Source organism: Bos mutus, chromosome 7, assembly GCF_027580195.1.
Source record: "Bos mutus isolate GX-2022 chromosome 7, NWIPB_WYAK_1.1, whole genome shotgun sequence".
Lineage (NCBI taxonomy): Eukaryota > Metazoa > Chordata > Mammalia > Artiodactyla > Bovidae > Bos > Bos mutus.
Window position 1 is genome coordinate 61,927,898 of NC_091623.1, and position 72,089 is coordinate 61,999,986.

A 72,089-nucleotide genomic window follows, 5' to 3' on the forward strand; every position below is an offset into this window, starting at 1 on the left:
ACTCAGAGACACTGAGTGATAGTTCAGATCTTCATAATTTTTTATGACCCATTCATCAGTCTGTTAAATATGACCTCATGATAAGGTAATTTACCTCAGCAGAGCAAGTTTGACTTGATCTAAATCAGGATAGAGATGACTGCTGCTTAAGCAGAGGGAGAGGAGAGATAAAAATGCCAAGTTGGGATGGGAGAAAATGACTTTGACCTGGGTTTCAACTCCACAGAGCTCAGGTCCAGGTTGGGGCACTGGCCTAGTTACTGAGGCCAAAAGGAAGGAGTTTATGATCTGGCTAGACTGTGTCCATGGAGAGCTCCAGTTTTATATTCTTTATGTTTTTCATCTTTGCTCCCCAGGACTTTGTACTTTATAAGCATATAGAAATTAAAAAGAAAAACCTTTATTAAGATAATAATAAAATGAAAGTAAAAATAAAAATTTAATTTTTAACTTCTATATGATTATAAAAATATGTTATTTGTAAGCAATTATAAAGTATGGAAGACTGCAGAAAAGAAACTAAAATAGAAGTCATCTATAATCCCCCATCCAAAGATACCTACTGTTAATACCTTGAGATATTTCCTTCAAGTTATTTTTTTCATGTTTTTTAAACATAGTTTATTCATTCATGAATTAATTAATTGGTCAGTACTACTGTATACATTTAAAAATACTTGCCCTATATCACAAGTATTGTATCATGTTATTAAAAATAATTCTTAAACAATATTTTTGAAGGCTGAATAGCATTTTTTCATAAAAACACACCATTATTAATTTAACTATTTCCATACTGAGTTTTAAAAATTGTAATTAAAAAAATTTAAATTTACCATCTTACCTATTTTTATGAGTACAGCTCTGTAGTACTAAATATATTTACATTGTTGTGCACAAATCTCTAGAACTTTTTCATCTTGCAAAACCAAAATGTACCAAGCACTAATTCCTCTTCATCTATTTTTCTCTCTTTCCCCCTGACTTGGTAACTGTCTTTCTAATTTCTATGATTTTGACTGTTTTAGATACTTCCTATGAGTGGAATCATACAGAATTTGTCCTTTTGTGACTGGCTTATTTCACTTAGCATAGTATCTTAAGGTTCATCTGTTTTTAAGGCTTTATAACATTCCATTGTATGTATAAGCAACATTATCTTTATCCACTAATTTGTAGATGGACATTTGGGCTGCTTCCAGCTCTTTGCTATTGTGAATAATGCTGTGATGAACATGGGTGTGCAAAACAGCTCTTTGAGATCCTGCTTTGAATCATTTTAGATATATACCCAGAATTGGGATTGATAGATGATATGATAATTCTATTTTTTAATTTTTTGAGGAAACTCTATAATCTGTGTGTTATGGAAAATTTCTGTTTTCCATAATGGCTGTACCATCATACATTCTCACCAGTGGTGTACAAGGATTCCAGTTTCTCTACATCCTTACCCATACGTCTCTTCTGTTCTGTTGATAATGGCTATACTAATGAATATGAGGTAGTATCTCATTATGGTTTCAATTTCCATTTGCATTTCTTTAATGATGAAAACAGTGGGAAAGACTAGAGATCTCTTCAAGAAAATTAGAGATACCAACATTTCAGGCAAAGATGGGCTCAATAAAGGACAGAAATGGTATGGACCTAACAGAAGCAGAAGATATTAAGAAGAGATGGCAAGAATATACAGAGAAACTATACAAAGGGATTTTCACAGCCCAGATGATCATGATGGTGTGATCACTCACCTAGAAACAGACGTCCTGGAATGTGAAGTCAAGTGAGCCTTAGGAAGCATTACTACAAACAAAGCTAGTGGAGGTGATGGAATTCCAGTTGAGCTATTTCAAATCCTAAAAGATGATGCTGTGAAAGTGCTGCACTCGATATGCCAGCAAGTTTGGAAAACTCAGCAGTGGCCACAGGACTGGAAAAGGTCAGTTTCCATTCCAATCCCAAAGAAAGGCAATGCCAAAGAATGCTCAAACTACCGCACAATTGCACTCATCTCACATGCTAGCAAAATAATGCTCAAAATTCTCCAAGCCAGGCTTCAGCAATACATGAACCGTGAACTTTCAGATGTTCAAGCTGATTTTAGAAAAGGCAGAGGAACCAGAGATAAAATTGCCAACATCTGTAGGATCATGGAAAAAGCAAGAGAGTTCCAGAAAAACATCTATTTCTGCTTTATTGACTATGCCAAAGCCTTTGACTGTGTAGATCGCAATAAACTGTGGAAAATTCTGAAAGAGATGGGAATACCAGACCACCTGACCTGCCTCTTGAGAAATCTGTATGCAGGTCAGGAAGCAACAGTTAGAACTGGACATGGAACAACAGACTGGTTCCAAATAGGAAAAGGAGTATGTCAAGGCTGTATATTGTCACCCTGCTTATTTAACTTATATGCAGAGTACATCATGAGAAACGCTGGGCTGGATAAAGCACAAGTTGGAATCAAGATTGCCAGGAGAAATATCAATAACCTCATATATGCAGATGACACCACTCTTAAGGCAGAAAGTGAAGAGGAACTAAAAAGCCTCTTGATAAAAGTGAAAGAGGAGAGTGAAAAGTTGGCTTAAAACTCAACATTCAGAAAACTAAGATCATGTCATCTGGTCCCATCACTTCATGGCAAATAGATGGGGAAGTAGTGGAAACAGTGGCAGACTTTATTTTTTGGGACTCCAAAATCACTGCAGACGGTGACTGCAGCCGTTAAATTAAAAGATGCTTACTCCATGGAAGCAAAGTTATGACTAACCTAGACAGTATATTAAAAAGCAGAGACATTACTTTGCCAACAAAGGTCTGTCTCGTCAAGGCTATGGTTTTTCCAGTAGTCATGTATGGATGTGAGAGTTGGACTATTAAAGAAAGCTGAGCACTGAAAAATTGATGCTTTTGATCTGTGGTGTTGGAGAAGACTCTTGAGAGTCCCTTGAACTGCAAGGACATCCTAAAGGAAATTAGTCCCGAATATCCATTGGAAGGACTGATTTTGAAGCTGAAACTCCAATACTTTGGCCACCTGATGCGAAGAACTGACTCATTTGGAAAAGACCCTGATGCTGGGAAAGATTGAAGGCAAGAGGCGAAGGGGACGACAGTGGATGAGATGTTTGGATGGCATCACCAACTTGATGGACATGAGTTTGAGTAAACTCAGGGAATTGGTGATGGACAGGGAGGCCTGGCGTGCTGCTGTCCATGGGGTTGCGAAGAGTCAGACACAAATGAGCGACTGAACTGAACTGAACTGAATGATGAGTGATGTTGAGCATCATTTCTTACAAACGCCTGCCATTTTCATATCTTCTTTGGGGAACTGTTTAGTTCCTTTGCTCATTTTAAAATCAGGTTATTTGCTTTTTTGTTGTTGAGTTGTATGAGTTCTTTTTGTATTCTAGGTATTAAACCTTTAGCAGATATATGATTTGCAAATACTTGCCCTCATTTCCTAGGTTGCCTTTTTGTTCTGGTGTATCCTTTGACACTCGGAAGTTTTAAATTATGATGCAATCCCGTCTGTCTGTTTTTGCTTTTGTTGCCAGTGCTTCAATGTCATAGCCAAGAAATCATTGCCAAATTCAAAGTCCTGAAGCTTTTCTTCTCAGAGTTTATAGTTTTAGGTCTTACAGTTAAGTCTGTTTTGAGCTCATTTTTATATATGATGTAAGGTATGGGTCCAATTTCATTGTTTTGCACATGAATGTACAGTTTTTTTAAAAAATACGTTGATGGGATTGTCCTTTTACCATTGTGAGGTCATGGCATGCTTGTGAAAATCGTTTGGCTGTATGTGCAAGAGTTTGTTTCTGGTATCTCTACTCTGTTCCATTGGTTCATATATCTTGCTTTATTCCAGTATCAAACTATCTTGATTGCTGTTGCTCTTTAGTATTACTTTTGAAAATGGGAAGTGAGAGGCCTCTAATTCTTTTCTTCTGTTTCAAAATTGTTTTGGCTCTTCAGAGTTCCTTAAGATTCCACATGAATTTTAGGATGATTCTTTTTCCTAGTTCTGCAAAAATGCCATTGAGATTATGATAATGATGACATTGAATCTGTAGATCAGTTTGGTTAGTATGGACATTTCACTGGTATCTGAGACTTCCAGTCCATATGCACAGCATGTCTTTCCGTCTGTTTCTAACTTCTCTTAGCAGTGCTTCATATTTTCAGTGCACAAGTCTTTTACCTCCTTTGCTAGGCCATGTTGTTGCTATTTAGTCACTAAATCGTGTCTGAGACTCTTGCGACCTCATGAACTGTAGCCTGCCAAGCTCCTCTATCCATGGGATTTCCCAGGCAAGAATACTGGAGTGGGTTGCCATGTCCTTCTTCAGGGGATCTTCCCAACCCAGAGATTGAACCTGAATCTCCCACATTGGCAGGCCAATTCTTTACCACTGAGCCACCAGGGAAGTCCCTTGTTAGGCCATACTTAATTTTTTAAGATTGCAAATAATGCTTTGATAAACATCTATGTTCATAAATATTTCATATATCTCTGATTATTTCTTAGTTGTTGAGTTACTATATAAAAAAAAACAGGCATTTTAAGACTCGATACACTTTGCCATTTTCTTTCTAGAAAAAATAAACCAGTTTACATTTCCACCAGAAGAGTATGAATGTGTATCTCATCATACTCAATATTGACACAGTCGTTTTGTAATCTTTGTTAAAGTGTTACATGGAAAATGGAATCACATTGTCACTTCACTTGTGAAGCAGGAACACCTTTTTTTTTTTTTTAAGGCATATGAAATCTTAGTTCCCCAATCAGGGATTGAACCTGGCCCTGGGCAGTGAAAGCTCAGAGTCCTAACCACAAGACCACTGGATCAGTGGGGAATTCCCAAGCACACTTTTTTTTTTTTTTTGGTATATTTATTGGCCAGCCAATGTTTTCTTCTTTGAAAATTAATAATTTCTTTTATCCATTTAACTATAATAATGATAACAGTAACACATGCATTCACAAACATTTATTGAGCACTACTCTTTGGAAGGAATGATGCTAAAGCTGAAACTCCAGTACTTTGGCCACCTCATGCAAAGAGTTGACTCATTGGAAAAGACTCTGATGCTGGGAGGGATTGGGGGCAGGAGGAGAAGGGGATGACAGAGGATGAGATGGCTGGATGGCATCACCGACTTGATGGACATGAGTCTGGGTGAACTCTGGGAGTTGGCGATGGACAGGGAGGCCTGGCGTGCTGGGATTCATGGGGTTGCAAAGAGTCGGACACGACTGAGCAACTGAACTGAACTATGTGCTAAGCACTATTTTAACTGCTGAGGAGACAAACGTATTCCTCATGGGATGTAAGTTCCATGAGGAAAGAGAAGAATGCAAAGTGAAGAAGAAGTAAATAGTTAGGATGTCAGGGAGTGATATGGAGAAACATGAAGCAGGAACAGATAAGTTTAGATGAAGAGAGAACAGGCTATAATTTTAAATAGGGTCTTCAAGGAAGGATTGATTAGGCAGGTGACATTTGAGCAAAGACATAAAGGAAATAGGGACCCAGCCATATAGATACCTGGGAAGAGCATTCCCAAGAAGAGGGAATATGCAGAAGCACACGTTATAAACAACAAGGTCCTACTGTACAGCACAGGGAACTAGAATCAGTATCCTGTGAGAAACCACATGGAAAAGACCATGAAAAAGGGTGCGTGTATATATACACAACTGAGTCACTTTGCTGTATAGCAGAAATTAAACATAACATTGTAAATTAACTATATTTCAGTAAAATGAAGAAGCATGTTCAAAGGAGAACAAGGCCTGAGTAACCTGAATAAAGACAGCAAAGGAGAGAGTAATAGGAGATGAAGTCAGGGAACTGAAGTGGGGACACATGGAGGAGGGTCCTACAATTTGCGTGACCATATACAATTTATTATCCAAGTTGGGACATTTTTAGAGGGAAAGGTGGGAGGTATTAGTAGGTATTGCTAAGTGTGTGAAAGTGTTAGTCGCTCAGTTGTGTTTGACTCTTTGCAACCCCATGGACTGTAGCCCACCAGGCTCCTCTGTCCATGGGATCTTCCAGGTAAGAATACTGTAGTGGGTTGCCATTTCCTTCTCCAGGGAATCTTCGTGACCCAGGCATCAAGCCTGGGTCTCTTGCATTGCAGGCAGATTCTTTACTGTCTGAGCCACCGGGGAGGGCTATTAATAGGTATTACACTTCTATAGATAGAAGCTGCAAGTGTCCTGGGAAAACTGGGACATGGGATCATCCTACTTATAGACTACTGTAAAGACTTTAGCTTTTAAGAACTCTGACTGAGGTGGAAATCTACAGAAAGATTTTGAGCAGAAACAAGATATGATCTGATTTAGATAACTCATATTGCTATGCTAAGAACAGACTGAGGGAAAGCAGGAGCAGGATTAAGGAGGGGGGACCAGTTAGGAAGCTAACAGAAGCTAGATTCTAGGTCTTAAAACTCAGCATTCAAAAAACTAAGATCACAGCATCCGTCCCATCACTTCATGGCAAATAGATGGGGAAACAATGAAAACAGTGAGAGTCTTTATTTTCTTGCGGTTCCAGAATCATGGCAGATGGTGACTGCAGCCATGAAATTAAAAGATGCTTGCTTTTTGGAAGAAAAGCTATGACAAACCTAGACAGCATAGTAACAAGTAGAGACATTACTTTGCCAACAACGGTCTGAATCGTTAAAGCTATGGTTTTTCCAGTGGTCATGTATGGATGTGAGAGTTGGACCGTAAAGAAAGCTGAGTGCCCGAAGAATTGATGCTTTTGAACTGTGGTGTTGGAGAAGACTCCTGAAAGTCCCTTGGACTGCAAGGAGATCAAACCAATCAATCCTAAAGGAAATCAGTCCTGAATATTTATTGGAATGACTTGATGCTGAAACTGAAGCTCCAATTCTTTGGACACCTGATGCGAAGAACTGACTCACGGAAAAGACCCTGATGCTGGGAAAGATTGAAGGCAGGAGAAGAAGCAGACGACAGAGGATGAGATGTTCAGATAGCATCACTGACTGGATGGACATGAGACTCCCGAGCAAGCTCTGGGAGTTGGTAGAAAAGACAGGGAGGCCTTGTGTGCTGCAGTCCATGGGGTTGCAGAGAGTCAGACACGACTGAGCGACTAAACTGAACTGAACTGTGTAGGGAGTTTTGACCATAATAGTAATTAGGCAAGAAGAAGAAATAAAAAGTAACCAAATTGAGAAGAATAAAATGAAGCTACAGTAATGAAAACACTGTGGTACTGGCAGAAAGACAGATATACAGACCAATGAGACAGAACAGGAAAAGCAGATTTGGGACGGAAGTGGGGGACAGTAAGAGTACAAAATAAACTGGGGCGTGTTGAGTTTAAGATTCCCATTAGACATCTGTGAGGATAGAGAATTGGTGTGTGAGCCTGACGTCAAGTTCCCTCTGTGTTTGGTGGTTGTTAATATAGAAGTGGTATTTAAAACTGTAAGATTGGTTTTTTAGAAAAGGAAGAAGACCAAAGACTAAGTTCTGGGAGCAATAATGGTTAGCAGTAGAGGAGATAAGAAAGGACCAGTGAAGGAAATGGTGAAGGAACAGTCAACAAAGCAAGAGGAAAACCAAGCAAATGTGATATCCAGAAAACGTTTCAAGGAGAGACAAATCAGTTTGTCTGATCCCTTCAGAGGGGCGATAAGATAAGGACTATGAATTGACCATTCAGTTCAGAAACATATAGGCCATTGGGGACCTTGAAGGTTGCTCTGGTGAAGAGGTGGGGGCTAAAACTTAATTGTAGTGGGCTCAAGGGAAAACTGGAAGGAAAAACCTGGAAGTAGCAAATATAGAGCTATCTATATCTACTGAGAAGTTATGCTGTAAAGGGATAGGGAGAGACGGGGCAGTAGTTGAAGGCAGAAGTGGGGTCAAGGGAGAGCTTTTTCAGTATCGTAGAAATAATAACGTTTGCATGCTGAATGATAAAGATCCAGTAGGGAGAGAAAAGATTGATAGATCAATCATAGAGCAGACAGGATAATTAACTGCTGGAGCAATGTCCTTGAGTAGGTAAGGAGGGGATGGGGGCACCAGGTACAGAAACACACGCATACAGAGGGAGAGAGAGAGAGAGAATTCTCCGCTAGGAGCAGAGACCATTTATCTCAAACAATAGAAAAGACAGAGCGTGTGGATACAAATGCAGTTAGATTGGTAGATTAAGACATAAGAGCTTAAGTGAAATAGGAAGAAAAGGCACAGCTGAGGGTGAGCATGGGGGAGGAGATATGAGAGTTCCGAAGACAAAGGTCATTGAGGATAGAGAATGGACCAGGGCAGTGGAGCATGACTGTCAGTCAGCATTAAAGTTCCTCTTGATGACTGATGATTAATTTTAAATGAAACCAGTCAGCATGTTTGCATATTTTTTTCCCCAGTGCTGTCTAGCTGTGCAGGTGCTGGTGGAAGGAGGAGGGGGGCTGGATTTAACCAGATTGCAGTTTGCCCAGGAGAGTAAGGTGGATTAAGAAAGGGGCAAGGAAGTTGATTATAATGATTAACTGTTGAGTACAGTGAGATGTGAGATAGAGGAAAACATCTAAGTTTGCTAGGTAAGGGGCTAAATATGTGCATTATCTCATGTACTCCTCAGAGTCACCCCATGGAACTGCTTCGCTTCCTTCAGAGATGAAGAGGCTGAGATTTAGGAAGACTCAAGAATATCAGAGATATCAAGCATATCTCAGAGATACTGCAAGTCCAGTTCCAGACCACCATCATATCACAATAAAGTGAGCCACATGAATCTTTTAGTTTCCCAGTGCACATAAAAATTATGTTTACACCATGCCACAGTCTGTTAAGTGTGTAATAGCATGGTGTCTTAAAAAAATGTTCAAACCTTAATTTAAAAATACTTTATTGCTAAAAAATGCTAACCATCATCTGAAAATGTAAGGTTGCACAAAACTTTGTAAAAAAAAAAATGCAGTATCAGTGAAGCACAATAAAGCAAAGCACAATAAAATGAGGTGTTCCTGTATAACTTGCTCAAGGCTACCCAACCAGTAAATGACAGACCCTGCGCTAGGCCCAGGAACACCGGTCTCCAAAGATGCACTTAACCTTCCTACTATTTGCTTCAACTAGAGTATTAGCTGGTGCTTTTAAATTGATGAATAAACAGAAAGGACTTTGTCCAATATATTTTTGTTAACATTTTTCAAATTTGAGTTAATTTTAAGATTTTTGGTGTACAGAAAATTTTTAAAGTTTATAGCAAAATCTGTTTATTTTACCTTATTTTTAATTCCTTATCCATCCTGAGAGTAAACAATCACCTGTATTTTCTTTCATCTTATTTATTACTTTTGAATCTTTAATCCGTCAAGAATTAATTTGGTATGTGTTTTATGGTAAGATGCTGTTTTTCCCACAGCTTGTCTGTTGTCTCAGAACTAGTTTTGAATAGTTTATCTTTTTCTTGATAATTTGTAATGCACTTTATCATATGTTATAATTTTTAAACATTTGGGTCTGTTTCTGGCCTTCCTATTTATCTTTGTATTTTTAAATCTGAAGAATGTTTTACCTTACAACTCTTCTTTCCCTAAAATTTCTTAGTCTTGCCTATTGTTCTTTCAGATGCCCTTTAAAATTATTTTTTGAGTTCCTAAAATCTGTCACTGAAATATTAATTTTAGTGAGTTAATTTGGTAAGAATGGTAGGTCCACAACATTCATTTTACACACAGCATGTCTCTACTCAACTCTTAATAAAATGGAATAATTTTTTCACTTAGACTTTATATGTTTGTTTAGAGATTATTTGTAGGTATTTAATGTTTTTATGACTATTAAGAATGGAATTTGTTTTTTTCTAGCATATTTTCTAGCTGATTATTTCTAGTACATAAATAGTTACTGATTTTGGAACACTTCTTATATGCCTCCACTTAAGCTGAAACTCCTAAATATTAGAATTTTTAGTTAATTCTCTTGGATTTTAAAAATAAAATAGAATATGACTTTAGAATCCTTGTAATATTGACAATTTTGCCTATTTTCTAATAGTTTTTTTTTAACCTATATTTTATACTATGACTATAGTTACTAAAACCCAAAAATGTTGAAAAGGTGCTAAAACACATATCCATAAAATTACTGTTAATGGGATGTCTCCAATATTTCATTCTAACATACAGTGTAATACTGGCGGTCAGTCTGAGACTGATATTCATAAGCCAGTTCAGGTCATTGCCTTGTAGGCCTAATTTTAAAAGTTGTTTTTAAAAATCAGGAATACATCTATTTTGGCATGTATTGATCTATTTGGGCTTTGAACTACCAAAGAGATAATGCATTTGTGTACTTGTTGCTTTTTTATAAATAGATTTTAAAAAGTCATGTTTTTACAATTATAAAATATAATTATAAAGCACCCGTATAATCTGCATATAATCATTGCAGTAAAAGGCAATGATCATATCCTTCGTTTTTACATTAAAAAAAAAAGCTTTAAGAGCGTTTTATACTTCAGCATTTAAAAATTTGAATGTCTATGTTTCAAACAACATTTTCACCAAGCTAGCATTATAAAGTATTTTAATTGAAAGGAATATCATCAAATGCCTGTTACATGCTAGAAAGCACTACAGTAGGGATAAAAAGATAAGCAAGGTGAGGTCCCTGGCCTCCCAGAGGCTTATAGACACGTAGGGTAGGGGAAGGGTGTGGGCAACTAGACAAGAACCCAACAGAGGCAAGGTATAAAAACAAGTACCAAAAGAGCACAGAGGAGTGAACACCATTGCTGGTGGGAAGGAAGTTGAAGGAGCGTTTCCTGGAAGGCAGCAGGACCTGCTCTTTGCATGACAGGCAGCTAGTATCCAGCAGGGTAGGTAGAAAGGCGATCCAGACAGGTCGTACCAGTGGGGGACATAAAGGTGCCGGGTAGATGAAGCTGTGTACCTGAGTCCCCAGTGAGAAAGTGTAAACTATCTCAAGAATTCTAGTGGGTTTTAAGGTAACACTCACATGTGGGATCAGTGTGTCAGTAGGGATATAAATATGTGTTAGAAATATGGCAATATAAAGAAAAACTTCTGAGATAATCTGAAAAGTTCAAGATAAGGGTCTTGAAGCAATAAGGATTGTTTACCAAGATGTTTCATCAAAGGTTCCTTTGAAAAATATTTAGATAGTGAATATTTATATTTGGGGATAATTAATTTTAGGAAATGATGCCAACGAGCAGCATGTTAAAAACCAGAGGCTGCCTGTACTGTAAGCACACCATTGCCCTGGTAGTGTTAAAGGGTTAGTAGCTTGTTTCTCGGAGAAGGCAATGGCACCCCACTCCAGTACTTTGCCTGGAAAATCCCATGGATAGAGGAGCCTGGTAGGCTGCAGTCCACGGGGTCGCTAAGAGTCGGACTCGACTGAGTGACTTCACTTTCACTTTTCACTTTCATGCATTGGAGAAGGAAATGGCAACCCAGTCCAGTGTTCTTGCCTGGAGAATCCCAGGGACAGGGGAGCCTGGTGGCTGCCGTCTATGGGGTCACACAGAGTCGGACACGACTGAAGTGACTTAGCAGCAGCAGCAGCAGCAGCAGCTTGTCTCTTGCTGCTCAGAAAGGAGCTGCTCCTGGTGAGAGTATGGGGCCCAGGTCTTCGAGAGGAACTGTTCACTATGTTACCATCTCAGCATGCCTCAAATGTGGTGAGACACAGAGCTGACATTTATCTTCTGAGCTTATGTCAATACATTATCCCATTTGTGGCTTTTACCTTACTCATTCCTGGAACTGAGATTCCGCTATTGCTGACCAAATGCACCCGTGGTTAAAGAGGCTACAACTGCGTATTGTATTTAGGGAGGTATGTATTAAGGGAAAGAACTGGTTTAAAAGGATCTCCAGATAGTTAGCTTGGATAGTCTTTTTCTGTGGTGATTTCTCTTCGTTATGGGGCACACAAACCACCTCTACCAATCTAACTAGTTTGTGGTTTTCCTGATTTTTTTTTAACCTAAAAAAAAAAAAAAAGGCCCCTTAAGCCAGTCTTAGGGAACAGAAAGCTTAGTCAAGTGCTCACAAACAGCACAACAAATGTGAATCACTCGATAGCCTGTGAGCCATAGCCTCTGAAATTGTAGCCAGGAGCTGCCTTGTTTCCTTCTTGAATGCTGACAGGCCATAGAGCCAGGCTGTCTGATCTCTTGATACATTTCACTTGTAAATGCTATTAGTATCTGCCATCAATTCTTCTCAAAGGAGCGTATAAAATTTGCTGGGTAGGAATACTGCATATAATTGGTCATTTTGAATGAGCTGGTTTACTTATACACACACACACACACACACACACACACAAGCCTGACAGTTGAGTTAATTCAATGAATTTTTAAAAAATTTGGATAGTCTTTGTATTTGGAAATGAGTTTAATCTTTATATATGGGTTTTCCAGTCCTTGACCAACGCGTTTTCTAAAAATCCGACAAACTCAATTCATCGAATTAATTAGGAAAAGTCTCTAGAAATGGTTTGTTTTTAAAAATAAGGAGTTATCTGTAAGTCTGGTCCAGAGTTTGCCATACGGCAAGCATTTCTTAATAGCAAGGTCCATTTTAGTGTTTTTTCTCCTAGTCAGTCCTTTTCATCAGGAACAGCTTTAGTTTCTTCACAGGCTTATGGATGTTTTTCAATTCACCAAATAGGATGGGAATTTTATTAGAATGAAGTTATTATAACTTTGGAATTTTCTTCTTTCTCCATTGAACCTTTTGTTTTTTTCCCATATCTGAACCTGAAAATAAGAAAAATGCCAAAGAAAATTAAATGAAAAAAAAAAGCCAAATTGACACAGAAAAACATTTCTCTAGTCAATGAACAAGTAATTACTTTAAAAAGAACCTCATGAGTATAGCTAGCACTAGTATTCACAATTTTATAGTTTCACTGAGGAAAGAATAGAGTGGTAAGCATGAAGTTCTTGGTAAGGTAAAGTTGATATTGAAGTAGTTTCATCATTAGGAGAAACAGCCTATCAAAACTGGGCATCTTTTGCTATATACATCCAGTCTGGATCACAACCCATTCACATGTGGACTTATTTTTATCATGGCTATGCACTGCAAAACCAATACAATATTGTAAAGTAAAAAAAAAAAAATAATAAAAAAAAAAAAAAAACAACAACAACAAAAAACATTATCTTATATAACATCACAAAAGCCATATGAACTATTCCCATATAACAGATGGGAATACTGAGGTCTAGTGAAAACTAAGCGAATTGCCCAAGTTTGCAGTAGATTTGGGTTTTGAAGCCAGGCAGTTTCCCTCTAGAATCTAAACTTCTCTTGGACTTCCCTGGTGGCCCGGTGGTTGAGAATCCCCCTAACAATTCAGGGGACATGGATTCACCCCTGGCTGGGGAAGCTCCCATGTGCTGCAGCGCCAATAAGTTCTAGAGCCACCACTGCTGAGCCAGCACTCTAGAGCCTGCGAGCCCCAGCTCCTGAAGCCCGCGTGCCTAGAGCCGTGCTCCGCAACAAGAGAAACCACTGCAACGAGAAACCTGCATGCCACAGCGAAGAGGAGCCCTTGCTTGCCACATCTAGAGAAACCCTGCAGCCACGGAGACCCAGTGCGGACAAAAATAAATAAATAAAAATAAATGAACCTTAAACTTCTACTACCATACCACTGATCTTTTAAATGTTTGCCAGTCTGTGTTGTCATAGAAAGATATTTGATTTTTGTCCCTGGTTTCTGAATAGAGCTCCTAAAATCCCTTGTAATTTTCTGAGTGACAAGGGTAACAGGAGTGTCTTGCCTCTTATTCTAATGAGGTGACTCTTGGTGAGTCCCTAGATAGCTTCACGATGGAGGCTGGTTTCCAGAAAGATCAAGCCTTGACTAGAAGCCTGGAACTTTCAGCCCACCCTCCAGCCCCCAGAGAAGGGAGAAGGGCTGAGGTTAAATTAATATTGATGATGCCGATGTGGTGAAAAACCTCCATAAAATCTCCTAAACGTTTACTGGGGTCTGGAGAGCGTCTGAATTGGCAAACATATCCACGTGCCAGGATGGTGATGCTCCCCAACTCCACAGGACAGAGACTCCTGTGCTCTGGGCCCTTCCGGACCTCACGTTTTCCCCTGGCTGTTCATTTGTGTTGCTTATAACAAATGGGTAATAGTAAGTAAAATGTTTTCCTGAGTTCTGTGCATCATTCTAGCAAATTCCTGAACTTGAGGAGGGGCGTTGTGGAAACACCAGACTTTGTAGTCACGTTGGACATGTTGGAGCTCAGGGCAGGCTGCCCCCAAATATGCCACAATAGCATGTTGATTATTTTGCTTTTTGATTTTGTTTTTGCTTTTGGTCACACAGCATGTGGGATCTTAGTTCCCCAACCAGGGACTGAACCTGGGCCCTCAGCAGTGAAGGCACTGAATCCTAACCCCTGGACTGCTAGGGAAGTCCCCATTTTGATTATTTTGAATTCAAGTTGCTTGTGAAGGAGCTGATGCAGAAAGAAGCTCTGGCCTCCTCTGTGCCCCCGAAAGCAGGAAATAAATCCCTCTTGGAAAATGCTCACTCCCCACATATGGAGGTAGAAGGACACCCTTATCACCAGAGATGGAGAATTCAGGGCAGGACCAAAAAATCTGTATAAATAAACCTTGCTGCTTCTTTATAAATTACCACCCAGGCCCACACTTTATTTAAATTCCTTACTAATTAAGTACCCAAGTTCATGTCTTCGGCAAACTCCGGAAGATGGTGAGGGACAGGGAAGCCTGGCTTGCTGAAGTCCATGGGGTCGCAGAGTCTGACACTACTTGGCGACTGAACAACAGCAATTAAGCACTCAAACCTAAGTTTCTTTGTCCTATCAATTCCTCTCAGTTTTATTGTTTCTTTGTCTAAAAAGTGTAAAAGCTGCCTGCTTTGGCCATGTCTGCAGTCCTCTTTCTGAGAGATCTCTGTATGCATGAATTCAAATGTGTTTTTCTGCTCTTGACTTGACTTGTGTCAATTTTATTATTAGTTCAGCCACAAGAACTTAAAGGGGTAAGGGAGTAAATTTCCCCCTCCCCAACAGCCAGAAATGTGGATAACCTTGGGGACCCATTACTTTACTTGTGACTGGCAGCTGAAGAGTAAGCTGTCTTATGGGACTGAGCCTTTAACCTGTAGAGGATGATACTAGTCCTGGGTAATTAGTGTCATAACTGAATGTCATTACAGGACACTTCATTGGTGTCAGAATTGGTTGATATCAAGAAGAAAACTCTCACACAATCTCATAGGCCAAAAAATGATATTGCATTAAAAATTCTTTTTATTAATGTGGACAGGTATTTCCTTTTCATAAATATATTTGCCCCTGAAATGTTCTTTTCTATAAACTGCTTGTTCATGACCTTTACCAGTTTTCTTACTGAGTTGTTGGTCTTTTTCCCACTGACCTCTAAGAGCTTCTTGTATCTTAAGTTTATTAACTCTGTCTGGTGTGTTGCAAATATTTTCCCCCTGGTTTGTCGACCTTTGTTCTAATTTATGGTTTCACTTTTGCTCTACTGACAATATCTAAACTTGCTTAATCAAATATGTTGATCTTTTCCTTTATGTCTTTTTGTTTTTCATATCATGCTCAGAAAGGCCTTCTTTAAGGTTATAAAATATTTATGTTTTCTTCTGGTGCATTTATGACTTTATATTTTTAGGCCTCAATTTTTAATCTTCCTGGAATTTATCATGATATATTTTGAAGTAGGATTTCAGCTTTTGATGTAGCCAAAATGGCTAGTTGAATATTCTACCACTTTTTACTGAATAATCTAACTTTTCCCCACTGATTTTGAAGTGCTACTTATTATCTCACACCAAATTCTCTTATTTTATTCAGTTTAATTTTGAACCCTATCCCATCCCGGTAATTTATTTTTCTATACTGTTATCATACTGTTTTAATTGCCATTGCTTAATAATATGCTTTATTATCTGATAGTGCTACTCTCCACTGTTACTCTTCCTTTTCAGAACCTTCCTATTTATTCTATCATGTTTATTCTTTTTTTATACATATAATTTGGGATGACCCAGAGGGATGGTATGGGGAGGCAGGTGGGAGGAGGGGGTTAGGATTGGGAACATGTGTACACCCGTGGTGGATGCATGTTGATATATGGCAAAACCAATACAATATTGCAAAGTAAAAAAAAAAAATAATAATAAAAAAATAAAGTTCCACTTACCCTTTCACTTTCTGCATCTGCTCTAGGGTCTCTGGTAGAGTTCTCCCAAAACTTTCAGGGAAAAAAAGAGTGATGATTCCGATCAGGACCGTCAGGCTACCCATGAGGATGTAGGGCAGAACTCTGTTGTAAGCACCTGTAAGACACAGGACGTAAGGACATCAGTTGGATAGAGGGACTCTCCAGATGCTCTTGAGAATCACTTTGTAATGGTGGCACACAGTTTTAAATCTGAATACTTACAGAAGAAAAAAGTGTGCAAAATACACAGTTTCTGTTTGGCAGATGTCATTGCCTCTGAATTTCCATAATTATTCACCCTTGATCTTGCATTATCAAAAAGTCTTTCATGTCAACTGGTATTCTCTAAGCTGCTACTTAATCAGGTGTGATAGATGTTCTTTTGATAGAAATCTTTGCCTACCAAAGTTCTCTTAAGGTAAAAGTCACTGGAGATGGGGGGATGGGAGGACACCACAGGGAAAGAGGTGGACCAGGATGTTGCAGGGACAGGTACTGGCTGTGATGACTGATATGACCTTTGCACTTGCCCAGACCAGTAGGCTGCTGTAGAAAGCTAGGTCCACAGAGCTGTGAGACTCTCAAAGAAAATCTAAGTAATATATTCAATCCAATTTAAATCAATAAATGTCAGGCACTGTGGTTTCTTTCTGCAGTATTTATATGTCTTGGTTTTATATGTAATTGGAAGAACCACTCCACCTCTTCTTTATCTGGTGTTACTTGGACAGGAGAATAATAGATCTTCATCTTGCTTCCCTTCTACATACAGAGATTACAGAGGAATAACACAACCAAGAATTTTATTTGACAAAAAAAATATAAATCTTGAAGCTTCTCTAAGGCCTCTGTTGTCACCAACAGGAGCTGCTACTGTGGAACAGAAAGCTCTTTCTCAGACTCCTGCATTTCTTATGTAAGTGGTCCCCCATTAGACCACATGAGCATGGTTTGAAAGTATAGGGAAGATGAAAAGACACCATTCTACATAATAATGTATTTCTCAAGTATTCAGGGCAGCTGTGTGGAAAATGTCTCTCTTTCTCTGTAAGGTTTTAGAGTGTACCTTGTCTGAGAATTCACATATGTCTTTGGGGATGTATTTGTGTGTGTTTGAACCAGTAGGTAACCAATGAATAACTAGGAAGAATAAGGAACTGTGTCTCCATCTCTAACCAGTAAAGTTCTTACGAGGTTTAGGCTTCAAGTGCTAGCTCCTACATACATGGAACATCTCATGAAAGCCCTTCTGATGAATAAATATGATCACATAAAAGCTAAAGTTCCTGCACTGCAAAAAAAGTCATGAAGTCAAAAGGGAAATGATAAACTAGGAAAAAATATTTACAATATATATATAGAGGGCTAATTTTTTCAATTACAAAAAGCTCCCCCCTCAAAATATAAAGTTGAATAAACCATTAGAAAGATGGGAAAAGACATGGACAGTCAGATATCTTAAAAATAAATAGAATGTCAATAAATACATGAAAAAATGTTCAACCTCATTCATAGTTGAAAAAGAAATGAAAGCAACAATGATATCCATTTTTCACACAACAGATTATCAATGATTAAAAAATTGGATGATTCCCATTGTTGGTGAGGATGTGGAGAAACAGACACTCTCATATATTGATAGTTGGATTGTAAACTGGTATAGTATTCAGAAGTCAATTTGGCAATATCTATGAAATTTTTAAATTGCTCCAGCAATCCATTGATCCATATATACAAAGGCTGTGGGGGTGTAGGGGAATGTTCACTGTAATGTTATTTGCAATAACAAAAACTTGGAAATGGTCTAAATATTCATCCATGAACCTAGTTAAATAAATTATGTGTACACATATATTAGAAGTCTATGTACTAACTAAATAGAAGATAAAAGAACTACATATATACCAATTAGACCACATGAGCATGGTATGAAAGTATAGGGAAGATGAAAGGCAGAGATGAAAACTATATATATACCAATCAGGAAAGATATTCTGATACAATGTTAAGTTTAAAAAAAGTCATGAAACAATATTTATGATATAATTTTGTGTATTTAAAAATGTGTGTGTGTGTTGTACAAAACGAAATGTCTGGAGGGCTACTCACCAAAGGTTAGTGTTAGTTCCTCTGAGAGCTGTGATTTGAGGAACTGAGAGAGTACAGGTGACCTTGTACAGGAGTCTAGCACTTGCTGTGCTGTTTGCATTTTTCACAACAGAAAGTCTATTACTTATAGATATATTAAAAAAAAAGGATAGACTGATAAGATGCATCTCACCTAGGTAAACAAAGTAGGGAGCGATGATGCTGCCCACTCTGGAGGCCATGGAGGCGACCCCCACTGCCATGTTCCTGACCAGGGTTGGGTAGAGTTCTGCAGTGAAGACATACAGCATGGCAAAGGCAGACGTGATCCCAAACTTTCCCAACATGGCCAGACCAATGGACAAGAAGTTGTAACCTGGAGAAGACACCCAGTGTAAACAGAGGTACTTGTAGAAACAATACTTTCTTAACAGTTGCTTGTTTTGTCCCTATTGCTTGTATAGGAATGTTTTATGTTTCATATATAAATATTTTCTAATATAAAGATATTCCCCAAATTACACTTCTTCTTCAAAGGCTTACTAATTGGACGTAGAAAAAGATGGAGAGTGAAGGGTGCTTTGAGCTTCGCTCTTCTGTCATTCTAGATCATTTATGCATTCCGTGACCTTATCTACACTTTAATTACAACAGTTTCATAGTCAATTGTTAGCTTGTTAATGCAGTTAAGTTTAATCTTTGAACAGAAGAACCAATCCTTTTATCCTACTTATTATTCTTGAGATATATACTTCTATATATAATACTATATATCAATAATCTGTTGACTTAATGTTGTAACAATATGAGAAACTTGGACATAAGAGGAAAAGAGAAGCATGTATCTTTTCATGTGCTTTCTAACTACTTAAAGATTACAGACGATAAAAATCACTGAATTTATACTGGAACTGGCATGTACTACCAACTCTTAACACTTGTATATATACATCAATCAGAGAGAAGGTTTGAAAGTACCAAGAAATTAGCACTCAGGTTTATGCCTCAAAGGTTTGAGGGATTAGGTGAAAGCTTCTATGAAGGGGATGCACTGGGAGCGTTACTCTTCTTCTGGTGGTGATTTCTGTCTCCGATACTAACCCTTCTGTTTGAAGGGACTAATTTTGAACAAAGGAAATCACAGAGTTAGCTATCTCTTGTGTAACTGACTTATGAATGGTTTATTATGTAAAAGCTACATAAATAGGGAAGTGACTAATAATTAGGGCTTCCCTCAGTGTTCTTGCCTGGAGAATCCCAGAGACGGGGGAGCCTGATGGGCTGCTGTCTATGGGGTCGCACAGAGTCAGACACGACTGAACGACTAAGCACACACGACTAATAACTAGCCTGGTCGAGGTGTGGATCTTTCCTGGTAAGTTGCTAATACTGGATAGCTTCTTACCTGCAGGTACCAACTGAATTAAGAGAAGCACACTTCCTCCAAAGAACAGTACTCCAGCTATGACATAACGTCTGGGTAGGGTTCGAAGTAGCAGCCAGGCTGCAATGTAAGCTGGAACTTCAATCAAAGCAGAGAAGAAACAGTTCAGGTAGGGATCTCCATGTAAATTAGGAGTGTTGAGAGACAGAGCAAAGTAACCCACTGAGGTCAACATCCTGGAAATCGAAAGACAGAAACGACAAAAGGATGGCTTGAGTCACCTTACAATTTCACGATGGATAGGAAGTTGTCCATATCTTGGTACCTTACAAGTAGTGACTAGCCACATAGGGTTATTTAAAAGTAAAAAGTAAAGTTAAGTAAAACTTAAAATTTCATCCCTCACTTTGGCACTAGCCACACTTCAATTCCTTAGTAGCCACATGGAGCTAGTGGCTACTATAATGGACAACAGAGATGTGAAATGTTTTTATCATTGCAGAAAGTGGACAGCACTAAGTCTAAATATACAAATATTCAACAATTACCTATCCTAAGCTAGCTAATTTCAGGTTTCAGTAGAATAGCTTGTACAACACATTCTCATCCCCTTAGAGATATTATTTGAAGAAAGACTGTCACATCAGTGAACATAAAATCCATATTTCATTCTCCTCCCCTCCCCCCAAAAAGAAAAAGATACATAGGTAATACTGTGGGATCCACTTACAGTAAATTCCAATTGACTTAGTAAAACTCACTTTAGGGGAAAAAAATGAGTCTCATAATGCTTCAGGGTATCACAGAATGCACATTGCATATCCCGCCATTATAGTTAACTTCCACATAAAAGCTTTTCTGTGGAAAAAACACTAAGTTATATATAACACTATGCAGACTCCTCTGTGGAGAAACTTGCTTATTATCAACATGACTGAAAAGCAGAGAACATCTGAAAAATATTTTCAGGAACACTGTTGGATCTTTTTTACACATACTGTACTAGGTTGGAGGAGAAGGCAATGGCACCCCACTCCAGTACTCTTGCCTGGAAAATCCCATGGACGGAGGAGCCTGGTGGGCTGTAGTCCATGGGGTCGCAAAGAGTCGGACACAACTGAGCGACTTCCTTTTCACTTTTCACTTTCATGCACTGGAGAAGGAAATGGCAACCCACTCCAGTGTTCTTGCCTGGAGAATCCCAGGGAAGGGGGAGCCTGGTGGGCTGCCGTCTATGGGGTCGCACAGAGTCGGACAAGACTGAAACGACTTAGCAGCAGCTACTAGGTTGGATAGCACAAGGGCTAATTCAAAACAAAACAAAAAATGAAACTTTATTCCTCTAGGATCTTAGTGATTTTCACATTTGATAATAAGAGCAGCATGAATAAAACTAACGACTACTTTATTGTTAGCCCAGGAGTGCCCCTTCTCAAGATTCATTTGCATCAGTGATACCTGCTGACATTTAAGAACTAAGTAGGTCCATTGTGCGGAAAGCCACGTGACCAGGACATACTTGCTTAATTCAGGGGCATAAACTCTGTTATTGATGACTTCTAATTTAATACAAGGCGGCTCTAAAATTAGACTAGCTGCAGCGTGAGCCTGGTAGTTCTGATTACCATCGTTTTTTGTGCTGCCATCATGGAGTAGGCATGTTCTTTCCTTTCTGTCTTCTTCCTAATTTCTTGGCAGATATATTATTAAATCTTGCCTACAAAGTCAGTTCATTATTTATGTGTCTTAAAAATCACTCAGTGAATTGCTATTCACAAGAATAATAAGCTTGTCAAAACTCCAAGTCAGGCAGTGGGGACTCAGCATATTCTAAGCTCACTGATTAATTGCCTGTACAACTTCTGGAAGCAGGAGGTGAGTTAGCATCTCAGCTTCGGGCATCCAGGATATCATTAGTTTTAATCCCAGTAACTTTAGGAGGGGCAGGGGACCCTTTCCATGTGGGTCAAAGTTCTCTTTGACATTTTTTTCAGTATCCAGTTCCATAAATTAAGTTGAAAGTGCAAGTCGCTCAGTTGTGTCCAACTCTTTGCCACCCCATGGACTATACAGTTTATGGAATTCTCCAGGGCAGAATACTTGAATGGGTAGCCTTTCCCTTCTCCAGGGGATATTCCCAACCCAGGGATCAAACCCAGGTCTCCCGCATTGCAGGTGGATTCTTTACCAGCTGAGCCACAAGGGAAGTCCAAGAATACTGGAGTGGGTAGCTTATCCCTTCTCCAGGGGATCTTCCCAATCCAGGACTTGAACCTGCGTCTCCTCCATTGCAGGCCGAGAGCAATGCAGTTTTACCAACTGAGCTGTCAGGGAAGCCCTTAAATTAAGTTAAGGGCTTTCCAAATAACTTAGATTCTAAACTTTTAATTTTGTCTCAGGAGGACCCAGGCCTTGACCCTGTCCCTTGAATACAATATTGTAAAGGTAAATAAAATAAAATAAAAAAAAAAAAAGAAAATCAGCTCTATATTTACATGCTATATGTCACATTTCCAGATCTGTTATTACTTACCATAGCAGCAAAGACATAATAGTTATTGTAGCAATGTTCCGAGTCCTAAACAGGTCCAAAATGAAAACTTTCTGCTGCTTCAGGGGGAGTTGCTCCTGTTGCTAAAGTAATGTACACAACTATGAGATTAAGAAATGATGAGGAAGTATCTTTGGCTACGATAGTATATTCTTATGCATGTAACTCACTTCACTTTGAATATGCTTAGAAGTCTGGAATTTGCTATATAGTCCATGGAATTCTCCAGGCCAGGATACTGAAGTGGGTAGCCATTCCCTTCTCCAGGGCATCTTCCCAATGCAGGGATAGAACCCAGGTCTCCCTCATTGCAGGCAGACGCTTTACCCTCTGAGCCACCAGGGAAGCCCTTGCATACAATAAAGGCATCTAAATAAAGGATGCTTATTCTAACATTTAAAAATGTTTGTGGCCCATTTTAGACAGAAACCTTTAAAATATAAAAATTGGCTTCACTATCTCTTTATGTAAAGCCTGACTGCTAACATAGATTTGCCTTGACTCATGGGCATCACCATGGGTGACCTTAATCACACTGAACCTTAGGGCCTTTTGAGTGGCTAGGGCCATATAGCCCCAAACTACCTTGAGGTTCATATCTGCTTTTTATACTTTTCCTGTTTTTGTCTCAGTGTCAGAACACACTTGGGTTAACTAGGGGACCTTGAAAATGTTACTATTTATCCTCTGTGAGCCTCAGTTTATCTCTCTGTAAAATGAGTCTAATAATTAAGCATTGAGAAGTTTAAGTGAGGTCATATATATAAATCTTAACATAGTATTTGAACCATTGTTAACACCCCATACATTTTAACTCTTATTTTAATTATTGCACCATTGAGGAAAACACGTAAGCTGTCAATGGTTGGTGGTATTCTTACTACTGTTAATGGGCTTCCTTCCTTTACTTTTAATTTACTGAAGTTAACTTTTCATGTGTTAGGAATCTAGATAATCAAGCTTATTAGAATTGAAACTATACTATTTACATTAGCCAAGACAACAACCCAAGTGACAATCATCAACAAATGATTGGCTCAAGATACTATGGTATATACACAATGGAATGTTGGTCGTAAGAAAGAATGAAATATTGCCATTTGCAACAGGAGAATATTTCACTTAGTGAAGTAAGTCAGAGGGAGAAAGACAAATATTATAAGTCATTTATATATGTAATACAAATGCAAATGAATCTATATAAAAAACAGAAATAGATTCACAGACATAGAAAACAAACATGGTTATCAAAGGGAAGAGGAAGGAGGGTCGGAGGGATAAACTAGATGTATGGGATTAACAGATACAAACCACTATACATAAAATAGATAAGCAACAGGGATTATTTACTATACAGCATAGGGAAATACATTCAATATCTTTTCATAACCTATAATGGAAAATAATCTGAAAGAATAACTGAATCACTTTCTTGTACACCTGAAACTAATACAATATTATAAATCAACTATACTTCAATTAAAAAAAAGGAATTGAAACTAAAAAAGCTACAAGGCTCTGAGGTGGAGAATCTCTTCAGGATAAAGTTAAACTCCGTGACTCTGTGCGTGTATTCAGTAAGAGGCCAAGGAAAGAATTTCCACAATGAAGGAAGGAAGAGTGCCAGACCTGCCCTTGTAGCTGCTTCCCAAATATTAGCATCTTTCTTTTCGAGAACAATCAGGCACCTCCTTATGCAACTCACAGTCATGTTACCTTTCTGCTTCTGCACTATCTGGAGTGAAAACCTCCAGAACATGCCCCTGGCAGTATTACCCAATTATCACAAGGAAGAAAGTCCCTGCGTAAACTGCTGGGACTAGCAGTCCTTCTGAAAGTTTTATGGGCATGGGACCAAGCACAGACAGGACCTGGGGATCAGGCCTATGCTGACAATTGGCACTTCCACAGGGTCCTTGTGAAAATGCAGATTTCCAGGTCCCACCTTGGGTTTGCTTAGTCTGAATCTTTCCTAGGACTCAAGGGCCTGGTAATCTGTAATTTTTAACAGCTCTTTGGGTGGTGGTGATAAGCAGCCAGATTTGGAAACCTCAGGACAAGAACATTTCCGTATCCAGCGCTTATCTCTGGCTTGTACGGAGCCGCCGAAATGCCTTTGGATCAGGCACCACGAGAAGGCTGAAGGTGCTTCAGAAAGGAAGCCACAGAAGCCCAAGATTGTTTGAAGATGGTATGACATGGTTTTTCTTCCTGTCCAAGTTAATGCCACTGCCCTTAACATGAGGCACCAGAGTGAGACGTTTATCTGTGTAATCCTGGGCAAATAATTTAACTTTTAAACTAAGAAGAACTGTGCCTCAGTTAGCCCTCCTGTGAAAAGGCCTATAATAATATGTACTAGCAATGACTGGCATGAGCATCAGATGAGCTGAACAATGTGCCTGGCATCTGGTGGGCTCTTTATTACCATTCTGAGCAGTTTGCATTTGTTGGCACAGGGCCCTATATATCCTCCTTCAGAGGACCCTACCTGGGAGGTGAATAGGGAGAGATGACTTGGCCTCAGGAAAGCACAAGCTCCCTTTTCCTCCTCGGGTTTGTTCAGCTGAGGTTCAATATGCCTCATGGCAGGAAGAAAGCATGTGTTTTGACATTGGACTTTGTTCTCATTTGTCTATATAACTATGTATCTCTGAAATGTTTTATGATTGCTTTCATCCACATAAACTTTATCTCTACTACTAGACTCTAAGGTCCTCAAAACAGAAGTCAGACCATTTATCCATTAAACATCAAAAAAAAAAAAAAAAAAACAAACATTCAGCACAGCCCTGAGATCCAGAAGTGTTAGACACTCCCAATGTTATTTTTGCATCCAGTTAAATTGACCAAGGCTGGGAACGGAATTCTTGATCCGAAGAGCAAAGGATTAAGACATATTTTTCTTGGCAGCTCTCTGAAAGCTTGGGTTCATGGCCACTGTAATTAAACCTCCAGCCATCACCAAGGTATCTGCTTCTGTAAAAGGTTCCAAAGGCCAAGAAGGATAGAGTACTGGCACACTCGTCACCATCCAAAGTCCTGGGGTGGCCAGGGGCACAGATGTGAGCGTGGAGGCAAGCATACAGACTAAGAAGTATATAGTCTTCTTGGGGTGTCCTGAGCAGTCCCTGACCCTTCTGGCCATGAATGCCCTTGCCCTATCATTTAAGCGTCCTCACTGGTTTGGACCAGCCCTGAATCACTTTGCTGTCTTTGCTGGCTCACCCTGTTTGCTCCTTGGGGACTTCCTTCCTCACCTCATCACTTATCTTCCATCTAATTCTCTTAACACTCTGGGTTATATTCTATGCTCCTCATGTGTCTAATTTTTCTTGTTTTCTCTGGGAGTTGGCACGAGGTATGGCCAAGGACACGGTGAGTCCTTACTGACTGTCAGGAAGTGAGTATGCCTCCACTACATTTTTGCTTTTTCCCATGGCCTCCTTCCTGCAGGTGTGAATCCACCAGCCTATGCTCTCAGGCCTTAGGGTCCTAGACACGATATAGCAAGACTAAAGACAGGTACAGCTTCCCCAGCAGACTTTGGTAAGGTTCAGAATACAGTGGGGAACCCATGGGTGGAATATCTCTCAAACACATTTTTTTCCCACTTAATATAGATATTAAAAAATCACCAGTATGTAGCTGCATCCGTGGTACAGAGCAAGAACTAATATTTAATCTACACTTGCTGTATGCTCCCTGGAGAAAGGAATGGCTACCCACTCCAGTATTCTTGCCTAGAGAATTCCATGGACAGAGGAGCCTGGTGGGCTGCAGTCCGTGGGGTTGCAAAAAGTCGGACATGACTGAGCAACTAACACTTTCACTGCTATTTGCTAAGCAATTTATATATATTATTATATTTAATTGGTCCACAGCCCTTTGAGATGGGTTTTATCTCAGAACTTCATCATCATTTTGTCTCTAAGGTCTTGAACAGTGCCTGGTACATAGTAGGCACTCAAAAATCTATTGAATCAAATTAAATTCCATAATCAAGAATGCACAGCTGATCTCAAGAGAAAACATTTGCAAATCCTTACCTCCACAGGATCAAAAACTACCACTGGGGCAGTTACGTTGTTTATTTTTGCAGCTTTTTGGATAATATCTTCAGCTTCTTTAAATCTTCTCTGGGATATCAGCCATCGGGGAGATTCAGGAATAAACCTAAAATTCATTTTGGATGTTTCATAATTTTTCACAGTAGCAAGTTTTGATGCTATCAACTGTTAAGTTGCCCCCAAATGATTTTTATTTTGTAAAATTCTAGTTTGTCTTTTTAAAGAACATCAGGAGGGAGGCTTCATAAGAACTCAGTTATTTGTAGGAATAAGTAAAAGTACCTTCACATTTGAAAGTTCTGATCAAATCATAAGACCAATCGTTAGTTGTACTTGAAGCCAGGGCCCGCCTACAAGGAGTAACATTAACTATGGGCATGTTGAAACCAGGGCAGCTGGAGAATACCACCCAAAACTTCATAGCCAGCATGGCTCATTACAGAAACAGAGTCTAGTGTCTTTTCAGTGTGTCCATCCCTAGGGGAATTCCTGGTGCCCCAGCTGGTGATGCTCACAAGTTTCCTGGGTAAAAGAAGGCACCTGTGTTCCTCGGGCTTTTCCTTAGGCAGTCAGAGGAGGAGGCGAGTGCATTGACACACCTCTGTGGGATGTCCCATGGCTTTCAACAGATTCTCAGCTCAGTGAGTACCCAAATCAGTTGTAGGGAGATAGCCAATGTGGTGTTTTTATTTTTTATTGTCTAGAAACATTTAAAATTTTTTTATTTTATATTGGAATATAGTTGATTAACAATGTGTTAGTTAGAAACTGACTTTTTATTATACAATCTACCCACATTTTTAACTGATGCTCAGACATGGCTGACTTCTATTCTTTCCTAATTTTTCTATTTTTATTTATTTTTTATCATTCTTTCCTAATCTTTATTTCTCAGAATTGCTTAGCCATTCTTTTGCTGGCTCTTGTTTTCCTTATCTATTTGTCAGTATTAAGCTGTCCTAGAAAATAAATTACATGTACAGATATACTCTTCCTATAATTAACAGGCCCCTGCAAAGCCTCAACAGGAATTATCTCAGAGCAAAACACAACATATCAAATAGCTAACCCCCACCTTCCGTCCCCAGCCTACCACAAGCACATGAGTTGAAAAATGAACCCACTTTGCATTTTTTGGAATATACACTTGGTTGGTCCCTGTAGCAACTGTGATGATGTTAGGCCACTGGCCCTTGGTAATTAGAGCTGTCCTGTCCCAGGGAACTTTCTCTGGTGCTGTGTATCTGTGCTGTTCAATGCAGCAGCCACTAACCAAATGTGGTTATTGAGTTGGTGTGACTAGAGTGACTGAAGAATCCAATTTTATATTTACTTGTGGCCCCTGGTGGTTCATATGGTAAAGAATCTTCCTGCAATGTGGAAGACCCACGTCTGATCCCCTGGAGAAGGGACTGGCAACCCACTCCAGTATTCTTGCCTGGAGAATTCCATGGACAGAGAAGCCTGGCAGGCTATAGTCCATGGAGTGGCAAAGAGTCGGACATGACTGAGAGACTAACACTTGCACTTTCTTAATTTTAATATGTCATTGCAGGTGGCTAGAGGCAACTATATTAATGAAGAACTATACAGCTTGGGCACTTCTACTTCTGAGAGGTATCTTTCCCCAACCAAGTTGTTCTTAGACATACCCTACCTTTCTTAACTATCAGCTCTGAGGGCCATCACTGGCCTCAAGTTCCAAATGCTTAGTCAGCTAGATATTGCAAAACTTCCCCCACGTTGCACCTAGGGGCTCCTCCCCCACCTACAACACTCCATTCATACTTGTGGTCACTTACTGCCAAGCCTTTTAAAGGAAACTGGGGACATTAAAAAGTCCCCAAACCACCTGCTCCAATTTTCAGCCCACTGTACTTAGGGTTGCTGCCATCTTAACTTGTGAATTGCCATGGTTTTTTGGTGCATAAATAATCAAGTCTAGCTCATCATTTCAAGTTAGTGGAGGGCCAAATAAGGTTTACATTACAGCCTCTCTGTAGAAATTGAACAGGGGAAGAGTGTTGCTGGAGAGTCTATATCACATACTGAATAGGCAACAGAGGTCTCAGTAGCCTGAAGCCGTCGCCACATCATCCCAGCCCACCCCGACGGACGGGCACTGCTTCAGGAAATCCCACCCTCAAGGACGAAATGTTCAAAAGAGAGCTATTTTGTTTTTATTTTTATAGAAAACTGATAAGACTGTTAAACTTTCAGGACAAGCACTCAGCTTATTTGTCCTGGCCCCGGGCTGTGCTCTGTCTGGGGCAGTCCTGTCCTGGGTACAATGTGCCCACAGCCAGGAGCACCCATGGAGCAGCCCATGGGCAACATAGAAACAACTCTCCTCAGGGCAAGAGTAAGGCAGCTCCTTGTGGGATGGACCTTCTGTGCTAGAAACCCAAGAGGCTGACCTGTCAGAGTTGTTCCTTGCTGTGGTATTTGGTTCCGAGGCAAAGATCCAAGCCCCGCAAATTAAAATCCGTACTAATCTCTTACAGTCAGGGCCCTTCTATTTTTGTTCTCTCTCTCTGATAGAATCATATAGTACTACAGTTGACTATAACATATTTTGAAAGTACTAGTCTCTTATGCTGAAATGACAACTAGAACCAATGAACACAGATTACCAAAATCATTCAACTGAAGAGGCAGTAAGTAACCTCTGAATAATCTTGGCTTGTGACTTGAGAGACTGTCTGGTCACCAGCACCTTTTACAATAAATTCAGTTAGCAGGGCGTGTTGTGGAGAGAGGGTGTGATGCTGATGTGATGTGATGATGATGGTGATGATGGTGATTCTCATTCAAGAAAGTTGCCCTACTCTCAGACTGGGTCAGGAAATCAGAATAGTATCTAACACGCTGTTTCTCAAATTCTAGGGAAATAAGAAAAAAAAAGTGCTTTCTTTTTCCCATGCACACTCATGCCAAGGATTTGCATTGGTAAATCATAGCAGCCTTAGAGATCATAAAAGGACAGTAGTTTGGAGTGGTCTAACCACAGCTACCAGGTCTAACAAGGCCAAGAAGTACTACTGTCAGCCTCTATGGCTGCCTAACAGTTGCAGCAAGATGAAGGTCCTTCTGGGAAACTTCCTAAGGCACACTTCCTAAGTATGTCCATAGGACAGGGCAACCATGAGGGCTAGTCTAACCTGTGAGCCCCCACACATGATCAAAAATACTTTCATTGTTTGTAAGCAGAGAGAGGTCAAGCAATTCAGTAAAACCAGTCACTGCTGGGAGATTTGATTTTGATATCATGAAACTAAATCAAGACTAATCAATGAGAGAGAGGGAGAGAGAGAGTACCGAACTCAGTAATGGGAAAAATCCCCTTTGCTCTTGTTTAAATATGGAAAAACCAAAGAAATGAGAAGTCTCCCCTAAATAAAACATATGGCTGGGACCTTATTCCATTATTGTCATTCTGTTCTCTCACATAAAGTCTCCCCCATAGCCGTACTCAGTAAAATTGGGGTCAGCATCTCAACACTTTGTTATTCCCACATTAACGTGTCAAAATTTGGTTGAAGGGTTGTGGGAGGAGTGAAGAGAATATTTTCTCTAACAATTAATTAAACAGATGTGATTTTCTAGCTCTTCAAGACAAAGCAGATAAACAGTCACATCTTAGATGCTACTCATTACATGATAGGGAAGCTTGAGGAAGTTACATTAGTTGAAGCCATAAGGAGAAAGAGATTTCCTACAGAAAAGTGTCAGAAAGGCAGGGCTGCTGCTGCTGCTGCTAAGTCGCTTCAGTCGTGTCTGACTCTGTGCGACCCCATAGACGGCAGCCCACCAGGCTCCCTCGTCCCTGGGATTCTCCAGGCAAGAACACTGGAGTGGGTTGCCATTTCCTTCTCCAGTGAAGAGCAGAGGGGCAGAGCTAAAAATAACAAAACCCAACAGTACCATATCCACAAACAACAGCAACCACCCACTAACAGAGAAGAGTTGGGAGAGCCAAAGGGGGACTGGGTTTCCTGAGAATGGTGCTTTGTGGGATGGTGGGGAATCAAACCCCAGCACACATGCCTACCCCCAACAAGGGAAACGGTCTCTGGGCTTTGAGGCCTCAGCCTACTCCAGTGAGATCAGCAGGCCCATGCCAAGGTCAGCACCATACTCTGGGCTCCAGGTTGCTGGCCCGCAGTAGGGGGCTGTCTGAGACAGAGCCACACTCACCACCACAGCGGGACACACAGCACGCCCGGCACCGTCAGCGCCAGCAGCAGCATCCGCCAGTCTCTGATGAAGTAAGCAAACAGTGGCAGCAGCATGTAGCCAATTGCAAAAAATGTGCACACTCCTAACGTAGAGAATATAATACGAACTGACTTGCCAAGAATTTCTGTTCCTGTTCAAAACAAGGGAGGAGTATTAGCATTTTAACTCACTTTAATATTTGCTTTTTTGCATCATTACCTGGCAGTTAGAGTTAAAACATAACCACTTAGAAGAGGAAGGAGTTATTTACCTCCTGGCCCAGAGCAGGAGTGGTCAGTGTGGAGGAAGGTGGGACATGACCCAAGACTTACCACTTCATAGAAGGATGAGTTTTCATGAGATTTTAAAGGAGTTGTAGATTTTTTTTTAAAATGTCTCCTCATGTCATGAATATCATGCTCAGCCCTAAGAGGTAACCTCTTCTGAGAATGCCACATTTCCAAAATAAAAGCCCCAGGGTGAGGAGCAATGAGGGTGTCCTAGGAGGCGTGGGAGCTCTCCTGAGGGTGTGTGGCTCATGCGGCATTCAGCCTCTCCCACCATTCACCACTGTAAAGAAGCAGATATGGGTCTCTCGGAAACAGCGGAGAGTTCAGTTACTGAGCTGTGTTAGGACACCCTTAGCTACCCTTGAGCCCTGAGAAATGATAAAGAGGATCCAGCTAGCTCTGGAGGTCCACAGAGCAGGGCCTCAGTGCCCAGGGCTGAATTCCACTGAGGCCACACTGTGCCCAGGGATCAGCCCCAGGCAGACACAGTCTTTATAGCCCAATGAAAGACAAGAAGAAGTTGCTCTTTTGGCCTGGCAGGCGGCAGCCCTGGAGCTAGCCGCACATGGAGGGAACTCACAGAGCTTTCCCAGAACACCACAAAACCACCAGATGCTTGGCATCTGGCCCTGTTTTGGGAAAGGCTCCTGCTCTGCTCAGCGCCACAGTGGATGGCTCAGCCCCAGCTCTTCAAGAGATGTTGCTTGCTTCTTGGAGTGTGCTTGATTTGAGACAAGGAGTCTGAGAACAGGCTTCTTCTTTGTCACAAAACTCAGGCCCTTTCCACAGAGTCCACTCTTGGTCCTCTGCCCCAGGGTGGAGATGTGGCCAATGGCAATAGCTCCATCTTTTGTTTGAGATCTGCCCACCACTACTGAAAAGTAGCCCAGAAAATACAAAACAGATGATTTGAAGGTTATTCAGGCTTGGGTTTTAAGAAGGAGTTTCTTAGATGTGTTTATATGCCCTGAGCACAGGCTAAGGAATTAAGGACTAATTCCAGAGAAGCAGTAAAATGACCATTTCTGCTGGTTTCCCTTTCTCCCCTCCTTTGTGCTCCTATCCTCACCTCTCTTCTTCCTCACTCAGCATAACTGAAGATGTGTCTCAGTGGTTCTGTTTTGAACAGCCACTTCTAAAACCCAGACTGATAGAAATGGCCAGGATTGTTTATCTCTCACATCTTGGACTGCGGACAATAGCTCTAACCACCCAAGGCATTTCTTAGTCTTTAAACTCATTTCCAAGAATAGAGCTGGACTTCTTTCAGGATCATGAGCGTTGTTCCCAGATCTTTTCTTACCTCATTAATGACCTTCCTGTCACTCCATAAGAAGACTCACCATGCCATGGTTTCTAAACACTTTGGCTGTAATTATCATGATATGGGAATGAATAGTGCTTTATTCCTAAGCAGAGATTCAGAAGTGAAGCAGCAGAGGATGTGATTGTGGAAGAGAGAGAGTGCACAGGACCAAGTGAGAATCTTGTAGACTCAAGAGGCCAAGGGAACTCCCTCACACTTCCATGATCCTGATAAGAGAAGAGAAAGAAGTTACCCCACTGAATTTCTGGATAACACTCCTCTTTAAGCTTGGGTCTCAGGCCAGGACAGAGTTGCTCTAGCTTTGCAGAGTACCCATGGAGGACAGAAGCTTCATTAATCTACCCTTCTGTCCTTATGTGGAGCTACAGGGAGGGCATAAATCTGAATAGTTCCTTGGGAGCACGACTTCCTGCTCTCTGACTTTTAGAAAATCATCCTGCCTTGAGCATCATCATCATCATCTTCATAGTTAGTATTGTTTTGAGTAGGCACTTTGAGCCAGGTTCCAGACTGAGTGTTTACATATATTATCTCTTTGACTCTTCACAACAATCATATAACAACTAATATTACTTCTGTTTTACATATCATCAGCTGAGACTTAAAGAGTTGAAGCAAATTGCCTAAATTCACACATATGCAATAAGCGGGACAGATAGGAGTTAAGCCTGATCAGTTTAATCTATGGATACAGTCCAAAAAAAACAATTACATGGGAGCAAAGCCTTCACCCTGTCAAGCTGTCCTTCGACTGAGTTCTAGTGGAGACGTGTGTGGGAGATGGGTGGGGCCATACCTGCATTTTAGAAGTTAGGATTTGCATTGCACCCACTTGGACTGGTCTTCAAACTAACTAGAGGCCAACCAGTCCTCTCAGAGACACCGGAAGAGGAGTCTTATTTCCTGCAGACCTTTCACTGCCAGCAGGTGTCACAAACTCCATGTGTTCTGCTGGCAGTGAGAGAGGTGACTGGTGACTTCTGGCTCTGCTCACTAGGGGCTCCTTGTCCTGACCGACTTTACCCCTTAGGTGTTTGCTCCTAGAACAAAGCCTGCTTGGTCTTGATCTGGTTGGGCCTCTGAGTATCACTTGTGAGTGAGACGCTGACTTCTAAGCCAAAGAAGCATGTCTTGGCCAGGAGTGTTTGCCCACTGCCTGTCACCACCTCCAGAATCTGAGCGCTCTCCCCGAGAGTGAGTGACTCGGAGGGGGCCAGGCTTACTGTCATGTTGCTCAGGGCCCTGCTACGGTAGTCGGCTCAGGAACCACTGGATCCCTTCCACTTGGAGGCAGGATCTGCCCCTCCATGAATGACCTGCAGAGGTCTGCGGACCCCAGCTCAAGAAACATGACTGTGGTGCAGTTGCCAGGATATAGGGTAGGACCCAGGGTCCTCTACCAGCCATGTGCAGGGGCTGGGCCCCTTGATGCTCATTGGCTACTAGGGTGACTTTGGTAAGTCCTACTTCATGGAGTTATTATTATGAGGACTGAGATTAATGTAGGTAAGGAGCCTTGTCAGGTGTCTGGCATGTGGCAGGTACTCAGGAATCATTAACTCTTTTATCCTGGTCAAACAATTGAAATGTACCAGATGTCAGGGGAATGTTGGAAAACACAGTGCCTTTGACCAAGAGATCCAACAGAAGACAGCAAAAACCTCTCTTTGCTCCTGGAAAATACTCAGAATTCTCATCAAAATAGCAGATATTCCCTTGTCCTCTTTCTTCTCTATAAACGTTCATGATCATTCTGGTTAAAAGGGACCTTTCTGGTCTATGCATATACGCAGACAATTTATCTGTGCTCCCCCCACACTCCTAGACCCACAGCCCACATTCTCTGTAACAGCTGTCTTAGCTGCCTCTGCCAACCAGATTTGAGCCCTTGGAGGACAGATAGCAGTGAGTCCTACCTCCTGCCTGTGTCCCCCAATTCTTCCCTCTTGGGGCAGTGCAACAAGGGTTGCCAGCAAATCTCTGCATCTTATGTATTTATATCCCATTTCTCCCTTGAAGTAGCTTTTAATTTGAATAAAATAAAATAAGGGTAACATTAAAGTAAAATACAAAGAAAGGTGAAAAGCTATGACCTAGAGAAAAGAGCAAAAATGTGCAACAGATCGCTTTGGAAAATAGTCTGACAGTTCCTTAAATGGTAAGACCTAAAATTCCCGTATCATCTAGCAAGTCCGCTCCTAGGTACACAGCCAAGAGAACTGAAAACATGGACCCACAAAAGACTTGTACTCAAATGCTGATAGCAACGTTCTTCAAATTGGTCAAAGAATGGTAACAACCCAGATGTCTGTCACCTGATGAAGAGATGGCCAAAACGTGGTATCTGCGCACAGTGGAGTGCTGGGCCATTCTGCAGCACAGACCGACCTTGGCAGCATTAAGTGAAGGAGTCAGTCACAAAGGCCACCTGTTATAAAATTTTGTTTATCAGAAACGTTCAGAATATGGACAGATCCATACAGACCGAAAGTAGATTAGTGGTTGCCAGGAGCTGGGGAAAGAAGAGAATGGGGAGGTTAACTGCTGATAAGTTTCTTTTGTGAATGATGAAATGTTGAGGAGTTAGGTACCGTCGATGATTGTATGACTTTGTGAATATACTAATAACCACTGAATTTATACACAAAGCTGAAACTCCAGTACTTTGGCCACCTCATGAGAAGAGTTGACTCATTGGAAAAGACTCTGATGCTGGGAGGGATTGGGGGCAGGAGGAGAAGGGGACGACAGAGGATGAGATGGCTGGATGGCATCACTGACTTGATGGATGTGAGTCTGAGTGAACTCCTGGAGTTGGTGATGGACAGGGAGGCCTGGCGTGCTGCAATTCATGGGGTCGCAAAGAGTCAGACACGACTGAGCGACTGAACTGAACTGAATGGAACTGAAAAGAGTTAACATTATGCTATGTAAACTCAATTTTAAAACTTTTAAAAACTACGTGGCTAATAAAGGCTGCATAACAGCCTGAGCTTCCTGGTAGCCAAAGTTACAAAGAAAGAGGCCATCAGTTATGTACTCATCAAAAGGAAGAAAACATGAAGATATCAGAGGAAGCAGCATTTTAAGTAGTTCAGCGTGCTGGAACAAATATTGTTAAGAGTGCTGGGAAAATACTGAATGAATGAATCACTCAAGACAGGAGACAGTTAACTTTGCAAAATAAATTCAAGCAGCTAGTTACGAGAAATAAAGGAGGATGCCACTCGTGTTTCACCCAGAGGCTTTGGACAGCTCAAGGGTGTTACTTCTGGGAAACAGTGGGAGATTGTGAGGGGAGAGCTGGAATGTGGGTGGGGTCGGTGTCCTTGGTCCTGAGTGGTCACTTGCTGCTGAGCCAGCATCGTTCTGGCGGCCTCTTCACTTTCGGGTGAACTTTCTGTTTCTTTAAGAAGCACTGTTCCTTTCTTCCCCTTTCTTGTCTCCTGTGACTCTGGCAGGCTTTATAATTGTTAAAAAGCAGAGCAAGGAGAGAATCCATTTTTGTACTGTGTGGAGAGTGGGAGTAATTCAGCTTCCTGAATTAATGTGAGAACTCCTAAAATGGCAGATTATCACCACAGCATCTTGCCAACCCTTCCCTGGAGCCAGAGGGCAAAAGTGAAGGTGAAGGGCCAGACAGAACTCAGACCAGATCCAAAGCTTAGGTTGCTTTTAGTTAAATGAAACGCACAATTTGGCTATTTCAGTTCTAGAACACCAGAGAGCACTGCTGCGCTGCCAGAAGCCAGAGATGGTTCTGTGTCTCGCATCCCCACCCGACTCCAGGCGCTCGCGAAGGCTTCTTTCTGGCTGCTCCAAGGGGCAGATTGACTTTCAGTGACACTGAAATGTTCAGGCCTGAGAATCCAGGACAAGGAGTTTCAAACCAGCACACAAATGTCAGCAGTTTCCTGTAGAACACAGTGGAGTAACACTATAGCCAGGGAGGCTCCCAGACCCTGCACAGCTGATGGAGAGCCTGCTACACCCAGTGCCCGCCCTCTGCTGGCTGTACATCTAAGCTCCGACTGATCTTACAGCTCTTACTTTTCCCTTGGCCTTCCCACTCGTGTCAGCATAAGGAGCAGGGAGAGAAGTTGGTTGTAGTGACAGGGTCAGCTGGGCAGAGACTTCCCTGCAGGAAGCCTGGCGTGGGCTCTCCCGGCCTCATCCACTCACACGGGGGAGGAGGCTCTGTGGCTTCAGAAGCACCCTGTGCCCCTGGAAAGGCAGGTCTAAGGGCTGGCGTTCAGCAGGCCCTGGGGAATGCCGTGCACGGCACAGACACCGCCTGACTTCTGATCCCAAGGACAGGGCTTCTCTGGCTTCACTACAACCTTGTGCCCTTCCATTTCAGGTGATTCTTTAGGTTCGCTTAAAGGTGCCTGCTCACTTCAGGCAGATTCCTCTGTTTAGTCTCTAGTATGTTCTGGCCCAAGCAAAGCTACCCATCAGGCTTTCCAGGTATGGGGTGCTCACCAAAAGGAAGATGGAGTCTGTGGGATTTAAACCATGAGAACAACAAACTCTGCTGTGTCCAGGAGCCCTGTGTCCTTGGGGTCATCAGGCATTAGGAGGTTGTAACTTCTGTCCTGAATTCTTCCAGTCTCCAGTTTCTAGCCCCACTGGCTGGCAGCTGTCTGTGTCCTCTGAACGAATCCTTCCCCCTCCCCTCTTCCCCCTGCAGAAAGGAGAGAGGTCCTCTCCTGCTGAAGAGGGTGTTCTGCTGGGGCCGTGTGACTGCAGCATGCCCTCCCCACCTCCTTCTTCAGATGCCAAGGCTAGGCCTTTGGCAAGGAGCGCTTCACAAATGATTAAAGGAGTAGAATTTGAACAGTTCCAAGTTGGCAATCTGACAGGGCGTACATATCCTCAACAAAGAGAACACAGGATCTTGAAAGCCAACGAGTCATCCAGAATCTTAAAACCTATCAGAATCATCTTACTAGATTCAGACTTCTGAGATAAGAATCATCAGACTTACATTAAAGGGATGGTGTTGGTAATTACACTGTGGCAATAGGGACAAACTGGGACCGCCCACAAGGAAATATGATCATACTAGAGGTTATGGGAATGAGTATCTATTGTTCCAGAGGTGGCCCCATTGCCGCTTCTCTCACCTGAGGAGGTGGCCTCAGAGAACCTGCTGGGGACTCTCACTCTTGCAGATGACCCTTATCAACATGTCTGGAGCTTACCCTGCTGCCTCCTGGGAAAAGCTGCTGAAGGCCCTGGGGGCCTCCTCCTGACCTTTAGCTTGTGAGTCCCCCTCATACGGCCTGATATTCCAGAAGCAAGGCTGCTGCTAGGAGATAGGACGGCTCCCAGCAGTGAGGCTTGTCCTGTATGCAGCTGATATGTTCTGGGGGTGGGCTTTGACTTAGGGGTGAAGCCAGATCTGCCCAAAGATGACAGCTGGCACCGGACTCCTGTCTGGCACGTGCCTCCTCCACCTGTGTACCAGCCGCACCGACCACCCTTAATCCCCCTATGGGCCAGGCCCAGCTGCCAGGAGACCATTTAGCCGTGGCCCAGGCAGAAGTCTTGAGCCCTCATAGCCCAGATCAGACACATCCCCGGACTGTCTCTCCCTCAAGAATCCCTCCTCTGTGTCCCTCCCAAGCCCTGTGCTCCTGAAATGTGTCTCAGTTATCACTCGGTTGGCTCTTACTCACTGTCACATTTCAGGGCCAGCAAAGAGCTGGCTCCCTATGAGTACCTGCCTTGCCTGTGACCTGTCAAAGAACCTGTGATCACAGCCTCCTCCCCAGCACATATGTCCCCGAAGCTGATCGTGTTTTGGAAGCACAGACCATGAATTACAGTGCTTCCTTCTGCGCTGAGTGAGAGTGCTTCCTGTGCCCTCTTCAGCAGCCCCCTCTTCCCAGGCCTCTCCGAGGACTGGAAGCAGGGGCCCTGCAGGTCAGAAGCCATTCCTACCTAGTATGAAGGCCACCACGTAGTTGGAGATCTGGCCCATGCCGACGATGACAAATAACACAGTGAACATCTCCCAGTTGATGGAAAAAATCTGCAGAAAGCTGAAGCCAGTCTGCACAGCCATGGTTGCGAAGAGGATGGTCTTTCTGCCAAATCTGTAGAGCACAGCACAACACAAGAAGTGGCCTGTGCAGGTCAGAGCAGCACCGTACTCAGGGCTTGGGGAAGGCCCGAGTCAGGCATCCCTGCAGACTATTTTTCTCAGGACCGTGACAGGCTTTTCTCCTATCACATCCTCCCAGGTTCTTCCTGGGTGAGGTCTCAGGCATCCTTCTGCCCAGGAGGTAACTTTCTGAGATTCTGAGCCTCCAGTGGAGGCAGCATATCTCAAAATCATGGAGCAGCTTATGTAAGGACCACGTGGAAATTTGCTCTTTAGAATGAGTCGTAGGTAGAAGCTGCCATCACATTTCTGGAACATGAGCACAGTACAAACTGAAGATACGTCGAATGTCAGTAACATGAGAATTCTGTCAACCCAGAGCCAAGAGTCCCTCTGTGTCAGTGGTCTCCAACCTAGGATGTGCTTGGAATCAAGAGAGTTAAAAATACTGTGACAGCCTTCTGAGATTCTTATTGTCTGGATGTAGACAGTTGGATGCAGTATGGGTATCAGGGCTTAAAGATATTATTTCCCAGGTGACTCTATTGTGCATCCCAAATTGGGAACCACTGCCCTGTGGAAAGTAGCTTCCAGCAACATCCATAAATGACACAACAGCTGGCTTAAGTCTTAATGTCATTTTCTGATAGTGTCCAGTAACTCAAAGGGAACACAGGACAACACCTCCCATCTCATCTTCCACACTCAGGTCATCTCAGGCTTTTGGGTCGGGGGTCCCATTGGGCTTCACGACTAAGGGAGGGACAGCCATTCCTCTGGAAAGCCTTCCCCAACACTGCCATTGAGCACTCCCACCTTCCTGCTCTGGTCCCTACAGAACATTCAGGGGTCAGTGTGGTCACGTCTCCCCAAGCTGCGATGCTGTCTCCTCCTGACAGTGCACTCCAGGAGGCCCCGAAGCAGCCTTGATCAGCTCTGCGGCCCCAGTGTCCAGCCAGGGGCATGACCCACAGCAGAGGCAGGTGCACAGTTGAGGAGGGGTACTCACCATCTGGCTTTGCCTCTGGCTAATGGCTGGTTGTGGATAGATCACATGGCAACAAAAAACTGAGGGCGGGGTGAGGAGGCCCTGGCGAGGTAGCAGTGTATTTTTTTGAGGAGCTCAGATGGTGAAGAATCTGCCCACAATGTTGGAGACCCCGGTTCAATCCCTGGATCGGGAAGATCCAGTGGAGTAGGAAATGGCAACCCACCCTAGTATGCTTGCCTGGAGAATTCTGTGGACAGAAGAGCCTGGCAGGCTACAGTCATGATGTTGCAAAGAGTTGGGCACAACTAAGCAACTAACAGTTGGTGATATAAGGGCCCCATTTTCCAGTGGTTCCCCACAAGGGGCTGAGCACAGAGGATACAGGATACGTCATAATTGCTCCTGTCACTCAACTTGGTGGCCTATGGGGCCTCCCTTTCTCTGGTGAAAATACCCTAAATTCAGTCCAACCCCAGGACAGGCAGTGTACTGACAATCACCTTCCCTCCCTCCCATCGTCCTTACCTGTCTGATAGCTGCCCAGACACAAAGGAGCCGAGAAGCACGCCTACAAAGAACAGGGAAGTGGTGAGGGGCGTCTTCCAATCCTCCTCACACACCAGACTCCACTGCCAGGGAAAAACACAAAGTGTGAGCCCAGCCCCCCAGCAGGTCCGGCCCCTGCCCAGCTCCAGTGTCTGGCGTATTAGCGTGGCAGCCAGGCAGGCTCTCCTCCCCGGTGCCAGGCTCACTATTGTGCAAAAGGCATAGGCTTCACAGCCCTGGGGTTGACTGCTGACTCTGTCAGTCACTGGGGCAAGTCACTGTCCTGCCTGAGGCTCACCCTCCCCTTCTGAAAGGAGGGGTGATACCTCTCGCCCTGCTTACGTTGTGTACTGAGAAGTGAGCTGTGGCATGGCTTTGACTGGCGACCCCTCAACTGTGAAGTAGTATGAAGCAGAGGTGCCATTTCTGCTTCAGAAGTTACTGAAGCACATCCCTCTGGCATGGAGGGACAGTGTTCTAAGTGCCTGCAGGTCAGGGTGGTGGGCATGGTCACTTGATTCAGGTAGAAAAGCTTCTTCTACCTGTTGAAAAATGCCAGTGGTCCCCAAACACCTGTGATTATATTTTCTGAGCAGAATCCTCCAGAGAACCCTGTGTTCCCTGGGCCGCATAACACCGTAGGCCATGCGTAGGGCTTGATCCGGAGCCCCACTGTGCTAGGGGTGGTGTTCCCGCCCCTCTTCAGTGCTTCTTATCTCCCCTCTACACTTCCCCACCCTTCTTTCCATGCAGCCCTCCCAGAAGTGTGGTCCCTCCCACTCCCCAGGGCCCATGGGCTGTTGTAGCTCTAACAAGTCCCTGCTTGTGGACCCACAAAATGAGCATTTCAGCTAGAGTTTGTTACCAGCTCCTGACTTAAGTCAATTCAACATAATCTCAAGGGGAGGTTGCAAAAATTTCAAAATGTGTTCAGTGAGCTTTTGTGAATTAAAAAAGAAGCAGGTACCAATAAGTATTTTGGGATAGTGGATCAGGGGATTGCTGTGTGTGGTAAGACGATAAAGTCTGTAGGAAAAAACCCCTGCCTCCCACCCAATCCCAGCCCCCCACTCAGCAGTGGTACTGCACCCATGACATTCCTAAGGCAGTTTGCTTCTTAATCCTTTCAACTTCCCTGACATAGATTTAAAAGTGAATTCACATATTTGTATCATGCCCCATTTGCAGCAGAGAGAGGTGGATATAAGGATACATACAAGAAAAATGTGTACAACAAAATGCTAAGGGAATCGTGGCAAATGAAAATCTCAGAGGAGCAGGGGTTACAAAAATAACCAAGCCAGGGGTAAGACTGACCTCTGGCTGTCCTGCCCAAAGGCCTGTCAACTTGCCAGGGAAGCCCTGAAATCTGGCTTTGAATATCCCAGCAGCTCGACTCTCAGGATCACAGTGTGCAGAGTAATAAACTCATTCTGCAAAAGCTCAGTTTGTCTGAGTACCGAGACCAGGGAGAAGCCTCTCCTCTATACTTCCTTCCACGAAGGGGCCACTCTGTGATGCTGAGGATAATGTCCTTGAGAACACCCCCATCCTGGAGACAACAGCAAGATTCCTGGGACTGCCTCGCATTGTGCTCACAGTGCTGCTCACAGGCAGGCTGCCTGAGCACAGCTCTGCAGAAGAAAAAACAATGTGAACCAGAAACTCTCTACCGTCAGGCACAGCTGAGGATAAGACTGAAACCACACCCAGAGGAAGGCTGCTTCAACTGGGGTACCTTGAATGGGCTTCAGGGGAAAAGGCACAAACCCTCCAAAACCGTACGGCCAGATTCACGTGCTCTGCCAGGCCACGGGTCAGAAGGGAGACATGTACCTGAATTAATGGCCACCAGCTTCTAAAAGTCACAGATTGAAGCCTGAAAGCCTCATGGTGTGGTTCATAACCCATTTTGCAGAAGACTAAACTTAGTCTCTGAGACTAGTGTTTGCCTGAAGTCAAAGCAAGTAAATGGGCAAGCAAGATAACAACTTTACCTTGTACCCATGTCCTGCTTTGGACAAGAACACCAAAGGCCAGATAAAATGAGTTTATTACATACCACCCCTACACTTCTTCAAGGAATGTGACATCAAGACTAGGGGCCGAAGACCTCCACCACAGCCGTTAACCTTGAACAGAACTAAGAAAATCCCAGGTTTGGTGGGGCTATTAAGTGTCCATTATCAACCATCACCATTCCATCTGCAGCCAAGCAGAAAAGCTCTTCCCAAGATAATGTGCTCTCCTTTGTGGTTTTAAAAACATTTTCCTATCAGGACGTTGCCTTTGGGCAGCATAGATAGGACTTAAGAGACAGAAAGGAAAGAGGACAGCTGTCAGATGTCAGGCCTTGCATGAGCAAAATAGTAAACAGAACGGGCTCCCTAATTTTCAGGCTCAGTGTAACCTGAAAATGTAGGACCCCTTGTTCAAAATGATTAAGAATTTCAAGATATCAATAGCAGAGCATTAAAAATAAATGTGGGGCCCTAGGTGACTGCAGGGATTGATGCCCATCAAGCTGGCCCTGATGGTGGGTCAAGCCTGGTCTGTTTGGGGAATGCAGCAAGGAAAGGAATTGTGAACTGGGTTCTGGGAAAGGTGAGGCGAAGGCCAGCTCCCCATTGCTCTCCTACTGGAGGCCATGAGGCCAGGTTTTAGGTCCCCCTTCCCTGCCTGAAGAGGCGCCCCCGAAGCTGTCAGCATCGTGCAGCACAGAAATTGGCCACGTGCACCGCCCCAGGCCCGTGGGGGTGCTGTCTGTCTTTGGTAGAGAGCGCTGTCTCTGCTCACGTCTGGTAGAGGAGGGCAGCTGGACCTCATGCTACTTATGGTTGTTTCCAAGGCTGGGTTCCCTCTTGGGGAGTCACTGTACCCAAAGAGTCTCTTTGAAAGTTGCAAGAGGCCTGGTAACAGGATACAAAATTGGCAGATAAAATATTGGCTTCAGCTCACGGGACTGGTGTTCCAATAAATCAGCTGCCAGCCTGTAGGGGGACCGTTTTCTCCATGGGGCCATTCTTGAGAAGGCCAGGCCGTGCCTGCCCCAGCCCCTTGGGGTTCTAGGGGTGTATCTTGGGGCCTCAATTGTCAGGTTCCAGGGAACTCCCTGTTGTTGACAATGACATGGCAGGACCAGTGGGAGACGGTCTTTTCCTTAATGAGACAGAAGTGTCCTGTGGGTCTCTGCACATGTGTGTACACACACAAACATACATACACAGGGTCTGCTTAGAGACGAATGGCTGACGGCCTGGTGAGAGGCTGCCTGGCATTGGCCTTGGAGCTATGCCCTCAGGTCAAACGCTACCATTTCTGAAACATAACCCACACTCCCACATGCACTCTGGACAAAGAGCGGAATGTCCCAAACTGTGCAGGGTTGAGGCACAGGATATACTCTCCTAGGATTACTGTGTCTGTCTCATCCTCCAGGTCTTAGACCAATATTCCCCATTTGACTGGGTCATTTAGCCTTAAAGAACAAAAAACCAGGTCCCAAGGTAATAGGTGACATGAGGACACTTGACCTAGAAGAACATGCATCTCATGCCCTCAACAGTAATAGAAGAAAGGACAAGTACAGTGTATCGATTGCTCACTGTGTGCCTTGCATCGTTCATGGGATCTCAACGTTCCCACCTGAAAATAGGTATTCCCTTTATCCCCGTTTTACAAATGAGCAAATGAAGGCACACAGCAATGAAGTGAGTAGCCCCGGTTCTAGTGGACTGGTAAAAGGAACTGCTTAATCATTTATGCAACAGTCATTGAGCACCTGCTCTGGGCCAGATTCTGAAGGGGCACAAAGCAGACATGGTCACTGCCTCCACAAACCTGAAGGTCAAGCTTGCTTTAGAGGACAGATCAGGTGTTCACATGTGCATGCATGAGCCCAGCCATCCGGGGTGGGATGTTCTCGGCCACCGTGTCCTTGCTCTCCAGTAGGAAAGGAAAAGAGGCACCCCGCCCCCAACCTGTTCAACCTCCTCCAGATAGACAGAGTTCTAAAACCTGAACACATTCATATAATCATTTTAGTTAACTAAAGTGTACAAGGCTAGGCATGTGGCAGATGCTTAACAAATCATCGGTGAACAAATGTTGAACAGTTAGGAATAATGGAAAACTAGTTTGGAAATGTGTGGTATCACACAGTCCTTTGAAAATCACCCTCAACCTTGAACTCTGCAAGTAGCCAAAGTCTAGTAATTTTAGCCTTTACCGAAGCCATAAAGGATCATAAAGATAAGAGTATCCCTGTGACTACATAGAACTGAGAACTCTGGAAGGCAGCTTGATGCTGAGCAAAGAGCACAGGCTGTCTTGGGTTCTGCCATTTCTGACTGTGTGACTTTGGGCCACTCATTCACCCCTGTTAGCCTGCTTTCTCACTTTCAAAGAGGTGACAACGGTACTCCCTCCCAAAGCTGTTGTGAGCATTGGATGGGCAACGTAAGTACAGTGTCTGACAGCGTCGGACACATTACAGACCTCGCTAAAGGGTAGTTCCCTTTCTACTAATCTCATGCCTTTTACAAACAGCATTAATGAATAAGCAAAGCAGGTTGTACTTAAACCTGACTAGGCAGAAGAGATTCGTAGAAATGAGAACTTTCTATTCAATGACTAAAAACCAGAAAAGTTTTCACCACAAGGTGTAAAATCCCTTTATAAATGGACTTCAACCTCAGAGACAACTATGAATGAAAAACTAGCAATAGTTCATTTAAGAAAGGATTTCTGTGTTCTCTTATTTTTCATTCTGTGGGGGAAAAGAGGAAGTAGTAGTTAGTTAATAATAGTATATACCTCCATCCACAATGTCTTCTTTATAACTTAGTTGTAAACTTAAAGCTAGAAATTTACTGACCATGGAGTGGTGGGGGAAAGCTTACTATTTAATTATTTTCATTTATGAAAAAGCAAGAGAGTTCCAGAAAAACATCTATTTCTGCTTTATTGACTATGCCAAAGCCTTTGACTGTGTGGATCACAACAAACTGTGGAAAATTCTGAAAGAGATTGGCATACCAGACCACCTGAGCTGCCTCTTGAGAAACCTATATGCAGGTTAGGAAGCAAGTTAGAACTGGACATGGAACAACAGACTGGTTCCAAATAGGAAAAAGAGTATGTCAAGGCTGTATATTGTCACCCTGCTTATTTAACTTATATGCAGCGCACATCATGAGAAATACTGGGCTGGAGGAAGCACAAGCTGGAGTCAAGATTGCCGGGAGAAATATCAATAACCTCAGATATGCAGATGACACCACCCTTATGGCAGAAAGTGAAGAAGAACTAAAGAGCCTCTTGATGAAAGTGAAAGAGGAGAGTGAAAAAGTTGGCTTAAAGTTCAACATTCAGAAAACTAAGATCATGACATCTGGGCCCATCACTTCACGGCAGATAGATGGGGAAAGAGTGGAAACAGAGGCTGACTTTATTTTTCTGGGCTTCAAAATCACTGCAGATGGCAATTGCAGCAATGAAATTAAAAGATGCTTACTCCTTGGAAGGAAAGTCATGGCCAACCTAGACAGCATATTAAAAAGCAGAGACATTACTTTGCCAACAAAGGTCTGTCTGGTCAAGGCTATGGTTTTTCCAGTGGCCATGTATGGATGTGAGAGTTGGACTGTGAAGAAAGCTGAGCGCCAAAGAATTGATGCTTTTGAACTGTGGTGTTGTAGAAGACTCTTGAGAGTCCCTTGGACTGCAAGGAGACCCAACCAGTCCATCCTAAAGGAGATCAGTCTTGGGTGTTCATTGGAAGGACTGATGTGACGGCTGAAACTCCAATACTTTGGCCACCTGATGCGAAGAGCTGACTCATTGGAAAAGACCCTGATGCTGGGAAAGACAGGGCAGGAGGAGAAGGGGATAACAGAGGATGAGATGGCTGGATGGCATCATCGACTCGATGGACACGGGTTTGGGTGGACTCCTGGATTTGGTGATGGACAGGGAGGCCTGGCGTGCTGCGGTTCATGGGGTCGCAAAGAGTCGGACACGACTGAGCAACTGAACTGAATTGATAAGAGCTTTATTGAGATATAATTTACATACCATAAAATTCATTCTTCTTATGTGTAAATTCAGTGTATACGTGTATAATTCATTTATAATTTACTATATTCACAGAGTTGTGCAGTCATCAGTATTATCTAACTTCAGAACAGTTTCATCACCCCTGAAAGAAACCCATGCTCATTAGCAGTCACTTTCAATTCTCTTTTCCCAGCCTGTGGCAATCACTAACATACACTCAGTGTCTTTGGATTTGCCTATTCTGGGTGTTGGGTGAACCAACACGGATTGTGAAAGAATTCATAGAAATATTAACAAGAGAAGAAAAGAGGGTTTTTATTCCCTTTCTAAGGGAGGAAAGGGCCAGATGCACAGAGTGGTTGCTGGCCCCTAATGGTGGGGGTTTGAGTCTTTTATTGAGTTCAAAGGACAAGGTGCAGGAAAGAGGTGGTGGGTTTCTTTCTTTTCTGGTCCACAGTTGTATCTGGGCTAGCTGTGCTTCAATAGGCTGTTTTTTGGTTTTGTTTTTTTCTGAGAATCTGTAACTTCTTGTCTTCAGTAATTTTCCAGTCCTTGGGTGTCTGAAAGAGACTTGATAGTGGCCCTTGACAGGTGCTACTCTATTTTGAACAATGTTAGATGGGTTTACACTGGGCATTTAATATAAGTGGAATCATACAATATGCAATCTTTTGTGACTGGCTTCTTTCAATCAGCATAATGTTTCCAAGGTTCATCCATGTTGTTCTAAGTATCAGTACTTCATTCAAGTACTAAGTATCAGTACTTTATTCCTTTTTATGGCTGAATAATATTCCACTGTTTGGATATACCACCTTTTACTTAGCCATTTAGCAGCTGGTAGACATTTGAGTTGTTTCTACTTTTTGGCTATTATGAATAAAGCTGTTATAAACTTTTTTATACAAGATATTGCAAGGATACATGTTCTCATTTCTCTTGGGTATTTCTAAAGTGGCTGCATCATTGTATAAACCCAACAGTAATGAACAAATGTTTCCATTTTTCCATATTCCTATCAACACTTGTATTGTATATCTTTTTAATTTTAACCATCCCAGGAGGTATTAAGAAGTATTTCATTATGGTTTTGACTTGATTGTGGTTGTGATTTTCCTAATGACTAATGATACTGAATATGTTTTGTGTTGAATCTGTAGATCAGTTTGGGGAGTTGCCATCTTGACAATATTACCTTCTGCTTCATGAACAGAACATGAGATATCTTTTCATTTATTTAGATCTTCATTTCTTTCAAAGATGCTTTATAGTTTTCAGAGAATAAGTTGTGCTTTAGAAAAATAATTATTCCTGAAGAACTTTCTTTAGTATTTCTTGTAAGGTAGCACTGCTAGTCAAAAATTCTCTTACGTGTGTGTGTGTGAGAGAGAATATCTATTTTAGTTTTAAAAGGTAGTTTTGCTCGTTACATTAATAAGATTTTTGGTTGATGTGCTTTTTCTTTTAGCAGTTTAAATATGTTACCCCCCTGCTTTTGGCCTCCTTTGTTTCTTTTTAAAAATTTATTTACTTACGGCAGCGCTGGGTCTTTTTTGCTATGCACGGGCTTTGTGTAGTTGCCGCGAGCTGGGGTTACTCTAGTTGTGCTGCACAGGCTTCTCGTAGTCCTTCTCTCGTTGTGGAGCACAGGCTCTAGGGTGTGTGGGCTTCAGTAGCTGTGGTGCTTGGCCTCAGTTGCCCCTCAGCATGTGGAATCTTCCCAGACCAAGGATCAAGCCCATGGACCCTGCACTGGCAGGCAGATTCTTAACCACTGGACTACCTGGGAAGTCCCCTCCTTTCTTTCTTATGACAAGTCAAATGCAAATCTTATTAGGGTTCCCTTGTATGTGTCCTATTTGTCTTATTGTTTTCAAAAATTTCCCTTGGTGCTTGATTTTAAGTAATCTTACCATGATTTGTCTGTGTGCAAAAATCTTTTTGTTTCTTCTTGGAATTGAGCTGCTGAACTGTGCAGATTAATGTTTTTAATCATATTTGGCAAGTTTTCAGTCATTATTTCTTTCACTATCTTTTTTTCTGCTCATTTCTCTCTTCTCCTTCTAGTGTTCCCTTTATGCACGTTAGTCTGGTTAACAATGTTCTGCATTTCTCTAGGAACGTGTTCATTTTTATTCACTCCTTTTTTTCTGTTTTTTGGATTACATAATTTCTATTTCTCTATCTTCAAATTTGCTGATTCTTTCTTCTGTCTGTTCAAAGTTACTAGAGTAAGGCTCTCTAGTGAATTTTAAAATTTCAGCTACTGTTTATTTCAATTACAGAAACTTCATTTGATTATTTTTAATATAACTTTCATTTTAAATCTTAATTGGTATTCAATATTTGATGAGACATTGTCATTGTACTTTCTTTTACTTTCTAAGCATGAATTCCTTTAGTTCTTTGACAATACTTATAATGCTGCTTTGAAGTTTTTGTTGAATCTGACAATTAGGCCCTTTTGGGCAATTTCTGTTTCCTACTTTTTTCCTGAGTGTGGGTCATGTTTTCCCGTTTCTTTGTATGTCTTGTAATTTTTGATTAAAAACTGGACATTTCAGAAAATACATTGTAGAAACTCTGAGCATTGAATTTTCTCCCCTGCACCCCTTCTCACCCCGACACACACCAGGGGTACCTGTCTTTGTTTTTGTTTGCTTTTTTGTTTGTTTAATGACTTGGCTGGACTCTTATTAAAGACTATTTCCCCTACAGTGTGAAGCCTCTGGTGTTGCTCTTCAGAGGACACAGCTTTAGGCATGTGTGCAGTCACCCCGGGAGAACAATGGATTTAGCAGGGCTCTTTTTGACTGTCTCTTTCCCCATTTTTTCTATTAAGCTGTCTCCCTCTGCTGATATCACACCTAGCTGTTGTTCAGTCACTAAGTTGTGTCCGACTCTTTGCAACCCCATGAACTGCGGCATGCCAGGCCTCCTGTCCTTCACTATCTCCCTGAGTTTGCTTAAACTCATGTCCACTGAGTCAGTGATGCCATCCATCCTAGCTGTCAGGCTCCAGCAATTGCTATATCATTCCTTTATTGTGCACTGGGGCACAAAATATGCCACAGACTAGTTCAATTAAATTCAAGTCCCTTTGAAAGAGCAGTTTTGAGGCAAGTGTGTGAGGTTTGTTCCGACTCCAGGAGTGTTGCTCTGAGCTGTCTCTTTTTCTGGTTCTCTCCGGTAATCTAGCCGCCCTATGGGTTAGCTTGTTGCTCTAATGGAGCTACCAGTCTCCTCATAATTGTTTACCACCACAATTTTTGTTGTTTTAAAGAACACTCTCAGGCTTCAACTTCTGTACATCCTGTGCGAAATGAAGTTATTTCCTGTGGGGACTACTTCCTCCCCTGGGGAAAAATATCTGAGCCCCTGCACCAGGCTGGCGTAAGGGAAAGTACCCTCTGAATGACACTCCCTGCCTTATGAGTTAGACACTCGTTGGAGGTGGTAGCATCCTTTTTGGCTTGCCTCTTTTGGCATGGAATCTCCACTCTACAACAAACTGGGATAAGGGCACCCAGGGCCCCCATATTGTCAGCCTGTGGACACTAGAGTAGAGGTGCCACTACATGAGTGTGGACTGAGTGGAGGATGGGATCCCCCAATCTCCTGGCTACACTCACCAGGAATTAAGCCTCTGTACTTGGAGCTCAGAAGATGGGAGGCTAACTCTTAAAAATCTCAGTATCTTTCTTCTCTTATATTAGATGTAAAGAAGAAGCACCCACAGGTGGAGAGGCATTGGTGAAGAGCTCTGTGTTTATCAGAGGTAGAGCCAAAGCAAAAGACCCAGGGAGTTTAAGTGGGATGGTAGGGATGGGAATGGAGGGGCCTGAGGGAAGAAGAAGGGGCACTCAGTCCTGTTTCCAGTCCTGTAAACACAGAGCAGGAGCCACCAGCCTTGGACTGTCTGTGTCAATTGTTGGGATATGTGAGTCAACTGAGCCTTTCCCCAGAGGCTCTATTCTTTCTACTTCAAATGGCTCTGCCATTTTATTTATTTATTTATTTTTTGGACTCTAGAGACATGCTTAAAACTATACCAAGGCTTCAGATAACAAGGCAGGCCTGCATTAGCCTGGAAGAACCCACCTGCCAATGCAGGAGACATAAGAGACATGGGTTCCATCCCTGGGTCAGGAAGATCCCCTGAAGGAGGGCATGGCAACCCACTTCAGTATTCTTGCCTGGAGAATCCCATGGACAGAGGAGCCTGGTAGGCTACAGTCCATAGGATCACAAAGAGTCAGACACGACTGAAGTAACTTAGCACACACATACAGCCTGTCACAAAGAAGAAATTACAGTCCCTTCACAGGTCCAAGGCATCTACAGCTCCTCTGACCAGCTCTGCCAAGCCTTTTTTTTGTCAATATACCACCCTATCTCTTGGACAGAGTGTGAGGGGTCTGCTGCCCACCAGGAGAGATGGACAAAATCTTTATCCAGAAACTTGGCAGGAGGCTTGGGTGAAGCAGCCTCTGGACGAAGGCACATTCTGAGATCCTGGTGGCCTTTGTCAGAGGAACAGAACTTACAGGCAACAGACAAACTGTTTGGCATGAGGCAGCTGATAAACAGGGAAGCAAATTCAGGCCACAGCTAGGAAAAAGCCCCCAGTCTCCTGTATTTGTTCTCTTTCTGCAGCACTGCCTGGAAATAAAAGTCTGTTGGTGTTGGCTGGAGGCTGAGGTTCACACTTTATCCCCTTTGGAATCTGCCAGAGGGCAGGTCTGATATTCAGGCTGTCCCGACAGCCAAGCTGCCAGTCTCACACTAGCCAGCGGTATTCCAGGGCAGCCTGTAAGTCTGATGGGAAGAAAACAGCCTAACCTGCTTCATGCTCAAACTCTTCAGCTTTGGCAGAGGCCCCAAAGGAGGTACATCCCTTTGAGCTGCCATATGGAGTCCCAAGTAATTGTCAGATGCTGGGCTCATTCTGGTCTCATCGTTCCCTCTCTCACTGCTCCTAGTGCCCTGTTAGCAAAGGATAAGGCTCCTTTGTTCCTATTTTATACCTTTGAGCTGTGGGTGGGGAATCAGTGTGTCCTATTCTGTTCAAGCCCTAATCCCAGGTCCCAAGAAAGATAGCACAAGGCTAGTGCCTCCAGAGGCCCAGGCCCTTTGTCGGACATTCTATCATGGTTAAGGTCAGGAAAAGTGAAAGTGAAGTCGCTCAGTCATGTCCGACTCTTTGCAACCCCATGGACTGTAGCCTACCAGGCTCCTCCGTCCATGGGATTTTCCAGGCAAGAGTACTGGAGTGGGTTGCCATTTCCTTCTCCAAGGGATCTTCCCAACCCAGGGATCGAACCTGGGTCTCCCACATGGGTTCCTAGAGGATGCCTCCAGCTGAAGGAGAGGATAGCAATTGATATGGTGGGGCAGCAGCCCTGCCTCAGGTCACTGGAGGTCTGCCACAGAAAGCTGCTCTTTACCAAACAAGCCCCCCCTCCACCCCCGCCCAGGGCCTCTGGAGTATGGGCCCTGGTTCAGAGATGACTGCCTAGTTTTCTCAGCCCATGGACTGAAGAGGGTCAAGTCTACCTAATGATGTTCCATGGGAGAAGAAGACATGTTTGAGGCAAAGACCAGCCCATGCCTAGACTCTGGCCAGGAGCCAGACTCACCCCTAAGGTTTGTCCAGTGGCTCTGCTCCTGAATCTAGGCCCCCTGGAGATCAGCACATTCTCTGTACTATTTTCACAACTTTTCTCTAAATGAAAATTATTTCAAAATAAAGTTTTGTTTTTTAAAGTGATTCTTAGCTCTAAACAGGACAAATAGATTGCATTTCACAAACAGTCCTTGAGAAAGGAAATTACCTTATACACCTATATACCCAGACAGATGCACTCACACAGGTCCCAACTCAGATACCAGGTTCCCGCCTCCTGGCATCCCCTGGAAAGTACTTGCATGGACATGCCCTCCTTTGGTCCCTGACCAACCTGTCTTCCCTGTGAAGGGGTCAGGGGGTCAGTTCAGGTGGGCTCCTCTGTCCCAGAGGGTATGCCCATCAGGAGATCTCATATAGAGGTATAAAGCAGAGACCATCTGAGGATGATCCCTCTGCCAGTGTGGGGCCAGAGAGGTGCAGAGAACTTGCTCAGGGTCCCCAACTTGCTCTTGTCAGGGAGATGAGGGCGTTTCTCCCCCAGCAGTGGATTCAGACCTGTGTCCTATTCTTTGGCCCTAGAATTCCACCCTGGGAAAGGGGCTCTGCCCTCAGCAAGTCTCATCACCCATTGTACTGGCTGAAACCTGGCCCTTAGAACAGCTCCCCAAATGCCCATGATGCCCAGCCAGGGATGACGAGGTCCTGCCCTTACCGCTCCTCATCCACCCACCCCTGATGCCCATTTGCTGGTGCTATGGGATGTTGCATAGCACATGATCTCACTGAATCCTCTCAACAACTCAGATAAGCTGGGCATTCTTATGATCCTCATTTTTAACAACTGTAATAAAATTCACACAACATAAAATGTACCACCTTAACAATTTTTAAGTGTACAGTTCAGTAGTATTACGTATATTCACATTATTGTGCAATCAATCTCCAGAACTCTTTTCAACTTGCAAAATGAAACTCTATATCTGTTAAATAACACCCCATTTCCCTCCCCTCCCAGCCCCTGGCAACTACCATTCTACTTTCTGTTTCCATGAGTTTGACTACTCTTCATATGGTATATAAGTGAAATCAAACAGTTTCTGTCTTTTTTTTTGTGACTAGCTTATTTCATTTGGCATAATATCTTCAAGGTTCATTCATGTTGTAGCATGTGTCAGAATTTCCTTCCTCTTTTAAGGCTGAATATTATTCTACTGTGTGCATATACCACATTTTATTTATCCATTCATCTGTTGCTGGATATTTGAGTTGCTTTTACCTTTTGTGAATAATACTTCCATGAATATGCAAATATTTGAAGACTAGTGCTTACGGGTGGGGCCAGAACCAGTCCACCCATCTGACTCCAGAACTCTGTCTGGAGTCAGAACTCCTCTCTAGGGAGAATCACCGACCCTACTCACTTTCATGCTTCTTCCCTCCTTCCTCCCAATGACTAGTGCTCCTTTGCTTTTTATTTTACTCAAATACTACTTTTTATAGTACCCCAAAAGAAAGCAAGTAAGGGAAAAGCTGCTGAAAAAGGCAAATCCGGTTGTGTGTTTGTGAGTGTGTAATGTGCATCCTCAGATGGAGAACCATGTATTTTCCCAGAGGCCCACTTGGGCCAGGTGTAACAGGGATAGCCATGGACTTGTAAACCAGCAGCTACCTACCCACCCCTCACATCCTGAGGTGAACAGACTATTAAGGAAGGGGAAAGAGAAAGAGAGTCCTCCTCAACCCAACTGTTGAGGAGGACTGCAGTTAGTAGGGCCAGCTCTAGCCCAGATGCTGACTGCACTTCCAGGAACTGGGATGAGCTGACCCTTACTTTTAGATGCCTCAGGATTGGACTGTGGGCAGAAGGCAGGTAAGCACTACAAGCCCCAGTTAGGGGATCAAAGCCAGAGAAGCCCCTGAGCTCTATGCTTACACTTTTTCCTTGAGTCTGTCCCTTCATGAGTGCCTTGGGACCAGGGTTATACCTCCTCTAGCTTCCTATTCAGAGAAGACAATGGCACCCCACTCCAGTACTCTTGCCTGGAAAATCCCATGGACGGAGGAGCCTGGTGGGCTGCAGTCCATGGGGTTGCTAAGAGTCAGACACGACTGAGCGACGTCACTTTCACTTTTCACTTTCATGCATTGGAGAAGGAAATGGCAACCCACTCCAGTGTTCTTGCCTGGAGAATCCCAGGGACAGGGGAGCCTGGTGGGCTGCTGTCTATGGGGTCACACAGAGTCGGACACAACTGCAATGACTTAACAGTTCCCTGTTCTCCACCAGTATCGGGAGGCCTCCTGCTCCTTTGTGGAGAAATTAGAGCCTCAGGAAAGGACCCAAGCCTTATCATAGTTGTATAGCAGAGCAGGAGAGCCCCTGATGCTTCCAGAAGTCTGTGATCAGGGAACAGACCAGACTTGCCCATGCCCTGACCATGCCCTGCCCAGCAATAAGACTCTTCTTTGTGTCTGCACATGGTCTCAGCAGCATCCCCACACCCCTCCTCATGCCTGCAGGAATTTGACTCAGTCTGTACATCTGGGGAGCCTGGGGTTGACAGTATCTAGGCTCTTGGGAAACAACTTCCTCTTGTGAAACTGCCAGAGAAAAAGGCAGTTGACGGCTGCCTCCTTTCTCAGTTCTTCTTGCCCTCCCTACTAGACAAACTGACCAGGAATGATCCTAAGCGTGTCCTGCCCTCTTGGGCTGCACACCTGTGTTAAAAGAATAACCCAGATGACTGCTAGCCAGGTCTGATGAGGAATTGGGGACGCTGAGCCAGGGACGGCTAGAATGTCTCCAGGGGGACTGATGCAGATTAAGGGTCGCTCACACACCCACCTCGGTGACGATGGTGGACATGTAGATGTCCTGGCTAAATTCCCAGCCATCCAGGCAACCCTCCTGCTCCAGCTGCTCCAGGTTCACATCGCGCCCCGGCTCCAGCCCGAGCGCCGAGAAGTTGACGATCGTAGCGAGTCGGTAGCGCCGGCAGCTCTGGGGCACCTCGCGGCCGTCCTGCAGCCGCACGGGGATACTGTGGTTGCGCCACGCGCTGCTCAGGTTCGCGGTGTCCGGCACCCGGCAGTGATGTTCTGGGGTCCCTGCCAGAAACACGACTGACATACCGTTGAAGCCGTTGGGGATGATGCTGGCGCTGAGCAGGAAGAAGATAAGGCGCTGGAAGGGCCCCCACTTGCCCAGGAAGGCGGTCACTTCGTCGTAGTCCCGCATGCTCGGCGCGGCTCTGCAGTTGGCAACGTTGGGTGATGAGAGCGCGTTCCCCGAACAGCGCCGCGCTGTGCAGGGCGTGGGCGTCAAAACGTTCTAGCGGACCCGGCAAGCTGAGGGAAGGCGGGGCACGCGGTCGGGGCCTTTCCTGGGAAACGGGCTGCGGGCGTTAGAAGGTTGCTGGGCGCTGGACGCAAAGCTGGAAGCCAATTTCTGGAAGCAGAAACTCGGGACCACACCGCCAACCCGGCCGGGGCGGGGCGGGACGGGGTCGGGTGGAGCTCCAGGGCGGCTCAGCCCGTGCTCCGCCCCCCGCCCGCCGCCACCCGGCGGCGGCTGGGAGGTCAGCTGGCCGCGGGCTTAGGAAAAAGAGGACTAGTTCCAGCGCCGCCCCTACCTTGCCCCTGCTCGCCCCGGCGCCCCCTAAGTGCTGAGCGCCCAGCCCCGGGCTGCCGGGTTGGGCAGCGTGTAAGGGCAGAGTCGAGGCCGCAGAGAAAGGGCTCTGAGAGGTCGGATTTCCCTGTCGCCGTCGCCTCAGGCCTCGTCCGGGGCTGGGATCTCTCCGCTGCCGCTTCCAGCTCGGGGTCTGAGCTCAGGGAGCCTCGGGCCGGGCGCGGATGGGCGAGTCCGTGGAGCCCATGCTCCCGGGAAACCTTTGCGGGCGCAGTGGTGACAGGAGCGCGCCCGCGCCCGCCGACCCGGAGCTCCCAACCCCCAATCCTAGGCTGCCAGATTCAGTCACCTGCTGGCGGCTTCCGGACAGCCCGCAGCCTCACCTTGAATAGGGGGAAACAGGCCCAGCGCCCTGAAGAGATGATCGAGGTCACAGTTCGTCAGAGACACGCTTGGACTGAGGGGAGGTGGGGAGCAGGGACTACCGGGTGGTCCCAGGATCCTGTTGGGGCCTCTGGAGAAGATTCTACGCGGAGCTTGACCCTTTGTGAGAGCACGGTAATGGAGACCCAGCTGTCACCACTCCTGGGCTCTGATTTTGATTCTCCTGGGCTCTGATTTTGATTCCCCGGGGCTCTTCCTCGAGGATGGCTGCCAGAAGCTTCTTGGACTAGAGGCCTCTGGTTTGCAGAAGGGACCGCTCCCAGTCGGGGAACAGAGGGATGCAGGAAGGGAGGAGGAAAAGGTTTAGTTTGTTGCCCAGATTTGGCAGGGTAGCCAGAGCAGGGACCAGTCTGCTAGTGTCCAGGCCTAAGGCCCCTCTGCTGTTGTGTGAGTGAGTCTGGGACTGCAATGGGAGTCCTGGGGTTCTTGAGGTTGGAAGGGATTGACAGGCTGAAGGGCCCATCTCTTGGAGATTTTGTACAAATGCATTTGCATCCAGGCCCTGATTAAGAGGTAGGAGGCATTTCTGCTCCATTTTTTATAACCTCTAGTCTTGGCTGGCTTTCTATCCACTTGGAACCTGTTTCCTTACGTGTAATAAGACCTTATGTCTGGATGTGCCAGGACAGCACTGTTTTATTAAGTGTTTTCCTTTCCTTTCAAAAGTATCCTTCTTTGAACAGTATTTCTTGCGGTCATTGTCTTAGTTAGCTTAGATTTCATCCTCCCTTCAACCCCAATAAAAATCAAAGCCTGAGATAAGAATTTATGTGGAGATCATTTATTTATAGTCGTGATCCTAGGGAAAGGAATGAAGGACCAGGGAGAGGGAACAGGAAAGGAGGTAAGGCCAACACAAGACTGTGTAGTTGAACTGGTCATTGGTAGTGACCAGGATCCGTGACAGTGCCGAGCTAAGACTCTAGAGCCTGAGGGCAAAGAAAACATCAATAATAACTGACCATACCTTTACTTAAAATTTTGGAGCTTTGTTCCTCCTAGAGTCTCATACTGGTTTTGATTTTTTAAAACGCTGTGTTAAAATGTTATTTGATGATTGAATTTCCTGGCACCCTCTTAAATTTTGCACCGGAGGCAAGTGCCTCATTCATTTCACTTGCCTCAGCTTTTTCTCAACCCTAATTTCTATGGATAATTGGAGTTCAGTCCTGCTGGGATCTTCTAAAGAGCCATAGAGAATGAAGTAAAGAGCCATAGAGAATGAAGAGGCTTTAAAAAAAAAAAAAAACTAGTTCTGGCTCCATTGGTCAACTCCCCTGTACTTCCAGGCTGTACACGTATGTGAGAGTCAACAGGTACCACTTGACAATGAGTATATGTAAATCCATACCTTAAACCACTTTGCCTGTCATACATAATGAATGCCCAAGTACCCTACTTATACCTGGACCATTGGAAAATTTCCCTTCACCATTGTCCTTTAGGGCCACTCCTAAGTGGGGCTATGTTGCAGTAAACAATCCGTTTTTTGGTTGATAGCATCTATGAGACAGGGCTGAGTATTTTCTTCCCTCTGTCAGTTGGTTATAGAGAACCCCCATAAAACCATAGGTTTGAGTTGAGGAAAAATGCTGGTAGAGCTGAGGTGTAGCTGTCATGGAGTTAGAGCTACTGTTCATTAAATTACATGAGCTGTATGGACCCGCTCAGTCCTGATTCTGACCCTATCATTTCTATTATATGATGGATTGCTGATGTGCCTGCTTAATCTTATGACTTGATAGAATTTGATAATGCCCAGCTCTTACTAGATATTTCTAGTTGCATAGACCCTTGATGTCACATTGCCAGGTACTCAGCTTTTACTATAGCCAAATAGCCGCTTTTCTAAAGGCAAATAGCTCTCTGCTGCAGAAGGCATGACCTTGCTCTGGCATCCTAGAGATCTTACTGAAATTATTTTATTAGGGCTTATCAGAGACTCTGCCCAGCATCGTTATCACCATGAACATCTCTAGCACCATTGATTCTGATGGGTCACATAGTCCAAGTGGCAGGGAACCTTGGATACTCTGTAGCACTCTCTCTTGCTCTGGGCTTCACTCAAAAGTGGGAGCCTCCCAAAATACCCATTAAGTGGGTTACAGTAGTATTCCCACCAAGCATTATGTCTTTTTATTAGTGGTAGAGGATACAAGGTACAACAACTTGCCTTTACCTTACAGAAGATGGCCTGGCATGCTCCAGACAACTGGATCCCTAATAACTTCACCAGTTAGCTTCAAAATCATATGGAATGAAAGAAGTGGGCAAGGATATAGAAGAAATAAGTTTGGCCATAATAGTAGCCCGAGGGATTCATTTTTTACTAGTTTGTTTACTTTTTATACATTTAACTCATTCTGGAACAAAAAAAAGTAAAAAAACACAACTTCATCAGCATCAAAAGCCCTCAATCATACTTTTTATCTCCCATCTTCTAGGACATCTGCTCACTAGGTTATGACATATTAGCATTATGTCGTTAATACATCAATACATCAATTCCATAGACCACCATGATGTTCCATGGAATATCAAGACAATCAAAGTCACTAAATACTATATTGTGACAGAGCAGGAGAATTAACATAACCCCAGGGCAAGACAGTGATATGTCCTGCTATTTATTCCACATAAAAGCGAAGAGATTTTTATCCTCCCTGAAGGATATGAAGAAGAAAACCTTCTATTGGTGTGGATCTCTACATTTCTTCCCAGGAGGTGGTTTTACTTCTGATGAAATAAATTGGTCAAGAATGTGGGTGTGTTAGAGGCTTCTAGTTGGTCCTTCTCACCATAATTGCTCTTATTTAATAGGGAGTAAATGTTAAGGTCTTGCCAGCTGCTAAGTGTATCTATCCTAGTTACGCACTTAGGGACCAGGGAACTACTAAAGATCTAGTGTAGATCTTTGGATCCATCACACTTGCTTGCAGGAGAACCTCATTTACCACCTGGCTCTCATGAGCCCCAAGCATAACTAGGGGATACTTATGTTGCTTGCTGTCCCTTGGTATCAGTGCCAGCTCATACTCTGTATCCAAAAAGGCTGGGTCTTTCCTTCTCCTCAGGCCAGAGTTATTTAGGTAAAAGGCCACAGCTATGGACTGATTGTGCCCTCTCAAAATTCATATGTTAAAGCCCTAACCTCCAGTGTAGAGGTGTGGTTAGAGATGGGCCCTCTGGGAAATAATTAGGTTTAGATCATGAGGGTGGGATTTTAATGATGGGATTAGTGCCCTTATAAAAAAAGGATATCAGAGAGGTATCTACAAGCCAGGAAGAAGACTTACAAGGAACTGAATTGATTAGCAGTTGATCTTGGACTTTCCAGTCTCCAGAATTGTGAGGAAATAAATTTCTACTGTTTAAGCCCCTCAATCTGTGGTATTTTGTTATAGCAGCCTGAGTAACCTGAGACAGTCACAGATCCCTTGTGGGGAAAAATTAGGGAAATAATTATCATATATACTTTTGGCAGTATAGGAGAGTTATTTCTTTTCTTTTTTTTTTTTTTTAGGAGAGTTATTTCTTAAAGAGACTTGGCATCCTTTTCGATCAGTAGGTTCTGAGCTTGTGAACTGGTCTGAATCTGGGAAATTTATAAGGAAATACTATTTTCTGTTGTGGCAGTTGTCATCAGCCTTCTGATCACTAGCTCTTGATTTTAGGGGTGAGGTTGTCATACAAGTTAAGTAATAGTATTATTTGAATGGTTCTATGAAGACCTACAAGACCTTCTAGAACCAACACCCAAAAAAGATAAAAAAAAAAAAGATGAAAACACCTTTTCATCATAGGGGACTGGAATGCAAAAGTAGGAAGTCAAGAGACACCTGGAGTAACAGGCAAACTTGGCCTTGGACTCCAAAATGAAGCAGTGCAAAGGCTAACAGTTTTGCAAAAGAACATATTGGTCATAGCAAACACCCTCTTCCAATAACACAGGAGAAGACTCTACACATGGACATCACCAGATGGTCAATACTGAAATCAGATTGATTATATTCTTTGCAGCCAAAATGGAGATGCTCTATACAGTTAGCAAAAACAAGACCAGGAGCTGACTGTGGCTCAGATCATGAACTCCTTATTGCCAAATTCAGACTTGAAGAAAGTAGGGAAAACCACTAGACCATTCAGATATGACCTAAATCAAATCACTTATGATTATACAATGGAAATGATAAATAGATTCAAGGGATTAGATCTGATAGACAGAATGCCTGAAGGACTATGGATAGAGGTTCATGACATTGTACAGGAGGCAGGGATCAAGACCATCCCCAAGAAAAAGAAATACAAAAGGCAAAATGGTTGTCTGAGGAGGCCTTACAAGTAGCTGAGAAAAGAAGAGAAAAGGCAAAGGAGAAAAGGAAAGATAAACCCATTTCAATGCAGAATTCCAAAGAATAACACAGAGAGATAAGAAAGCCTTCCTCAGTGATCAATGTAAAGAAATAGAGGAAAACAATAGAATGGGAAAGGCTAGAGATCTCTTCAAGATAATTAGAGATACAAAGGGAATATTTCATGCAAAGATGGGCATAATAAAGGATAGAAATGGTATGACTCTAACAGAAGCAGAAGATATTAAGAAGACGTGGCAAGAATACACAGAAGAACTATATAAAAAAGATCTTCATGACCCAGATAACCACGATGGTGTGATCACTCACCTAGAGCCAGACATCCTGGCATGTGAAGTCAAATGAGCCTTAGGAAGCATCACTACAACCAAAGCTAGTGGAGGTAATGGAATTCCAGTTGAGCTATTTCAAATCCTAAAAGATGATGCTGTGAAAGTGCTGCATTCAATATGCCGGCAAATTTGGAAAACTCAGCAGTGGCCACAGGACTGGAAAAAGTCAGTTTTCATTCCAATCCCAAAGAAAGGCAATGCCAAAGAATGCTCAAACTACTGCACAATTGCAGTCATTGCACACTCTAGCAAAGTAGTGCTCAAAATTCTCCAAGCCAGGCTTCAACAGTACATGAATGGTGAACTTCCAGATGTTCAAGCTGGATTTAGAAAAGACACAGGAACCAGAGATCAAATTGCCAACATCTGTTGAATCATTGAAAAAGCAATAGAATTCCAGAAAAACATCTACTTCTGCTTTATTGACTACACCAAAGCCTTTGACTGTGTTGATCACAACAAAATGTGAAAAATTTTGAAAGAGATGGGAATACCAGACCACCTGACTTGCCTCCTGAGAAATCTGTTTGCAGGTCAAGAAGCAACAGTTAGAACCAGACATGGAGCAATGGACTGGTTCCAAATTGGGAAAGGAGTACATCAAGGCTGTATATTGTCACCTTGCTTATTTAACTTATATGCAGAGTGCATCATGAAAAACGCTGGGCTGGATGAAGCACATGCTGGAATCAAGATTGCTGGGAGAAATATCAATAACCTCAGATATGCAGATGACACTACCCTTACGGCAGAAAGTGAAGAGGAACTAAAGAGCTTCTTGATAAAAAGTGAAAGAGGAGAGTAAAAAAAGTTGGCTTAAAACTCAACATTCAGAAAACTAAGATCATGGCATTTGGTCCCATCACTTCATGGGAAATAGATGGGGAAACAGTGGAAACAGTGTCAGACTTTATTTTCGGGGGCTCCAAAAATCACTGCAGATGGTGATTGCAGCCATAAAATTACAACCTAGATAGCATATTCAAAACCAGAGACATTACTTTGCCAACAAAGGTCCATCTAGTCAAGGCTATGGTTTTTCCAGTGGTCATGTATGGATGTGAGAGTTGGACTGTGAAGAAAGCTGAGCGCCGAAGAATTGATGCTTTTGAACTGTGGTGTTGGAGAAGACTCTTGAGAGTCCCTTGGACTGCAAGGAGATCCAACCAGTCCATTCTAAAGGAGATCAGTTCTGGGTGTTCTTTGGAAGGACTGATGCTAAAGCTGAAACTCCAGTACTTTGGCCACCTCATGAAAAGAGTTGACTCATTGGAAAAGATTCTGATGCTGGGAGGGATTGGGGGCAGGAGGAGAAGGGGACGACAGACGATGAGATGGCTGGATGGCATCACTGACTTGATGGGCATGAGTTTGGGTGAACTCCGGGAGTTGGTGATGGACGGGGAGGCCTGGCATGCTGCGATTTATGGGGTCGCAGAGTTGGGTACGACTGAGCGACTGAACTGAACTGAACTCGGTCTATCCATGTTGCTGCAAATGGCATTATTTCATTCTTTTTCATGACTGAGTAATATTCCACTGTGTGTGTGAGTGTGTGTGTGAGAGAGAGAGAGAGAGAGAGAGAGAGAGAGAGTCTGTGTGTGTATCTCACATCTTTATCCGGTCATCTGTTGATGGACATTTAGGTTGCCTACATGCCTTGGCTATTGTAAATAGTTTTGCAATGAACATTAGGGTTCATGTGTCTATTTAAATTATGGTTTTCTCCAGATATATGCCCAGGAGTGGGATGGCAGGACCATATGGTAGTTCTATTTTTAGGTTTTTTAAGGAACCTCCATACTGTTCTCCATAGTGGCTCTACCAATTAACATTCCCACCAACAGTGTAGAAAGGCTCCTTTCTCTCCACACATTCTCTAGCATTTATTATTTGTAGGCTTTTTGATTATGGCCATTCTGACTGGTGTGAGGTGATGCCTCATTGTAGTTTTGATTTAAATTTTTCTAATAATTAGTTATGTTGAACATCTTTTTTAAATTCTGAATTGTTAAATGGCCTTAGATTTAATTCTGAGGCAGTGAAGTCAGAGGAAAACCTTATGTTTTAGGGTGATTCCCTCTGGTGGCCAAGTTGAGAATGCAAAGGAGGGAGCTAGAATGGAAGCAGAGACACCAGGGGAAGAGACTATGATTAGCTGTCCAAGAGGGTGATGGTGGTGGCGGCTGAGAAATTAGATTCTAGAGCTGTTAAGGGGGCTTCCCAGGTGGCTCAGTGGTAAAAAAAAAAATCCACCCGCCAATGCAGGGGATGCAGGAGACCCAGGTTCTATCCCTGAGTCAGGAAGACCCCCTGGAGGAGGAAATGGCAACTTCTCCAGTATTCTTGCCTGGAGAATCCCATGGACAGAGGAGCCTGGTGGGCTCCTCAACCAGCCCCACTGGGATTGGTCTGGGAGGAGAGAGCTCAGAGCTCTACAGAGCTCAGTCCATGGGGTTGCAAAGAGTCAGACACAACTGAATGACTGAGCATGCATTCAGAGCTGTTAAAGAGGTGGCAAGGACAGGTCTTGATGACCAACTAGATACGGGGATTAGGGAGGGGGAAAGACAAGGATGACAACACATTTGGAGAATTGGATGGCTGTGTGGATGGTGGTGTCTTTGTCTGAGAAGCACAGGAATAAGAGGTGTTGGAGAGAAGATGATGAAGTGCACTCGGGATATGTTGAGCTTGAGGTGCCTTTGGGACATCCAGGTAGAGATGGCCAGTTGTTTAGAGGCCTGGGCTGGAGGTATAATGTTTTGAAGTGGTCTTGAGTGCAGAGTTTCTGAGGCCCTGTGCATGGACAAAGACTTCAAGGAGCAGAACTCCAAGAATTGATGGGAGAGTTGGATATCTGGTAGGGAAAAGCAGAAATCTGCTGTGGAAGTGGTTCTGAGTGCTGAGAAGTAGACAAACCTGACTGGAATCATAGCCTGCTTAACATCAAGCCTGTAGAGGAAGAACCATCTCTTGGCTGGGCCTCTGATCTCTATTCCCCCTGACCAACTTCAGTGGGACTGGGCAAGACTATAGAAAGAGGCGAGGAGCAGTTTAGAAGGGATCACTCTTGAGGATGAGCATTTGGAGAAGGGAGAAGCTGGGTCAGGGACAGGCAGGGCAGTGGACAGGAACACAGGCTGAGAAGGCATCACAGGAAGTAGGAGGAGAAGGGGTGAGGACTCAGAGTAGTCCTTTAGCACAGGGATCAGGACCTGACCTCAAGCACAAGTCAGGCACGTATGGGAGTGGTTTCGTGTTGACCAGAGCTTATGAACAAGTGTTGTGGGCATCAGCCTTGTCTACATGCAGTCCCAAAGCGTGTGTGTGTGTGTGTGTGTTAATCATTGAGTCGTGTCTGACTCTTTGGGATCCCATGGAGTATAGCCTGCCAGGCTCCTCTGTCCATGGAGTGGGTTGCCATTCCCTTCTCCACAGTATCTTCCTGACCCAGGAATTGAACCTAGGTCTCCTGCATTGCAGGTAGATTCTTTACCATTTGAGCCACCAGGGAAGCCCTTGACTCATTCATTTTCCACCGTTTCATGGTCCATGGAGGAGCCTGGCTCTGTGAGGACTTGGTGAATCTGAACCTGCACTCTGGGCTGCTCTGGGGACCTTGACAAGCAGAGATAGGTCAGCACCCTTCAGAGGGTTTCCAGACCATCGGTAGGACAGGCAACATTCTCCAGGGAAGACGCGTGCTTGCAGTTGCTCTGGGCGTCCTCGCCATGAGATCAGCTAACCAGCATGTGACCTTGGTGAGTTTCTCAGCTTTTCATGAAATGAGGATAATAATTGTACCTCCTTTCAGGTTTGTGTGAGGATGAAAGAAGAGTAATATCAGTTCACTAAGGACTTGAAGATGAAGGCCTGGGACATATTAGGTCTGATTGTATTTTACAAAATTTGCATCCCCTGAGACTTCTTCTCTGTCTGTAACATTGCTCTGGCTTACCATGAAATGTGCCTTTAGGCCAAGAATACCCTGGGGAGCAGCCAAGTGTCCTTCCGCTGCTACCTATGTTGGTAAAGAAGCTGGTGTGTGGTGTGGTGCTTCAGCAGAGACAGACCTGCTCAGAGGGGAGACAGACCTGCTCAGGGCTGGTCAGTCAGGTCCCTGAGCCCACATGGCTGAGGCGAACACCAGACCCTGCAGGAAGAAGTGAGGCCTCTGGCAGCCTTTCCTGGGATTTCTAGACTCTGCCTTCAGCCACAAATGGTCCACATCAGACAGGAGCAAAGATAAAATTGGTTTCCAAGTATAGTTTCCTACTTGTGGTAGAAAGGGGACAGAAGGACAGTCCATGCTTATTAGAGAGACCCCTTTACTACCTGTTTCTTTTTAGACTTCCACCTCTTTTTAGAGATACCGAGGACTATTTTGTGGGAAATTTTTGAATATTGTGTAAGAAAAGGATAAATCAGGAAATTACCTAGAGCTGTGGAAAGCAAGTCAGGGGCCCAAAATCAAGAAGGTATTACCTTGGGTAAGAATGAGCTCCAGGATGGAGCTGGAGTGCAGATAAGCTACACAAGGAGACCCACAGGTGGAGGAGGGGCAGGGCACTCCCCGAGTGGTCAGAGAGACTCTCTGGGCTCATAGCCTAGGCTTCTGGGCACTACAGTGTGGGTCACAACACCCCTGACTCAGCTCTTCATGGGCTATGCTCCCAGGGCCAGGCTGCAGTGCCCCCAGAGGGTCTGAGTCCTTGGACAGGAAAGGAGAGCTAGCATGAAGCAACATCTAAGTTTCTCTTGCTCTCACCCCTTTCCTTGGTTCTCAAGGTGGAAGCTGAGGGCAATAAAGTTTGTCACATAGAACCAAAAGGGAGAAGTCAGTTTTCATTGCTAACTCTTTGGAGGGTCAAGGAAGCCTGTTAGAATCTGGCAAGGGATCTTGAAGAGGCTGAATTTACAGATTAACAAAACAGCGATTACAGTGGCCTGCGTCAGGGCTGTCAGTGAAGTTCAGCAGGGACTACTGGACATGGAACAATGGACTGTTTCCAAATAGGAAAAGGAGCACGTCAAGGCTGTTTACTGTCATGCTGCTTATTTAACTTCTATGCAGAGTACATCATGAGAAACGCTGGGCTGGAATAAGCACAAGCTGGAATCAAGCTTGCCGGGAGAAATATCAATAACCTCAGATATGCAGACGACACCACCCTTATGGCAGAAAGTGAAGAGGAACTGAAAAGCCTCTTGATGAAAGTGAAGGAGGAAAGTGAAAAAGTTGGCTTAAAGCTCAACATTCAGAAAACGAAGATCATCGCATCTGGTCCCATTACTTCATGGGAAATAGATGGGGAAACAGTGGAAACAGTGGCTGACTTTATTTTTTGGGGCTCCAAAATCACTGCAGATGGTGATTGCAGCCATGAAATTAAAAGACGCTTACTCCTTGGAAGAAAAGTTATGACCAACCTAGATAGCGTATTCAAAAGCAGAGATATTACTTTGCCAACAAAGGTCCGTCTAGTCAAGGCTATGATTTTTCCAGTGGTCATGTATGGATGTGAGAGTTGGACTGTGAAGAAAACTGAGCGCCGAAGAATTGATGCTTTTGAATTGTGGTGTTGTAGAAGACTCTTGAGAGTCCCTTGGACTGCAAGGAGATCCAACCAGTCCATTCTAAAAGAGATCAGTCCTGTGTGTACATTGGAAGGACTGATGCTAAAGCTGAAACTCCAATACTTTGGCCACCTCATGAGAAGAGTTGACTCATCGAAAAAGATCCTGATGCTGGGAGGGATTGGGGGCAGGAGGAGAAGGGGACAACAGACGATGAGATGGCTGGATGGCATCACTGACTCAATGGACATGAGTTTGAGTGAACTCCGGGAGCTGATGATGGACAAGGAGGCCTGGTGTGCTGCAGCTCATGGGGTCGCAAAGAGTTGGACACAACTGAGCGACTGAACTGAACACCTCCTGGGGCCTTGCGTGCAGGGTACAGGAATTTAGACTTTGTCCTAAGAGCAAAGGGGAGCCACGGAAGCTTTAAAAAACAAGAGTGACATAATCAGATTTCCATGTTAAAAAACTCTTTGACTTGTGTGGAGAAAGGATTGAGGAGCCAGACAGAAGACAGGAAAGCCAGGCAGGAGGCTGATACAGCCCCAGGCAGGAGAAGATGGGGAACTGAACTGGAGCTGGAGCTATGGAGGCAGAAGGAAGTGGGCTAGTTAGGGATTAATTAGGGATGAATGCAGTCAAGTCTACAAACTGGTCTCCCTACTTTTACCTTTGCCCCTGACAGTCTGTTCTCCATACAGCAGATAGAGTCATCCTGGTTAAAACATAAAAGCCCAGGTCATGCTACTCCTCTGGCTTCTCTTCTCAGAGTAAAAACCAAAGTCCTTCCTGAGGCTTACAAGGTCAACATGGGCAGGATTTCCACCCACCTCTCTCTGAGCTCATCTGCTTCTGTTAGCACCTCACTTGTACCACTCCAGACATGGCTTCTCTGTTCTTAGAACACACAAGCCTGTGTCTCCTCCATTCTGCCCCATTCAGGGCCTCTGTGTCCGCTGTACCTTCTGCCTGAAATGTAGTTTTCCCAGATGTACTCACAGAAGCTCCTCCACTCCTGATGTGAAGGGATCATTTATTCTCTACCGTGAATCCTATTTATTTCCTTTATGGCACTGCTTATAATCTGTGCTTTTAAAATGTGTTTACTCAGGGGACTTCCCTGGTGATTCAATGGTTAAGACTTGGCACTTCCACTGCAAGAGACTTGGATTTGATTCCCAGTTGGAGAACTGAGATTTTACATGCCATATGGTGCAGCCAAAAAAATAAGGAAAAAAATTTAAATATGTTTGTTCAAAATGTTTCCTATTACACAGCACAATGACTGGAACATAGTAGATTCTTACCAAATAGTTGAATGAATGAGTTGAGGTGGCCTTACCTCCTTTTCAGGGTTTAGGCAGTATGCCAGCAGAAACCAGGACAGCAAGGTGAGGAGGAAGGAGGTAAGAGGCAGGGAGGCCCAGGGTATGTGTGTGTGAGAGAGAGGGCAGGTGCTGGCCCCAGGGCTCCTGCACCTCTCCATGCCTGGGTGGAATCTGGGCTATGGAGAGAGGTATGGGCCAGGCTCTGACTGAGGAGACAACAGGTTGTGCCAGAAGCACCCGAAAGGAATGGAAGGGGTAGGATGGAGGAAGGGCATGTGGTTGGGAGCTACTACTGACTTTGCCTGGGGACGGGCTAGCCAATGCTCTACTCTGGGAGGAAAGAGTGGAGCTGCGCCGTCAAAAGTGATTAGCAGTTTCCTGAATGAAGAAGAAAGAGTAAAGGCATTTTGAGCTTGAGAAAATGTTTGAGGGTATGAAAAGGCAGGATTGCTCAGAGAATGGTGAACTGTCTTGTGTGGTTGCTGCTGCTGCTGCTAAGTCACTTCAGTCATGTCCGACTCTGTGCGACCCCATAGACGGCAGCCCACCAGGCTTCCCCGTCCCTGGGATTCTCCAGGCAAGAACACTGGAGTGGGTTGCCATTTCCTTCTCCAATGCATGAAAGTGAAAAGGGAAAGTGAAGTTGCTCAGTCGTGTCCAATCCTTAAGGACCCCTTGGACTGCAGCCTACCAGGCTCCTCCGTCCATGGGATTTTCCAGGCAGGAGTACTGGAGTGGGGGGCCATTGCCTTCTCCCATCCTGTGTAGCAGAGAAAGTAAAAACAGGCAGTTGGTCAGCAACCTGAAGTCTGAGAGGCCTTAACTGGTAGGCCAGTAATTGATCGGTCATGGGCTCCATCCTGAGGGCCCTAGTTCCATGCCCTTGGCCAGGGAAGGAGGTCCATGAAGCAAGAGAGTGAGAGAATCCTCCAGGAGTCCTGAAACAGACCCCAGAAATACTTAGGAGGCAGAACCCCAGACACAGTGATGGGTGGGATGGGATGGCTGGGGAGATGTCAAGGATGATGTCCAAGTCTCTGATTTGAAGGCTCCTGAGGTGAAGACCTGAAGAGGGGCAGTTTTGGGGATAATAATGAGAGGTCGGTCTGGCGGGGTTGGTGGGCTGGGCACTCTGAACTGCAGATCCTGGCTCTGTGTCTCTTCCTGGAGACTCAGCTGCTCTGTCTCAGGACTGGGACCCTGGGTCACAGAGATCCTGTTCCACAGGGACCCTGCCTGGTAGTTGGGGGAATGAACAGAGCCTGGGCCTCACAGGGAAGACTGGCAGCTCTGGATGCCACTCCCCTTGGCTCTTGTCCCCCTAGCCCTCACCAGGATGCCTACCTCAGCAAGGGCTGATCTGCTTGTGAAAAACAATGTACAGGTCCCGCTGCCCTTGTCTTTTGGAGTAAAAGGCTGACTCACAAGTTAATGATTGGGAAATGTGAAGCTGTAGAAACAAAGAATGGCTGTTGGGCTGGGGAACTGGTAACAATTAGACTATAAATCTGCCACACGGCAGAATCTCCAAAGGCCTAGCTCCCTGAAAGATACAGATACAGGCCTGACACACACTTCTAGGATTTTTACCAGGAAGCAGACCCCCACCAGATGAAAACCACTGACCCCAAGAACAGAGACCCTACATTGGTTGAAACCAGAAGGTTGATGATACTTGAAACTTCAACTTAATGTCAAGCCATCAGAGAACTATTCACGAGCTGATCACACCCTGCCCCTTGAACACTATTAAACACCTCACTACCTCCTCCAGGGTGGGTCACACAGTCTTGAGGGCATTCATCAGCCTTTGTCTAGCAAAGCAATAAAAGTTACTCTTCCCTACTTTATCCAGAACTCTGTTTCCAAATTTCCATTTGGCACTGGTGAACAGAGTTCTAGCAATAGTTGCTGCAGCCCTATTTGATCATGAGGGGCTGTTGGTACATAGGCAACTCAAGAACCCCTCAATTTGGTTGGGTAGGCCATGTGTGGGGTGGTGGTGACTGTGGGATTAAGGTGAGCAAGGGCAGCTTCTGGGAGTGAGGAGCCAGGTCTCTACAAGTTTGAGTCTGGGAGAGGTGTGGGGGGCCTGTGACAGGGGCTCCTGAGACTGATGACTTACCTGGCTGGGGATGCATGTCGGCCACTGCTCAGCCTGGTGCTGTTGGGACCTGGTCTGCAGATGAGACGGGTGGGGAGGGAACTGCAGACTCCTCACTGCCCCCACCCTACTGGGTGTGGCCCAAGGGGTGGTGGGGAGTTCACTTCTCAAGGGAACACTTGCCTACTGCCCTGGACTGTGCTCCTTGAGGGAGGGGCGGGGTATGTGGAAGGAGCCTTAGAAGGAATTCTTGAAAACAAAGTAAAGCAGGAACACAAAATCTATGAGAAGAAAATGGAAATGAAAATATACAAAAGTACTATACAGCACTCTGGGGATGGAAAAAAAAATTAGTCAACCTAAGAAAGAAATGAAAGATTTTATTTGAGTTAAACTGAGTTATCCCCAACAGACAGTCTGAGAGCACTATGAGGACCATTGAACAAGGAAAGGTGGGGAGGGCAGTATACATGTGATTTTCGTTAAGGGGCTACCAGCAATCCAGCTCACATCTCAGGAGAAGGTTTCTGCTAGTCATGAACAGCAGACATCTTAGTTAATGGTTTTAGTGCTTTTTCTTAGTATGGGAAGATGCAAGAATCCAAGTTCATAAAAATTTTCTCCTGAAATCTGAAGGCCTTTTCTGCCACTTTTTCCAAAACACAGAGTGCCTTGCCTCATCCTGATCTTCCCCTTCTTTTCAGGGTCTGTTTTAAGTCAGTGACTGCAGTGGCTACTGACTTCATTTTTATAGAATGGCAACATTTTTGATTTTACAATCCCTTTTGGTCTTAATTTCAACCAAGGTTTGAGGTGGGGGTACATTTCATGACCAATTTGTCTCAGGGCACTAGGAATGTTCATTCCCAGGTCAGTCGGAGATTTCACTGATGGGCCATTCAGTGTGCTATTACTGGACTAGGCCCTATTAACAGTAACCCAAAGCCTTTGGACCGCATATCTCACTAGCCTGTTTTGGTCCAGGAAGTTGTTTCCTCTTGTTGCTTATTCACGTATCTAGTTACACTAGCATTATCAGGAATCTTATGGAACTATATATTTGGTCAGTCATTTCAAGTTGCCTAATCATCATTGATTTTATCTGAGGCTCAGTCACACATTTGATAATGCAAGAAACAATAATCAGGTAAAATAAGCAGAATATAAGATATATATCTAGTAACTTAATAAGCTCCTAAGTTAAGTATTTAAGCTAAGAATGTCTATTAGGTTGTGGCACAGTATTTACCCAGGTGGTCTGACCAGTCTATTCTGCACTGGTCGCTATCTTTAAGGGAAATTATATATTGGCATTGCATATAAAGTTCCCCAAATATATTTGCACACACAAGGCAAGTGGTGGTGGGTCAGCATGAACCCTTAGAAGGTTGAGAAAGGAATGTTACTTTCTAAGGAATTACATGGCTGGTACCTGGAGAAAAACTGATCTTTATGGTTGAGCAGGCATTTCTACCAGTGTGGAGGTCTGTTTAACCACCTGGCAGCAGCACAATACACACTTGAGGGAAAGGAGGAGGCCAAAGGGCAGAGAAAGTTCTATATTTTACTTTTTTTTTTGGTCTTGCCTTAAGATCTGAATTTTTATTTCACCAACCTGAAAAAATGCAGAATAAGCAGAGATCACAGCTTTCTCTGGGAGGAAAGGACTGTAGCCAGTTCTTACCTGAGTCTGTAGATTCAGGGCAACCCCAGTTCAGAGAGGTTTGTTGTCTGTTTTTCCAGAACCTGATACTGAGTCTACATTGCTGGACAAATGGAAATGTACGAGAATAATCTTGGCATGTTTGTAAATGAAGAACAAGGAGGAGAGATTGGCACATTAACCTCTTTAAAAAGTAATAATTAAATCAATATGATACTGTCTCAATAACAAGAAAACAGTTCAGTGGAATAGAGTCCAGTAACAAAGATTCTTGCAAAAATATAAAAAGTTCTTATCTATCATTAAGCAGTTAAACCTCGGAAAAATGAGTGAAGGGTTTAGAGGAATTCTTGGAAGGAGAAGACCATTCTGTTTCCTCTTCACTCAGCACTCACTAGCAAACACAACAAATATTTGTTGAATGAATGCTCATCCCTGGTAATCAGAAGAAAGCGAAGTTGCTCAGTCGTGTCCGACTCTTTGCAACCCCATGGACAGTAGCCTGCACTAGGCTCCTCTGTCCATGGGATTTTCTAGGCAAGAGTACTGGAGTGGGTTGCCATTTCCTTCTCCAGGGAATCTTCCTGACCCAGGGATCCAACCCAGGTCTCCCGCATTGTAGACAGAGGCTTTACCATCTGAGCCACCAGGGTAATCAGAAAAATGCAAATTAAAGCAACTACATATCTCATTTTATTATCAGATTGGCAAAAATAAAAACAAAAACCTGGTAATACCCCGAGTTGGCAGGAGCATGAGGAAATGAGTACTGTCGTATGCTGATGGTGAGAGTGTGAACTGATAGCAGTCTTTTGTGGTTGGTTTGTGATAGTACAAAATTGAAAACAGCACAAACGTACACTACTCGGGGCTCACTAAATAAACAACGCTGCTTCCTGTCCTGAGTAACTTAACAAGAGGGCTAACCCACGTGACCCGGAGTCCAGGACGCGTCATCATCGTGTGTGAATAGCCAGGATTCATCAACTCTGCTACCACTCATATTTTTTAAAAGTGCGAGTCTGTACCGGACTGTGCAACGGAGCAGGGAAAGGCTCAGGGCCGCCCTACC

General features: G+C 43.8%; 1 protein-coding gene across 1 annotated transcript; it reads right to left on the minus strand.

The window, feature by feature from the left end:
* Positions 1-12,445: 12,445 nt before the first annotated feature.
* Positions 12,446-55,478, minus strand: LOC102273763 (solute carrier family 22 member 4). The gene is made up of 10 exons (XM_005888368.3): positions 54,408-55,478; positions 39,856-39,959; positions 38,177-38,331; positions 30,593-30,764; positions 26,375-26,501; positions 22,308-22,408; positions 19,796-20,010; positions 18,584-18,766; positions 16,282-16,417; positions 12,446-12,818 (listed from the first exon to the last, which is right to left on the minus strand). Exons 1-10 carry the CDS (start codon positions 54,798-54,800, stop codon positions 12,743-12,745), a joined length of 1,662 nt encoding a protein of 553 aa, XP_005888430.1. The 5' UTR covers positions 54,801-55,478; the 3' UTR covers positions 12,446-12,742.
* Between the last annotated feature and the right edge of the window lie 16,611 nt (positions 55,479-72,089).

Bases quoted from the DNA above. Each gene is read 5' to 3' on its own strand.
- LOC102273763 (XM_005888368.3), bottom strand. From the start codon at position 54,800: ATGCGGGACTACGACGAAGTGACCGCCTTCCTGGGCAAGTGGGGGCCC. The intron at 39,960-54,407 runs GTGGGTGTGTGA...TTTCCCTGGCAG, and splicing joins TGTCCACCATCGTCACCGAG to TGGAGTCTGGTGTGTGAGGA. The intron at 18,767-19,795 runs GTAAGAAGCTAT...TGTCTTCTCCAG, and splicing joins AATTCAGTTGGTACCTGCAG to GTTACAACTTCTTGTCCATT.